Below are 55,910 nucleotides of genomic sequence, written 5' to 3'. Positions count from 1 at the left end.
TTCCCAACTGAAAAAAAATGTCATTAAAATCCTTTGATAGCAAAGATATATGTTGCTAACTATTTAAATGACTTCTGCAGTTGTACTGAAGATATCACATTAAATGACCCAACACCAAAGTATATAAAATTAAATGACCCAATACCAATCATATAAAATTAAATGACCCAACACAAAACTAAATAAATTCAAATGACCCAACACCAAACCATATAAGATTGGGAGAATTTGTGGACACTAAACTTCAGAAAAACCTAGGAAATAAGCTACAAATTTATGTGGTCCCAACAAATACAGTGTCCCAACATATATGGTAAATATGGTAACTGCAACAACCAATGAATAGGTATGGCATGTAATAGTCAAAAGGTCCAGGAGTATATAAACTGAGGCCTAAAATGTTATCAATTTCCTCATACACGCAACTTAATGAGGACAGGAATAATACTGAATAAAGCACGTAGCAAAATAAATCAATCCCTTTTTTTCCTTACAACCAGATGACCAGCTACTTCAACAACGAGGCTTTTGATCAAACAACTTGTGTCATACTGAAATAATGATGATAATAGATAAGTGACTTAAATATATTGATAGGAGTAACCTAATCAGATCTCTGTGTATGTGTGTGTGTTTGAGTTGCATTTTTAACATAGCTTTAACAATTGGTCAGCCACATTGCTAAGATGTTTGCAGTGTGGCAGTTTAAAGTGATGGGAGCACTGGGACATTTGCCATTGATAAGGGTAACATAATCAGATATGAAGGTGTTTGACATTGATACAGGTATCATAATCAGATCTGAAGGTGTTTGACATTGATAAGTGTAACATAGATCTGAAGGTGTTTGACATTGATAAGGGTAACATAATCAGATCTGATGGTGTTTGACACTGATACGGGTAACATAATCAGATATGAAGGTGTTTGACATTGATAAGGGTAACATCAGATGTAAGGAAGGAATTTTGAAGACACTGCTATTAATCATATAATCCAACTTCAAAAGCATGCAACTAGAAATATATTAGTGTTGATCCAGAAACATCATCTGCTGACACTGCTATTAATCATATAATCCAACTTCAAAAGCATGCAACTAGAAATATATTAGTGTTGATCCAGAAACATCATCTGCTGACACTGCTATTAATCATATAATCCAACTTCAAAAGCATGCAACTAGAAATATATTAGTGTTGATCCAGAAACATCATCTGCTGACACTGCTATTAATCATATAATCCAACTTCAAAAGCATGCAACTAGAAATATATTAGTGTTGATCCAGAAACATCATCTGCTGACAATTTCAAGTCTTTACCAGCTTCCTTCCGACACAGATTCATATCATATATGTATCTCTATTAACAAAGGCCATTATCTTTTTTTTGTTGTTGTAGGGTTTAACGCCATTTTTCAGCACAAGATAGGCTATACATGGCGGCCAGTATTAATGGTGGAGGAAGAACCCTGGAAAACCCAGGGAAGAACCACCGACCCACGAGAAGCAACTGGTAGGCTTTCTCACGTACCAACGTTAGCCGAGGCTGAGACTCTAACTCACGCAGACAGAGGTGAGATGGCATTGATCTTAATCGGCGAGCGCTTTAGACCACTCGGTCACTCGGGGCCCCAAGGCCATTATCTAAATATACTTGCTAAAACCAGCAATATCACCTCCTGTGGACTCAATATCACCTCCTGTGAATTCAATACCACCTCCTGTGAACTCAATACCACCTCCTGTGAATTCAATACCAACTCCTGTGAATTCAGTATCACCTTCTGTGAACTCAATACCACCTCCTGTGAACTCATTATGATCATTTAAAACAGCAGCAATCGAGAACTAAAGCACTGAAAAAGTCTTTTATGTATACAGGATCTAGTGAGTACCACTTGAACGAAAGCAAGCTCGCATCATCATGTCTTTAAGCAGATATATGATCTCTTACCAACTATACTGGTAGTTTCTCTTTTGTTCTTGTGTATGCAAATTAGTTACAAAACATGATAATGTGCATGAAACAAGCTTGAAGTCAAATATTCAAGTTGCATTTACCCACCAAAAATGTATAGTGTATGGATACATTATTATATGCTCTCAAGGACCTTGTGAGATTAGCTGATAATTAGCTAAATGAGCTAGCTATACCCTCTGAAAATAAAGCAATATTATAATTATTATTTTATTCTCAAATGAAAGAACACAAGATATCTTCATTCAAACATGCTTTGGTGAATTTTGAAAAAGCTGAAAATTTTATTTGCTGTGGCACATGTCACACGGAAATGTTCATTGTGGCACATCACAAGATGAGTTGTGACATTATATCATTATCAGAATTTCTCACAGTATAGTGTGGATTTTACCGATGCAAGTCTTTACCTTTGACCAATCAAATGGTGCATTACTTTTATAAGCACTTTTTAATGCGAGTTTGGACAAACAAGTTTGGAGATATGCATGTTTGGATCATTTACACAAACAACATTCACTGTACCAATAACCTGATCTATTGTCATTTAGAATTTATTTGACTCAAAAATTTTAACACATAATCTCAAAATTATTTATACCACTGTTGCTCCGAGAAATGTGACACAATTCGGCATTAACAGGCAAGACAATAATTAAATATGCGTGGTGGATGTAACTGATACTGTTCCAACAGCTGCCTGTTTACCAGTCTGTCTGGAATAGCTCTCAATAAATTTGATGAAATGTCATGTTAAAGTGATGGTCTCTTAAAGAAATGCTAGGTCAGCAATACAGGGTTGTCTTAAGTTTCCTGAAAGAAACAGGAAGACAAGTAAGCCATATGCATTTGTCTTGCTGTGCACCAGTTATCTTACCCTAGGAGCTGACAAGTTGATGCAGTTTCTTTGTGACATGTCATCTGTCAACATTGATGCATATGCTGCAACATGAAAACAGCACTCTTTATACAGTGCGATGTTTTGCATAAAAAAAACATTTTGTTTTCAAGCTTGATTTTTATTTAACTAAACATGCAAAGACTTTAACATAAAGCTGGATACAATAAATTTTGCAATAATGACCTTAGTCTAGGGTGTGGATGGTTGTACAACATGGTCACTATGTTGAGATTTGGCTAAGGTGAGCTAGAAATTCTTCTTGCATGTGGTGCATACAAGGTAGTCAAAGAATCTATTTGAGTAAGATTTGTCACGGAACCTTGCCAAACCTAGTCTGGCACACATCTTATCTCTTCAGGTTACATTTTCCCAAGACCGTGACATGTCTTGTCCCCTTGGGTTAAATTTTCCTAGTCCCAGACACAGCTTATCCCTTTGGGTTATATTTCCTTAGTACCAGACACGACTTATGCCCTTGGGTTACCCTTCCCTAGTACCAGACACATCTTATCACCTTAGGTTAACCTTCCCTAGCACAATACACATCTTATCCCCATGGGTTACCTTTACTTAGTACTAGACACATCCTATCCCCTTGGGTTACCTTTCCCTGGTACAAGACACATCTTATCCCCTCAAGTTACATTTCCAAGTACAGATACATCTTATCCCCCTGAGTTACATTTCCCTAGTACAGACACATCTTATCCCAGTGGGTTTCTTTTCCCTAGTACTAGACACATTTCATCCTGTTGGGTTACATTTCCCAAGTACCAGACACATCCTATCCCCTTGGTTTACATTTCCCTAGTACCAGATACACTGTACATCTTATCCACTTGGGGTACATTTCCCAAGACCATGACATGCCTTTTCCCATTTGGGTTACATTTCCCTAATACCAGATACATCTTATCTCAATGGGTTACATTTCCCTTAAGTACCAGGCACATCATATCCCCTTGGGTTACCTTTCCCTAGTACTGGACACATCTTATCCCCTTGGATTACATTTCCTTAGTACTAGAGAAATCACATCCCCATGGGTTACCTTTCCCTAGTACAGAAACATCTTATCCCTTTGGGTTACCTTTTCCTTGTATCAGACACATCTTATCCCCTTAGGTTAACCTTCACCAACACCAGACACATCTTATCCCCTTGGGTTACATTTCCCAAGTACAGACACATCATATCCCCATGGGTTACATTTCCCGAGTACTAGACATCTTATCCCCTTGGGTTACCTTTCCCTAGTACCAGACACATCTTATCCTCTTGGGATACATTTCCTTAGTACTAGAGACATCACATAACCCATGGGTTACCTTTCCCTTGTACAGAAATATCTTATCCCTTTGGGTTACCTTTCCCTTGTACCAGATACATCTTATACCCTTCACTAGTACCAGACAACTTATCCCCTTGGGATACCTTTCCCTAGTAGAGATACATCTTATCCTCTTGGGTTACATTTCCAAAGACCGTGATATGTCTTATTCCCTTGGGTTACATTTTACTAGTACCAGACACATCCTATCCCCTTGAGTTACCTTTTCTTAATACCAGACACATCTTATCCCCTTGGGTTACATTTCCTTAGTACTAGAGACATCACATCCCCATGGGTTTCCTTTCCCTAGTAAAGAAACGTCTTATCCCTTTGGGTTACCTTTCCCTAGTATCAGACACATCTTATCCACTTGAGTAACATTTCCCAAGATCATGACAAGCCTTATCCCATTGGGTTAATTTCCCTAGTACAGCTGTACCAGATACATTTTATTCCCATGGGTTACATTTCCCTAGTACCAGGCACATCCTATCCCCTTGGGTTACCTTTCCCTAGTACCAGACACAACTTACCCTCTTGGGTTACCTTTCCCTAGTAGAGATACATCTTATCCCCTTGGGTTCCATTTCCAAAGACCATGACACGTCTTATCCCCTTGGGTTCCATTTCTCTTGTACCAGACACATCCTATCCCCTTGAGTTACTTTTTCCTAATGCCAGACACATCTTATCCCCATGGGTTACATTTCCATAGTACCAGACACATCTTATCCACTTGTTTTAACTTTCCCTAGTACAGACACAGCTTATTCCATTGGGTTACCCTTCCGTAGTACAGACACATTTTATCCCCTTTGGTTACCTTTCCCAAGTACAGATCCATGCCTTTTTCCTTGAGTTTATATTTCCCAAGGACCTGTCACACCTCATTCCATCAGGTTACATTTCCCTAGCACCTGCCACATAACACATCTTCTCAGGTTATACTTCCCTAGTACTTGCTACATATTTCATCCCCTCCAGTAAAGTTTCCCTAGTACTTGCCCACATATCTCATCCCCATAGGTTTCATTTCATTACATACCAGACACATCATTCTGGTCATTTCTCTTATCTGTTGAAAAAAATGGGGAAGTTTCCAAAGCATATTTTTATTCCAAGATAAAAAGATTATGTACAAGTATGAAAGATACAAAGACAATGACAAAAGACAGATATTCTCTTAATTTTGCTTATTTTCATTAAAATATAAACTGAACTAATTAAAAGATGCACAACATGTTACAATTCTGTATCATTCCTGGAATGCTTTAGGAGGTTGCTGCCCTATCCATATGGCATCCTGCCCTCTCTTAATCTTTGCTGGTTTAATGCAAGACATGGTAACATTCATATCATCATGTACATTTGGTCATTAACATGGATTCATTAACCTCTATTTTTCACTTGCAGTACAAATATTATCTTCACTGCCCTGGTGGACATCATAAAAATGCCTTTTATATTGTGCCCTCTCCCAAGACATTACTGTGCTCAAAAGGCCCAGACAAACAGCACCCTGCCCTTACTGGTGTCAACACTGTTTCCCATTAAGCTATTCTGAAAACTGACAACTGACAATTTAAGAATATACACAAAATGGCCGTTGTTTTGGTTCTCTCTTATTGCTGAATAAACATGCGAAGAATTAAACAATGAGACAATTTAACCATCCATTGTGATGACCATGACAAATGGAAAAGTGACGTTTTGTATGAATGCCCTGAGGTAATAAAAAGAAAGAAGACTTTAAGTATGAAGGCCCCTAGCTAAATACAGCATAACCTGTTTCCACCATCCAAAGGACTGATTTAGGTATTTCCAGCTATTAAAAAGCACCTTTTTCATGCCTTAATGCTAGGAAGATCTGTACCTCCACCTATATTTAAATAATCAAATTGTGTTACTAATGGATTCCACTGTACTTTATATTATGAATACATCTACTAAGATTCAAAGACAGTCTTTCTTTGGTTTTAGTATTACATAACAATATCAGAAGTTTCAATACCTCTTACCCCCCTACCCCCTCCGACCTTTGCATACATGTCATATCACTAATCACTACTTATGACAGGATTGGTTGACTGGTTTTTAATAGTACTTTGTGCACATGCAGAGGTAATGAGAGCTAAGTGTCTCTGAGGGACACTTGAGGAAGCTGACCCTGCCTGGATGCTATTAAACCCCCATCCCCTGGATTATGAATTGGCCAATGACAGATACACAGAACTATCCAGAGCCTTTGATCAGTATCATGCATGCAACAATGTCATGAAATTAGAAACTTATATTTATCAGCTTTTTCTTAAGGCATTCATGTCTAAAGATAACTAATAATTATACATATTTCTACACTCCTAAATAATACATCTAGAGAACTACATTAGTCAAAATCTATGATCAACCACCAGGAAAGTGACAAGCAAACCTGAAATAATGTATTCTTATAAAGTGGACCAAAATTGTAATTTTCATAGTAATTCATAAAAATTATCTAACATCTATTCTTATTTTTAACATAAGCAACCCATTTGGCTATTTCATTCTATATTGGTTTGATATTAGTGTACAAATTATTCTGCTTTATAATTCTGTTACATTATTAAAGTGAACCTGGTCTAAAAATGAAGTCTTTCAAAAATATTCTTACATACTCTACTTGCTTTATGGTTCTACATTAATATGTCAATCTGTATAAATGATGAATCCAACATAATATAACAACTTGGGTTATTTTTGACACCCGTGTTATTGATATACTTTCAATTCAATAAAATTATTGTGTCAGTTATAATTGCTAAGAAATGGTAAAATAATAATAATAATAAAAATAGGCCATAGTGAATTTTCTTTCAATTGTTGACATTAATTTAGATGCATCACATGACTAAAGTGAACTTCCTGCAACCTGGAAGTAAAATGCTAAAATCCTAACCTCTTATGACTTCATTATGACACAATGCCTTCAAGAATGACTGTGTGTGTTCTAACAAATAAAAACATGAACTTACCTATTGTCTAATAGTCGACATATTGTAGTATAAAAAATGACCTGCACTTTTGGTTGACAATATACTGCAAACAATCCAATACCAGGATATTACTGACACCACAACCAGGAATATATTAAGTTAAATCCTGGAGCTGTTTAATTTACTGCTCAGTTTAATAACTATATTTAACATTATACATCAATAGAAGTAAACTGGATTATTGGATATTTCATGCTTTAATGTAGACTGATTTTAAAGCATATTCATTTACATATCACAGGAATAAAATAAGGCTTTTGAATTATTTAAAAAAAAGCATCTAATATAAATGACTTTAAGATGAAATAGAACAGCGATCTCAAACTCAAATAACCACAAGGGCCACATGAGGCTGCATTTGAAGAAAAATAATTTGCATTATTAATTATTTTACAAATTCTGGGTGTCGTTTCAGTCTACATGAAATAACCCGCAGGCTTCATGTTTGAGACCCTTGAAAAAGAACAAACTAAATATAAATAGAAGAAAATAATTGTCAGTTAAAGGAATAAATACAGGATGGATGTCAATGATAGCATGGGTGTGGAAATTATAGGCACATGTCACTGGTGGCCAAATACATATCAACAGGCACAGAAGGCTACTTTTAAGATAAGAAAACAAACAGTTAAAACAGGCGTTACATGTTTCATGCTGGCAGCATGATGAAATCAGAGAGAGAGGTAATGCGTGGATTCATTTTATGCTACGGTGTTGAACTCTACTTCTATAAAAAGGATTACAAATTTAAAACAAAATGGTAATCCAAGATAACTGTTCTAGACCTGGTACATGCACTTATGAATTCTCAGACACATATTAATGAACTTCATCCACTGCTTTTATCAACAGCAAATATGCTATGAAAAAAAGAAGAAATAAAAACATTTATTTTGTGGTTGGGGTGGTGGGGGAGGGTATCAACTTCATATTTTCATTTTCTTTCTGAGGTCAAATATGGTTTGCAAAAGTAGATAGTTGACAACCTGAGTTATTGTGCAGAAACACAACTGGTAACAGATGGATTGATGCCATAACAAAATATTGCTCAACCTTATGGCAGGCATATAAACCTATCCAACTGCCACTTTATTAAAAAACTGTACATGTTTTATGTTATGAATGAAATAGTATAATAATGCAGGTTAGCACCATACCATGGTATCAAAGGATGATGAAGTATATCTGATATTGGGCAGTTGAACTCATTAAAAATGTAGCAATAAAACAATGAGATGTGCAGTTGTCTTGGTGCATCTGGGAGCAAAATAAGCATCTCCTGATAACAGGCAACTGATGCATGCTGACGATACAGGTATTTCCAATCATGCTGAAGATACAGGTATTTCCAATCATGCTGAAGATACAGGTATTTCCAATCATGCTGAAGATACAGGCATTTCCAATCATGCAAAAGATACAGGTATTTCCAACAAACTACATTAAAAAATTTGTACATTTATCTTTTTTTTGCCTGCCCCCACTAAAAGTGATCTGTTGAGTCAATGAAAATAGGGTCTCTTTATACAATGCACTGCATAATCTAATATTCATCTGCCCTATAACAATGACCTTTGATTCATTAAGCCCTCGCTCCATGTACACTTTTGAATCCATTTCAAAGTATGATACTTATCACTGCATAATTTCAGTTCTGTCTTCTCCCAAAAAACTGTTAGCAACTGATTTGGACATGGACCATCGCCAAATTGACCTCCAATCTAAAGTGATACTATGTACATTTTTTCTTATGACTGATAATAATCCCCCTATAGCAACAGTAGAAACTGCCAGATTAAAAACCTATTAGCCATTGACTGTCGACATAAAATTATAACAGCTGCTTCATCTGATTGTCCTTAACCCCTGAGAAAAAAAACCCTACATAGATGACTGACATACATTGTAACTATTGTTTCATTTGTGTTACATTCATCACTGTCAGAATAAGTTGATCAATAAAAATTAATGACACAGTGATGACTGTTTTATAACTGAAACAAATTCTAACAAAATGAAACTACATAATATAAAATTCAGACTACAGCTTTTATTTCACTGAAACAGTTGCAAGCACCAGTAACAAACTAGTGGCAGAAAATAAAAATATTCAATTATTCCATGAAGGTGATCACAATACTCATTTTCATCCCTTTTGTTACATTCATTGCTGTCAAAACTAAATTTCATACAACATAAATTAAGGGCTGTTCCATTTTAACATCTATAGTACCCAGGGAGGGCACTTTAAAAAGAAATATACATCAGGGTACTTGGGTTACTCAGAGACTTCAGATGAAAATGATACAAAGATCTAAATTGTATCTATGGAGGACTACTCCAAATTTAAAGTGCCTTCACTGGATCCTATGTATGTTTGACTGGAACAGCCCTAATGATACAGTCACTACTATTTTATAATCGGAAAAAATTCTAACAAAATGAAATTACATGATAATTAAAATTAAGACCATGGCTTTTATTTCTTTGAAACAGTTGCACACACCAGAAACAGACTCGTGATAGAAAATAAAAATATTCAGTTAAGGTAATCACTAATTTGATCCATCGTGGCTTACACATATCTTTGCATTTATCAACAAGGACACAATCCAATTTTTCATTCAGAAACATTTTTACACTAACCTAAAACAGATAAGTATTTTCATCCATAACAACAGCTTAATTTTACATGAAATATGCTTGTCTTCCCCTATACTAGGGACATATCTTACATACCTGCAGTGTTTCAGCCAGGTTTGACAAAAATGGGACCAATTGGCACCCATTATTTGAAAAAGTGGGTTACTGGTGTGATCATAGAGCCAGCCTCATGACTAATTAAGATATTATTTACATAATCTGTTTTACATGATATTTGCATGAAAAACCAAATAAATAACTATTTTTACTTTAGGAATCTCCAATCTTCTAGTCATCAGTAGTATTGTATGCCCCTCCAATCTTCTAGTCATCAGTAGTATTGTACGCTCCTCCAATCTTATAATCAGTAGTATTGTATGCCCTTAGTCATTAGTAGTCTTTTATGCCCTTCCAATCTTAGTAGTCTTGTAAGCCCTCAAATCTTAGTCATCAATAGTCTTGTATGCCCCTCCAATCTTACAGTCATCAGTAGTATTATATGTAACCCCCCAATCTTCGTCATCAGTAATCTTATAATTAGTCGTTGCAAACTTTCAGCTTCCATGTGAATTCTTGAGGGTGTGACAATGTTTTTCCAGTGTGGAATCTGACTCTTGTCAGAAGTTTCACATTCTGCAGTGTTTCATTTTCCCCTCACCTGTGCATCAGAAATCCCCAACATTTTTTATTTGACCCCCTGTTTTGGCACCAAGATGTTTTTTTCTCTTACTCAATATGACCCTTATTTCTAACACCAGGGGGATTTTCTTCTCTCAACAATGCACTGCTTTTTGTATGAATTTCATCTTGATCTGTGTGGATTTTTATCAGCTTGTTCACTAGAATCATAATGTCTATGGTAAAGAAATCAGTTATCAATCATTCCTTTGCAGCATTCACAAATGGCACTATGTGACTCGAAGCACATGCTTGAGAAAGTTACAGACTAAAAATGTTTCTTTAAGTTCAAAATGGTATGAGAAAGGAGTGGAAGTTATCTCAGTAGGTTACTTTAATTTGATTCACATTTTCATTGATCATATTACAATTTGGTCTCATGCTTATCTGTAATTAATAAGTATTATTGGATATACTGAGTTTACAATTATTTATGGATGATCCTAAGCTATGCCATAACTGGGATTAGGAGAATGGGGGAAGATAGAATCAATATAGTTCCCACAGCAATAAAAAAAAAGGATAGATGATGGATTTTGTTTATTTTCATATATCAATCATTGAGCTATTCCGACATTTAATGATTCGCTGGCTCATATGTATCAGATTATGGGTGAGAAAAAAAGTGGGCCTTGTTAATTTTTTCAGCACCACTTTTGGTGCATTAAATCTCTTTCTTTCTGCAGGACTTCGTGTCAGATTTGGGCAAATTCTTACAGGATGCATGCTGGCTGAAACACTGATGCCACACATGCTATTGTATAATTATTGCTGAAATTTATTCAACTCTCAATCCCTTTACAAATGATTTAAAGATTATCACAACATTCTGAATTCTAGTCAATCTTAAAACACACCATTCTCTCTTTTTTTCATACAAAATTATCAGACATAACCATATATGATTGTATATTCATATATACCTACATAATATATTTATTCAAATGAAATTTTTGCCCATCTTTCTAATTACATGAGGGCAGACATAAAAATGAAGACTGTTGACAAGTTGTGAAAAATAAACATTTGTATATAAGAATCTTGACAAGGATTTTTGATGAATGGAAAGAAATGTATTTCAAAACATGGAATAGGAACATTTTTAATTAGTGAACAAGTTTTTGATGGTAAAAAATTTGTTTGGAGAAATTCATCTTTTTACATGTGTCAACTCTAGTAGCAAGATGGATCCTAACTTAAAATATCTTTAAATCCAAGAATAATCTGAAGCCTGTATCAGGGTTCTTGCTGCAAATTAAAAACAAAAAAGACTCCAGACCTTTCCCAGACCAAAAAACAAAAATTTCCAGGCTGCTTGAAGAATTCCAAATCTTTATACTAAAACTTCTCCCAAATGCTAAAGCGCAGTCATGTTACCAGTTTCCAACCAAGAAGGTTGAAATAATGAAAGTGTACAAATTTTGCAATACTTTATTTTAGTAATTTTTAAAATTTTAGACCTTTTCCAGAATTCCAGGCCTGTACAGGAACTGATTACCGGTAATCAATACTGATTCTTGTTCAGTTTATTATTCAATAAGGCAAAAATTATAGTATATGCTACAAGGGATAATTATTTCAGTGGTAATTAAACTGGTTGATACAACCAGCAATAACTTCATATCTATTTCATCTTAATTTACAAATAGTTTGATTAATGGACTTGCACATATAGTTTAAAATACCCGTGTCACCTACATATATAAATACATTTAATTCACTGTTTTTGTCTTAAGCCAGGCTTTTAGAATTTTATATAATTTTACTGGTAACGTTATCAGCATACAGTTATAAAAATTTTGTCAAACCTTTCTCCTACCATGAAACCTGAGCCACAAATAGGATTTTTCTCAACACATAAGCATCGAGAGTCCAATGCTATTTTTATAGGGCTCCTGAACAACCACGAGTCCCAAGCCAGAGACTCTCCATAAAGTGTCAAAATAAACCTGCCAAAACCATCAGTGTAACGTAACAAATGATAAAGCTGTGAAAAGACAGCAAAGCAAACCTGGAGATATTTATTATGACAAAAGAATTTGGTATTTTTCAACACTCAAGTTGATCAATACTAAGTGATGGTGAAGAAAAGTAAATACAGGTCACAGTTTTTCTTTCTTTGAAATTGTGATTGATGTACATATGAGGAAGCAAGCTCTTATCCAGTTTGAGAACTACAAACAACATGGTCCCCGAAAGAAAAAACATCAATGGTGTAAAAAGTATATTGCAGTGAAACAATACTGATATCACATTTTATTACCTCTCAAAATGCATACACATATCTATTCTCACAAGTACACAAGCAGACATCTCAGAAACCGACCTCAGTGTAAAAAATGTAAATAATCCCTGGAATGTGAAAAGATCACAGTGACTTATGTTTGGTATTGTGGAATATTACTGCAAAGGATACATGCACTTATTTTTCATGACTGAGCAAGTGTTAAAAAAACAGACTTAAAGTGTGCACATGATAAATGTAATATGAAAAGTTGGTCAGTCACCTACTTTTGGAATGGTGGTGTAGGAACCTAAGGAGACATACACAGATCTATTTTCATGACTGTACAAGAGGCACTCCTAGTAGAAAGTGACCTAATCCTAAAAAGTGTTAATGCTCAATAAAGCATCAAAAATTGGTGTTAGTGACAGATTATGGTGGTGTACTAAACAGACTGCATTCACCAATCTTTATGACTATTGAACTGAACACAAAAGGTGCATATCTGCAAATGCCACCACCATAGTTGTCAATAACTGTGACATCAGGGGTATACAGCATATGTTTTCCAGCATGTGGAGCTCAATTTTCAATATTTGCTAGTTGTGAGTAAATACAAATAGTAACCAATTAAGTGGCTAAAGTCAGTGGCATCAAACTGGAAGATGATACAGCTCTTCGGTCGTGGAACAACATACAAGACATTTTCCTCCTTATCTCCTCATCCCAAACAAATACACACATATAGACCAGGGTTTTCCCCAAATCATTATAGGGTTGACCGTTTAATCCTAGGCTTATTCTTTTGATGATCCTAATCCTCCATTATCTGGAATGAAAAAAAATATGCTGGCTTTATTTACCAATGAAATACAAAGTAGTTGAAAGAAGGATATTTAACAACTATCTTAAAATTTATGTAATGATTATAAAATCAAACAAGAAGTTTGCTGCAAACAACATGGTTTTCTCACTTAAAGATGGTCTGTTTCACTACCAGTAAAACAGCACACACAATCTTTTAGAGAGAAACAAATTTTTTTTTTTGATTATTGCACACATCTACATTTAGTGGTAAGCTTGATTCAAATTTAAAAATTTAAATTATATGTTTCAAATAGTACTGTGATCATGTTTAAAAGTTGGGACTAATGCAAGATACTGGTTTAGACAGGTTACTGTTTTACCAAGGTTCCATTATATTTATCTCCCCTAGATAAGTTGAATTTATTATAACATGTATCATAAAAAAATAATAATCAAATGACTTTCTTTTGCTTTGTTTAATTTTCTTTGTCAATGTCTCAGTTACCAAATTTGATTGCGATTTTCTTCAAGTTCAAGAAATAGGGATAATTTTTGTTGGGTATATTCTGGTATAAAAAAGATGGGATCCACGCCTGACCCCACATTAAAGCGGGTTTGCAAGTTATCAGGTACAAGTTATCGAGGGAGTAGTGTACATGCTTTTATTCAGATTTGTGTGCATGTGTGAGAGAAATAAAACTTAACCTGATGTCTCTGCATAAAAATTTGAGGTCAGATTGTCACTATCTTCATTCAGGATGAACTCAATATAATAATTAGTCTTCTGGTGATTACCTCAAATCAAAACGTCAGATCAGCAACATTTTTCTTTAGGCCAAGCTAGACATAACCTTTTAGTGAAACTCACTGTTGCTATGACCATCCGTCCATGGGTAGCAATAACAGAATTTTCGATACAGTCACCAGTGGCTATGCTGGATGTCCGGTTGTTGTTGTAGGGTTTAACGCCATTTTTCAGCACAAGATAGGCTATACATGGTGGTCAGTATTAATGGTGGAAGAAGAACTCGGAAAAACCCCAGAAAGAACCACCGAACCACAAGAAGCTACTGGCAAGCTTTCTCACATAACTATATTAGCTGAATCCTGGAGGTCAGGTAGAAACCATTTTCATTTAGGACCAACTAGACATCATTAGAAATCTGGTGAAAACCTCATGATGATGACTTTCTGTTCAGAAGGACTAGCAAAAAACCCCACAAATCACAAGATTTTCAAGATGGTCACCATGCTTACCATATTGGACATAGGATCGGCATTATTTCCATTTAGGACCAACTAGAAGCCTTTAAATGAAAACCCAAAAAAACATTCAAGAGGAGTAGTGATAAAATTTTCAAGATGGCTGATGTGGTGGCCATATTGGATCTACATGCATCATCATTTTCATCTAGGACCAATTAAACCTTGGGATATAAAGTGTATCAAGTTTCACTGCAATCCTCCAATTAGTTCAGCAGGAGTAGCAATAATAAAACTCATACTAGTGGATAAGCAGACAGATGTCAAACAGCCGAGAAAAGGCCATCCCAGAAGTTGTTCTCATCTAAGAACAGTAGAGCTAAAAACAATTCATGTACAGTGGAACCCCACTATAACGTGATAATTGGAGCCAAAATATTGGATCGCATTAATAGCAGGGTCATGTTAATGCGGGATTTTACAGTATTTAACTTTTTTTCAGAGAACAACTCATTGGCACATATACATGTATTCATGTCTAATGTATATGATGAATAGGGTATCAACACCATTTACTATTGTGCCGTTGTGGCATATAGTTCATCTATAATGCATGTAATTCTATTGAACAACTGCACAGAGATTTACAATATTCAATAATTTTGTCCCAGATCATTGTATCTGAATTCAACATCTAATATATAGCATGAACAGAGTATTAACACTGTTTACTTGTCATTTGATATCGTACCGTTGAGGCTTGCAATTAATTCATAATACACGTATTTCCATTGCAAAAATTGCATACATATTTAAACTATTCAATAATTTTGTCATAGATCAGTATGTGTCTGAATTCAATGGGAAAAATTAACAGCAAAATTAAGTTAAGAAAGACGAAGCATGTGTCTGTATAAATTTCATACTGCTAATATTTTCTCATATGCGTTTCCATGTACATTTATCTGTTGTAAATTTCCAATAATTAAAGCTTGTATGCTTATTTGTTTGAATGACTACAGCAAGAATAATTAACAATCAACACATTCTTTCAGCGTGCATAGAACTTTTACTTCTGATTTTGTGAATATTGAAAACTACTATATTAATCATTGCACAAAGTGCAGAGAACGACTTGTGTTTGTGAACTTGCTTTTCCAAAACTGTAAAATATTTTTATGAAAAATAGGAAACTGATAATGATTTCATAATTAAACACCATACACATGTAAAACCTGTAAGTGCAATAGGCCTGCAATGGACACGAGTCACTTTTATAAATTTTGTTTAAAGCTGAACGCATGTACAATTTCATACCCTTTCAATTTCCCACTAATATAGCGGACATTATTTACTGGTCAACTGATTGCGTCTAATAACACCACCAAGTCCAGCAAACATGCTGGCTGCTTTCGTTTTTTAATGTTTATTAAATTGTGAGAATCTTTTATAAACCACCATATTGTCTGATGCTTGGCTGTGTATGCAGTTAAAGAAACACATGTTGGCTATTGTTTGAGCAATGATTGTATACAGAATTACTTGAAGACAATCACAAAGATGACTTACTGGCTTTACTCATGGATCAGTAATAAGTAACATTTTCCATAATGTTTATTTTGGCATAACACTTCAAGAACCTGGTGAAATTGTTAAATTTCAGAAGCTACGCCACGATCATGTTATAATAAAATTCATATGCAAACTCTTCCCCAAAATGATAATAAGCATTTTACACACTATTTATCGTACTTAAATTTTTTTTTTCTCCCAGTATGAGAAAAATACATGTACATGTATTTAAAATTTCAGGAACCATGCCACGATTGTATTATATTCAAATTCATACATGATCTCATCCCCAAATTGATAATACATTTTTTATACACTATTTCACGTACTTTGAACAAAAAATATTTTTTTATGTGTGAATGAATTTACGAAATTTCAGGAACCACGCCACGAATGCATTATATCCAAATTTGCATTATCGCGGGGTGCATTATGGCAGGGTAACACTGTACCTCTAGTACACAAAAATTGCAAAGTGTATTCAGTGATGCATAATAATAAATATTTAATTTCTTTTTAAAACAAAAATACAGTGAATAGTCATGTTTAATAATGATCTATCATGGTATCATGTAGTTTTGGCAGGGAGTATAACTAGTTTTAATTACTTACCTGTCAGTGTTGTTAAACTTACTCTTTCCATTATGGAAAAACTTCATCCACAGATGCACCATTATTTTTAAAGGGCATTTCGCAGAGTGGGGTAAAGACATCTAATATTGAAAGGTAAATATTACATAATTAAAATTAGTCTTATCCACCTCATAAATTTCAATATCAGAAATATGTTACATGTCACTAAACTGAACCTGTCAGTAAGAAGGAAGGCTGTGGAACTCTAAGAGAGCATGTGTGTGTGTTTCGGATTTTTAACAGAGCTTAAAAAAAAAAATTCAGTCATATCGCTATGATGTCAGCAGTGTGACAGCTTATAGTGATGTCTAGCACTGGGGCATCATGCCACATATATGTAGCATCACGTCCCACCCAGTCACATTATCCTGACACACAAGCTGACCAGTCTGAACACTAACCTCTTAATGCTGAGCGCCGAGTGAGGCAGCTGCTAGTACCATTTTATAAGTCTTTGATATGACTCGGCCAGGGTTTGAACCCGTGACCTCCCACATCTGAGGCAGACACTCTAACCACTAGGCCACCAGAGAGGTCAACTGTAAGAGAGTAAAATGTGGAAAAACAACTGCTCACTTTGTGGACTGGCCATTCAACTGCTGTTATAAGTATCAGTCTGGGTTACTGTTTGTGTAGCAACAATTGAACCCAGAGAAAAAATACATTGGGTCTGGTTTGGTAAGGAGCAAAGGAACAATAAGAAGGTTGTTGTTGTTATTGTTGTAGGGTTTAATGCCATTTTTTAGCACAAGATAGGCTATACATGGCAGCCAGTATAATTGGTGGAGGAAGAACCCTAGGAAGAACCACCGACCCAAGAGAAGCTACTGGCAGGCTTTCTCACGTACCCACATTAGCTGAGCCTGAGACTCAAACTCATGCAGACAGAGATGAGATGGCAATGATCCGTAACGGTGTGCACTTTAGACCACTCGGGGCTCCCCAATGAGAAGGTCATGTGCCATCACCAAAAACAGCCTTCATAAATTCCCACTTGCAATGCCCCAACATCCAAGGAGGCAGAAGTAGGCTTAAGGGACCAGGCAGGGAAGTGTACTCTGTAAGTAACTGCAGAAACCAGAGGACTTGGCAAAGAGGAGGAAACAGACCTCTCCTTACACAGTCTAGCAAACACTTGGCCTTTGAATGAGCTCCCTAACCACAGCCAAATGGGGGTCAAAAGGAGGTCTGGCTGTAGGACAGCCCCAGGAAGTCTCACCAAACTATTTATTATTTTCTTGTTATTTGAGTCTGAAGGCTTGGGACATAATCATTTGCCATATACTGAACGATTAAATCTCTTCATCTTCTGCTGCCTGAGTTGACGGAAGGGAACTAAGGGGTGCATGCAGCACCATCTTTGCCTGTTCTGCAATGAACTCATTTGAATATACCAAGATCAAAAGGATATTCTAATCCTGCTCTCACCCTGAGAGGCAGGATTTTCAGACCCCATGACTCTATTCCTCAAATGAAGCAGGTTAAGTGACTTAGCATGAGGATGAGAAAGCTGCTCTACCTTCCTTGAGTGTCTAGGGGGAGAAGACTGCCACCCCCCCCCATTTCTCTTTGATTCCACAAAAGCAGGCGATGTGGGTCTGTGCATCCAAAGTGCAATAAACTGGAAGGACAATTCACTTCCCTGAAATAAATGCCTCCACTTCCTGCAGTGATTAAAAGGGACCAGTGGGGAGTGGGGATGCAGATCTGATCCTCTTCTTAGTCTGCCAACTGTATGTAGACTCCCTGTTTCCAACAGGGTTGCTTGGTAGCATGGTGAAAGAATGGGTCTTGACCCGATCTGTACCTGTACTGAAGGAGTTCTAATGACAAGTGTCTGGAGTCCAGTGACTAGTCACAAACTCCGATCTGTCAGAGGAGCCCTCCTCAAAAGTTACTAAAAATGATCAATGCTTTCCTTTTACAAGGTGGCTCGATCTGCTTGTCACCATCAATGGGTAAAGGGCTTGGCTTGGCTTCCTGTTAGGGCCCAGAGAGAGATCCCACATTCTCCTTGGATCAAGGAGTTAACTTCTTCCAAGTTCTGCTGAGACAAGGAGAAAGAAAATCCCTTCTTCCTACGTTTTAAGTTTTACTTTTCATGAGGTCCCACACCTTATCTGGCAATCGTCCATATGTCCACTAGTGCAAGAAAGGCAGCTTTCTTAAGCTTGCATTGACCCACACTGTGATATTTTATTCATGCAAAAAGAAACATGAAAATATTCTTAATGATAACAAATGATGCAAGACCAATGAAGCACAGTTTATCATAATGGAATAATCAATTGTGTGAAACCACTGAGACCCACTGATAATGACAAGTGTGAAATATCTAGAAATACTATTTGATAATAATGATGGTGTGAGACCCCCAAAGAGCATCGAAGATTCGTAATGTAATATTAGAATTATATTGAAAACATAGAGAAAAATAAAATGAAGGTGACAAAAAGAATTCTGGGTATAAAAGGGAAGATGATACCTGATACAGAAATCTGGAAACATCAAAAGATAATTGGATCAATAATAAAAATTGTCAGTTTTGACCTAAATGCCTGTAATGTCTAAAGTTCACAAGGGATCGTATCCAATGACTAATTATATAATGCAAACACTACAGTACAGAAAAAAATTGTATGCCAGAATGAGCCTTGAGAAAAGGCTAACCTTCCGAGAGCATACCCAGAGATGCTGCCAGGAAGTTTCTAAAGAGGGGGAGGTTTCCTACACCTACCTCCAGGTTTGTAGGTGGCTGGAAAATACTGAATGGGAGCTGATGGGTGACAACTTTATTATAAGGTATATGCATACCTAATTTAATGACTATTTTCATGTCATCGGTATGTGTGACATCTTATGCTTGCATTGGAACAAGAGAGCTTTCCTCTTGCTCTACAGTATCGATTGTAGCAATCTTACCATAAAGAAATCAGTTATCTTACACTTCGAGATTCATAAACTTGTTGCTTGTTACACTCTATACAGCTCTGTTATAGCTGATCAATGGATCAGTTTGTTATACCCCTTTAGGAGACAAGTAAATTGCAACCTTGGATAGTTTCTACATAAAACAGCTGCAGATCTCAATCAGAGATTCTTGTATTCAAACACTAAATCTGACTTAGTATAGCTTGACTTAGATCACTGGCAAAATGAACAACCAAGGCTGAATTTCACAAACCGTTATTTTGAATTTTGTCTTTCAAACAAAAACAAAACAACAAAAAATACAGTGCACATTGGGTCAAAAAATTGCAGAAACAGCAATCTGCATAACTATTCCCCCACTGGTTTTGAGAAGGTGCATGACTAACGGTCTTTGTTGCAAGAAATAGCAACCCCAGTCTAACATGGACAAAATAACAGTTTACCTGGAAATCCAATTAAACTGTTTACGAAGTGTAGAATTTTCATTGCAGCCTCAATCCATGTCATCTGATTGCAACACATTTTATATATTGTAAAAGCTAATAAAATTATCTATAATGGGTATGTTTTCTTTTTACATTGACGTAATATTAATGGAATTATTACTTTATAATACCAAAAGTAACAGATTTCTCACATCACTGGAAATAAGCGCTGATCATGCTGTGGTCACGTGACACCTCTCTTCTTTGTTACAAAATGCGGGTTATTAAAACTTATGATTAATGAAATTTTCAATCTAATCAGAGGAGATGTAAACAATTCGGTCAGTGGTTGTAGCATGTTCCTATGATATTCCTAGACAAAGAAATAATCCCTCAAACTTTAAGCAGATTTGACCAAAAGGTTTGGCAATTTAAATAAATGCTTCATATATCATCAAAATTGGCATATTCCAAGCTTTATTTTGCTACCAAATTTATATATCAGAAATGTTTATAAACTGCAGGGAGCACTAAATGTAAAACATTTGAATCCCCCCATGCTGACATTGCCCGCCATATTTGAATTTTCTAAAAGATGATAACGATGTTAACCTTTCCACAACTGATGTTCTAAAACTAAACTTATTAAATTTTTTACAAATTGGTGAGCAAGAAGAACTTGCTAAAATGATTAAAAAAAAAAAGTTGTTATTGTATTAACACTTGTTGTACAGTTAGACAGTATACAGTCGCAAAATGAACACAAAGTGTAGATTTTCGTCCACTATAAACAGGCTCAAGTTGTTGATGCTGTAAATACCTGAATTGACAAATGGTCATTGGTTTTAAAATATGTTCAACCTTATATTCATTATGTTATTGCATTTGTTTAAATTTTGTAATGGGACATTGTCTGATGAAATAATGATTAAAAAATCGCATCACTATCAGACAAATTCAAAGTTTAGGCATGACAATTTTATATATATATACTTTGACGAGCATAGCAAAGTAACTACACACACACACATAAAGTGGGTTCTTAATTCCCAATGCATTGATAACATTTGATAGGATCAATAATGTTTTCAAAATACAAAACAAAAACATACAAAGTCTGAAAGTAATAAATTATTCTGCAGGTATATGATACTGAAACGTTAGTTCTAAGTGAAAGATGGCAGCATTTCCTGGTCCATTTTGCAAGGAGCTAAATATAACATCACAGGATTTAGAAGATGAAACCAACTTGAATCTTATTCATGAAATTAGGTCTTGCAACATTGTTTCAATGACAATTATGAATAAACACTGCATTTTGTTGTTTTCAAAGTTGTTTTACATAAATATGAACTATTGCTAATTTGATATATTTGTATTAAGTTAACTGTCATAAAAGTTGTGAAATGTTAATATGCTTTTCATTTATAAATGAAAATACTGAAGTCAGACAACAGATTTAATGAGATCAATGAATTCAGCAGGAAAAATGCAAACAGCATATCAAATTTCATAATAATATCTCATCAAAAAAAGAGTTATAACATTTTTTTTATGCAAAGAACATTTTACTTCGGTTCCACGACTACCACATAATCTGAATACATTTATATTAGACACAAATTCTAGACATTTGTAAATATTTTGGAACTTAAAAGTTGCATAACTTTTTTTCTAATAGAGATATTAAAAAAAATTAAACTGTTTTGGAAGGCTGTTAAACAGATCTATATGAAGAGATAAAGTGTTTGCAGTTATTTCAATATCAGAAAAATGACTGGGGTTGCTTCAAGAAACCCACCATCACACAGTCGGGCATATCCAAATGGCATCCATAAGAAAAAGGACAGTTAATGCAAACGAAACTATGACGGGATGGGCTGACAGTTTCTTTTTCATTTTAATTCTGGACTTTCTTTCTAATGGACCAATGAAATTATTTTATGTGAACGAGGGTCATTTCCATCCCTGAAGAGTAAACATCACAACAGTGGAAGATAATTACTGATATTAAAAAAGAATTGTGTGAAATCAATACAATTAAATATTTTTTCTGTCAGTTATGTTATATAGTTACAACGATTGATCTTTGCATGTTTTGTTGACGATAGTAGCTACAAGTTAAGGACACACCAATCCTAATGCAAAAGATTACTCTCCACAATAGTAAATATTTTGTGATACTTTAAATAAGGAATGATATCAGGCATGCTCAGTGCAAAAACTCTAAATTGGTACATTTCAGATAAAAGCTAAGTACAAAAAACTCAACTTATTACCATTATTTTCCTTTGATGTTTCAGATGTGACCACATTATCTGAAAGTTGCTCTTGGTCACTCTCATTAGAATGGTCATCTTCATCTTTTAATCCACCCGAGGTCACATTATTTTTGCTATCTCCTCTACTGAGAACTTTGTTCACTTCTTGTGATGAGTCTTCATCATCCCCCATGACAGTCTACAAATAGTAAACATTTTACTTATTAAGATAAACCTATCATGTAACCCTTTTTGTGGCACTCAATAGTCTTGCAGTGCTGGTGTACTGTAAAATCTACAATCAATCCATTAACTTAGTAACAGTGTTGAGGAATGTGTTGTCCTCAGTGATAGTTGACTGCTAGACCGTGTCCTGTTTAAATGACACCTTGTTAAACTCAACTTCTTCACAATGACTGTCCCTAAATGTATGCTTTTGTCCATCACACAATGGTTATTTTCAACCAGAATCTGCATTGTCTATAAGACTCCTTCAATAATTGGAGACTCTAAAAGTAAATATCTGAATTCATCAAAGCATCCTTTGTTCATTCCCCACTCCACATGCCCTCTGTCAAAATCCAGGGGAACTCAACATACACATACTGCATAGCACTTGGAGTCTGGTGCTAAATTTTGACCCTCAAAGGGAGCTGCAGTAACTCGGTATACAGAGTCAGATTCTAATTAAAAGGCCACATGTTCAATACCTGGCTAAGTCAGCACATTTGGCTGCTTTGGTGTGTACTTGGGAATGCCAGTAAACTTCCATTTCCTCAGTATTATGTAGCCAATGAAATGTTACAAGAATCGTTAAAACCTATAAAAATCAAAAACTCTTTTCTGAAATGGACATATTGGGTTCTACCAATGAGTTTGAACTAAAAGTTTTGCTTTTCAAAATTAGTCTGAACAGCAATCATGATGGAGCTTTTTTGAGTTAAACACTGGTATTTCTCAACCAAACATTTGCTTCCACAAATTATAATTACTCAGTTTACATTAATGCGCAAGGACCAAAGCAAAGAAAACATCAGGGATGCATTAAGTAAAAGCAGTCTTTATGAACTGACATGGTGAATTTGCGCCTTATTCTAGTATCTCTTTAATGAAACAAAGCCCACTATACCAAATACATCAAATCATACATTCCCAATATTCTACCACAAATTCTGTTACCCACAAATTCTGATCTTGTTATCTACATGCAATATGTAACAGATTATTTCTGAACCTAACTTACTTACAAATAAAACTCTCCAGAAAGTCAACAAGAACCAAGAACCATAACTGTGTTATGTGCCTAAAAATTGATCTAAGCACAAAACTTAACAAGGCTTAGGAAGATGGACATAAGGCTGTAAGGATGGACTGACAAAGGAAACATATGCCCCTACTACTGCTGTGGTTGAGCAAAAGAAATCAGACTAACTAGCCAGTACACAACCAGAAGAACTTAAATGTTGTTTGAAAGTATTTTTACAGTATACTTTATGCACACATGCCAGGAGATGTATAGACATGGTTCAAACTATTCCAAGGTCCATCTTCACCCAAATGGAATTTGTTTCAGGTCTAATATATCCGAGAATTGAGTGTGTGTGATTCGATTTTTAATGTAGCTTTAACAATTTTTCAGTCATATCGCTATGATGTCTGCAGTGTGATAGTTTATAGTGATGTCTAGCACTGGGCCATCATGCTGCAGTCATGTAGCATGATGTCCCACCCAGTCACATTATCCTGACACCAGGCCGACCAGTCCTAACACTAACTCTTAATGCTGAGCGCCAAGCAAGGCAGCTGTTAGTACCATTTTTGTAAGTTTTGGTACAATTAGGCCGGGGATCAAACCCACGACCTCCCGCATCCAAGGTGGATGCTCTAACCACTAGGCCACTGGAGCGGTACTCCAAAAATTGAGATGTTACCATTTATATAATTATTTGGGAAGAAAGGACAAGGTACTCTGTGTACTTTACAAATTTAAAAGAATGTGCATTGAAGGTTAACATAGAGCAGACTATTTAGCAAATTATCATCTGCAAATAAAGTGCAAAGACTAAATTTTACTTTTGGCAATTGTGACCTTAATCTTCAAGTTATTGACCCCAAATTAAAAGGGTTCTACGTGGGTTAATGGGAACAAATATATTAAATGCTGTCAAAATTCTATTATCTTGAACTTAAGTTCTCATCTGGAAATGAAATGCACTGGCAAGACATTTTCTTAGGTACAGTGACCCTGACCTTGTAGGCACTAACTGCCAAATCAGTAAATTAAAAAGGCATTCCCTTGGGCTAAAGGGAATATGTGTACCAAGTTGTACTGAAATATGTTCACTTGAACTTAAAGTATGATCTTTTCTGTCCATATACCATACAGACAAAGACAAAGGAAAGAAAGTCTTTCTGCCCCTTGATCGCAGCTAGGTGGTGCTAGCGTTGAGCTGAGTCATACATCAGATGCTTGCAGTCGCTGGGAGGAGGGATGGGTTTGATCATAATATGATTAGGTAAGTATTATTCTTGGAGAAGCCTGTTGTATTTTAAAATTTTACTGAGGTGGAAACTGTTTGCTATTACTGGGCAATAAACAGATGGATCAGTCAGTATTATCCCCATATGGTTCAACAAACCATGGCACTATCAGCCAGGATATGCATGCCACACTGATCTTTGGTCACTGGACAATTGGTACAGCAGGCTGGTTTGATTTGATGGTCAGAAGCCAGAATGGCATAATATGGAACAAAGAATGTTCAAACAGATCATCAAGATCCAATAAAAAAAACCCATGTGCATTGACATTTACAGGTGTGAAGACCCTGCTTCAACATACAGAGGGGACTTGTACCCTCTTCACTGCATAGATATGGTGGTACACTCCCCCATAGGCACTAAATTATCCATGGAGGTTTAGGGTAAATGTAAGGGGGGGGGGGGAACAAATGTCTAGAATTAAATATCTTCATCATTACTTCCCAATCTAGTTGACACATCAGCAGTTCTAACAGCATCAGGGAAGAATTATACAACCCTTGTTCCACATTTTCATCCGATGTAATTGTCATATCTGGTATCATATGTCTATTTTTATGGGGGTGGATGGGAACCATCATGAAAATCCCCACTATGCAAGCAATAAATGGAAACCGAAAGACTTTGTACTGCTCTGTATAAGACTCCACTCGGTTCTCCAGGCTATTGATACTTTTCAACAACATGGTGAACCTGATATTTTGTGACCATAATGATAATGTGCAAACACTGCATGCTGTGTACAAACAACACTTTGTGTAAGAGAGACCAGTCTCATTTGTATCCTCATTAGCTTTGAAATTTTTGCACTTACTGCATTTCATCATCAATATTTAGTTGAAATGACAATAACAAAAAAAAAACACAACAGAAATTAACATCTAAGAAACATGTACTAATTATTGTTGGAGTACAAAGTCAGAAACAACCAAGTCAACAAGTGAGAAAAACTAATCTGAGTAAACACCCCACTACACAGCAAGTTACCAACTTTCTGGATAGATGGGTTGAAATCACAAAGTTATTCCCAGGATTTTGGGAGGTCTTCTTGTAAATAGTTGATAGAGCTGAACAAAAGCTTAAAACTGGCACCATCAAGCAGCAGTCAAGGGGAGTTAATGGGTAAGAGTTCCTTCTCTTAGTCTATATGGTATATAGACAGAAAAGATTTCCCTGTCGTCATTTTAAAATGGCTGGAACTGGGAGGTAGTGGTGTTTATTTTGTTAACATTAATATGATCTGAGAATATACTCAGAAGAAAAATAAGCAAATAAAAAAACTCAACATTTTCTTGACTGTCACCTTTACCCCAAGGTAAAATGAGTGACCAGGTGTGTCAGCGAAATACTTGTCATATCTTCTTAATCCATCACAATAATAAGAATCTATCACTGGCTTTTGGAACTATAAGCAAACAAAAGAACTTTAACCAAAAGCTTAATATTTTTCTTTTACTTTGATTCTAAGGTCATGGTCTTAGCATATGATTCATGCCAAGTACAATGAAAATCTATCAAAGGGTTCAGAAATGTACAGAAAAGTTAACCCAAAAAACATAACCAACTTTTTATATAACGAACAAACCTTTAAAATATCAGCAAAATACTCTGCCTGGCTTGCAAGTTTTGACAGCTTGGCATTCTCCTCTTTCAATTCATCTATTTCTTTAATAAGCTAAAACAGAAAGAAAATTAAATGTTACAGTGCATACATATTACCAGTCAACAAGAATCCTCGGCAATATGTATCAAAGCAAATAAACAAAAAAATCAACAACATTATGATGAATGGCACATTATATGCTCACCTTGTTTGATAGTTCCAATTGTAGTCACTAGAAGGGCATAGCTGACTAAACACAGCTGACCAACAATGACAATGACTTTGGTCAAGGTACGAGGTCTTGAGCTAAACTTGCTGTGCAGAATCTACTGCTTTCTTATTAAACTTAGCATGACCCTGACAATTAGACCCAATTAGTAACTGGAATAAAACAATATCCCAGTATTATATTTTAATCATCCTTATTTTCCTTGGACTTGATGAGGTACAAAATGTGCTAAATCGAGGGTCTTTTACCATAAATTCCTTCAACTATTTCCCACAAGTCTTGGGATTTATTTACATTGATTGGTGTTCCAATTTATCGTTTTTGTTATTTTTATGCAACTGCTAGTTAAGGAAGATTTTCGTAATTGTACTATCCCTCTCATTAGTGCCAGTGATAGAGTAGTTTATTACCATCAACAGTTTTTTTTCCAGACCATTGTTTTTGTAACTTTTAGAATACACTTCTTGAGATATTCAACCCACCAGCTTGGTGTGTGCAAAGCCCAGTCACATGGACTGGCGTCCTTTCTCCACCTAGTTGTCAGACCTGGTTGGTTATCTATTTAGGGACAGTTCCCAGTGCAAGAAAGCCATCAGCATGCTGATCTAGGATAGATCATTCTTTCTGTCTTCCACCCTTGAATAAATGTCCAAAACCTTCTGGGTCTCTGGACAGTAGGATCTTTAGCTTGATTTAAGAGTGATTCTGATAGGGATATTGATGGTGACCCGGACATATCCCCATCAAGTCACTTGCTGCTGTGCAACTTAAGGCTTGAACCTTGGTTACCACAGTGTCATGCATATCTCCTTGTGGTGACTGCCTCCAACTTTAAGAGGAAGTCGCACCCTCTGTTGCCAAATGACATACCATCAGGTGCCAATCTGAGGCCTAGTTGGATAAAATGAATGAAGCAATGGTGTTGTCAACATTTTTCTGGGGCTCCTACTTTGTTTCATCAGGCCAAATCAGAATCCCTGAGGCAAGAGGTATGCACCCTTCTAAACAAGGGGACAGGAGAGGGTAATAAACACTCTAATTCTGAGTTTCAAATTCCTGGATCCTCCTGGATTCAAAGAACATGGGGAAATGTTTGCCCTATCATTGATCTTTCATAATATAACAAGTTTATTTTGGAAGCGCACTCCAACTTTAAAACAAAAAACGTGAAGCCAAGGTTAAATATAAAAAAGATACAAGCAAAAAAGCAACAAAAAACACAACAAACTTGAATCATCATCTTCCAAGACTTTTTTGGGGACCTGATCAAATGGAACTTTACCATCTGACTTTACTGGAAATACCCATTGCTAACAAGTTACATATTTCTGAGGTAGCAAGTCAGCTTGTCAAACAAAAAATTCACATTTTTAAAAGCAGTGAAAGGGAATTGAATATTGTTGTTGGGTGAAATTCTACTGTATAATTACCTGAAGAAAACAAAATCAATTTGTATCAAATTAGTTTGCGAGGAACCCAGTTAATCATGGGGAGAAAATACTAACACCAAAGTAGAAGCAAATTTGGAATTGAAAATGTCAACAACCTGGTAGCTCTGCTGCAATTCAGCAGCTCAGATAAAGCACCTTTTTTAGATATAAAACTGATAGCTTCATAATAAACATAAAAAATTCTGAATTGCTGTTAACAACCTGTATACGGTAGCCCAGACCCAGCATTCGGGTTGTCCCTAGGCTATCTGTATATCATAGCCCAGACCCAGCATTCTGGTTGTCCCTAGGCTATCTGTATATCATAACCCAGACCCAGCATTCTGGTTGTCCCTGGACTATCTGTATATCATAGCCCAGACCCAGCATTCTGGTTGTCCCTGGGCTATCTGTATATCATAACCCAGACCCAGCATTCTGGTTGTCCCAGGGATATCTGTATATCATAGCCCAGACCCAGCATTCTGGTTGTCCCTAGGCTATCTGTATATCATAACCCAGACCCAGCATTCTGGTTGTCCCTGGACTATCTGTATATCATAGCCCAGACCCAGCATTCTGGTTGTCCCTGGGCTATCTGTATATCATAACCCAGACCCAGCATTCTGGTTGTCCCTAGGATATCTGTATATCATAGCCCAGACCCAGCATTCTGGTTGTCCCTAGGCTATCTTTATATGGTAGCCCAGACCCAGCATTCTGGTTGTCCCTTGGCCATCTTTATATGGTTGCCCAGACTCATCATTCTGGTTGTCCCTAGGCTATCTTTATATGGCAGCCCAGACCCAGCATTCTAGTTGTCCCTAGGCTATCTGTATATCATAGCCCAGACCCAGCATTCTGGTTGTCCCTGAGCTAATTGTAAATGGTATTCATGGTAAATCAATCTGTAAGTCCCTGGGTTCATGGCATAAAATTTGCTCAACCCTGTTTAGATAATGAGAATCTACTTTACTGAAAGAACTGTAATATTATGAACTCACTTTTTTTATTGGTACCAATTTTCATGAATTTTATATCTGCTACAAACCTGTAATTCAAAGACCCAACAAAAACTGTAAGTGGAATAAAAACAACATCTTTCCAATCAACAAATTTAAATACCAATAATTCCAATTTTTATGAACTGACTGCATTTTCTACATTTTGAATGAATGTAAACGGTCATGTGTTACTGTATTTAAGGTTTTTTTTACACATCAACAAATTCTGCGGATTACTCTTGTTCCCTGTTTCCAGATCATTTGATGTGAAGTTTTATCTATATCAATGCCTTACACACTCATAATAACAAGATCCCACCCACCCACTCCTGTGATTTCCATTAAAAAATGACAAGCCACAGATTAAAACAGACCATTAGAAGTGAAAACAATGTAATTGCAAAAACCTTCCTGCGCTCCAACACTTACCCCTTTGCCGAAGAAGGCATATGGCAGGCTTTAGAAGTCAATCTTCGGAAAAAATATTGATTTCATCTCGTTAACATGTTACATAAGTGGTTATTAAATGCCAGGGTCATATGTCAACCAAGGGATATCACTAAAAATGGATCCGATTTTTGTTTGAAAGATCGAAATGTGCAGAAAATAACAACGGCATTGCTACAACAACACGTGCCATACGCTGCGGCGGTTCGAGTCTCGGATTCAGCCAACGTGGGTATGTGAGAAAGCTTGCCAGTAGCTTCTCATGGGTCGGTGGTTCTTTCCGGGGTTTCCCCGGGTTCTTCCTCCACCATTAATACTGGCCGCCATGTATAGCTATCATGTGCTGAAAAATGGCATTAAACCCCACAACAACAACGTGCCATACGCAAACATAGTTTTAAAAAAAATAGGCAATATTATTGGTTTAACCATTACAACCATTTTTTATACAATAAAAATAATGATCATAACAATGTATCACTGGCATGACCTACTATGACATTCTACCCCATATCACTGTATAAAGAATCAATCAGTATTTGGCTAGTGAAGATAGAGCTATGTATTCTATCTCAGTTAACAGGCTAATGAAAGAAAAACTTCCATGTACATAAAAGTGACTCTTTTTTGTTCATTAAATCTGCCGATCTGATGTTAGGATGGAAGTAAATTAGAATTATAACGATTAAATGATCATGGTTGGGTATTTATCAATGTGTAAATTTTACCTAATCACTCAAAAGGTTTACATAAAGTCCTTTTATTTACTTTGTGAGTGATTAGGTAAAATTTACACACTGAAAAATACTCAACCATGATCATTTAATCATTTAATGAAAAAGACATTTTTCATGAAACCATGAAATTTGTGACCTGCAAAAAATGAATTACAATTCACAAAGTTAACGTCCATCAGCTGTTTTTAAGAATATAACAAGGTAAACATTTTATGAAAATAATCTTTGAAGAGTTGGTTAAAATTTGAACCTCTTCATTCTCTTTAAGTGAGGCATTCAGTGCTTCCCTTCTTTCTTCTGCCAGTTGTTGCCAATAACTGTCTGGGATTGGTTCTGAAGAAAAAAGAAAAGAAAAAGTGGTTTAAATTTTGTAACTGATTATGATGAATGAGATCACCCACTTTTGAAACCACTCTATTTACCTGTAGCAAGTTCATACCACCCGATATGCATTAAGTAGACTGAGTTAACTGAATTCATGGTATAATTACAAGTTGCCATATACAGAATTAACATATGTTTGAATACAAATACAGTTAATTAATTTGGCCAAGCCTTTTCATGACATAGCCATAAAAACAATAACAACTTTGACTGCACAGGATTGGAAACTCACATGCTTTTTATTTCATGTTACCATATTGAAATAGGATTAATTTAGACCTTCTACTGCACATACCCCCACCCCACCCTAGAATTAGAGCTGAGTGAGTGTATGATTTGGATTTTAACATAGCTTTAACAATTTTCAGTTATATCGCTACAATATGTGCAGTGTGGCTGTTTATAATAATGTCCAGCAGTGGGGCATCATGCTGCAGACATTTAGCATGATGTCCCACCCAGTCACATTATTCTGACACCATGCCTACCAGTCCTAACACTAGCCTCTTTTTGCCGAGTGCTAAGTGAGGCAGCTGCTAGTACCATTTTTATAAGTCTTTCATTGCAACCTCATACATCTCATGTCCTTTTCAGATTTGTAAAGCAGTGATTGTCTTTTCTGATCTGATATGCTTTTAAATTTAAAAAGATCCCTCTGCTCAATCATTTTTCAGGCATATAACATCTACGAGTATTTGTTTTACTCAGATGTCATGGTTTTGCTAGTGACTAAGGTCACCAATGATTTAATGACTGAAGTTGCTGCAGCAATAAGCTTTTGCAGTTGTTTTGCTCGCGCTACAGTTTTGCTTCACATTCATATGACAGTGCTAGTCAAATACATTCAATTGTAAATGTGAGGGGAACAAATACAACATCACTGACCTGCAGCATTGCCAGAAAATCCATCATATGCACCTGAAGCAATTTTACAAATCTGTATATCCTCTGGATTCTTTTTAAGTTTCTAATTGTTCAAAGTCATCATAGATTTGTTCAACGTTCAGGTCTGGACATAAACGATAATTTGTCTGCAAGTGTTCAATCACATCAATAACTGCTTCAATATTTTCTTGATTCATCCTTCCAATAAAAAAGTTTAATTGAAAATTCAGGTTTGTTGTTCACAATCATCAATGAGGTATCCATTATCACAGACTGAATCACTGTTGTCAAAGAGGTATCCATTATCAGCAGGTTCATCATTGTCGTTATCTGATGAAATATCACTGTCGTACTCATTATCAAACTCATACAAAGTTGTGGATCATGTCTAAAAATGGGGATGGATAATCATCCACATCGATGTACTTTGCCATTTGTTTGTAAATATCGGTTTTGCCACTGATGATTAACCACTGCCATGTCAATGAAGAGCGCGTAACACCACAGGTCAATGCAGCTCTGTGTTTGGTTGATAAGCCTGATAACAGCCTGACAAAATTCATGTAAATTATTCCACTGTGTGTGATACAACACTGTTAATACATTGTGGCACTACCATTTGAAGTTGAATTGCCATCGTTGTAAAAGATCTCCATGAATTTGTTTTAAAAACCATATCAGCAATTACCTGATATGTCCATTTCAGTATTTTCCATCATGTGAATCTCTGTTAGGCATTACCTACATTATATGAAATTTCGAATTTGTATTAATGTAGTGATATAAATTAAAGATACAGCATAAAATAATGATTGGAAAAAATAAATGTGTGTCGCAACATAATCGATGTGATCAATGCTGTGTCAATGAATATTGTTGGTTACATGCAGATTGTGTTCACTGATGTGGTGGAACTGTTTCATGTTTGGGGTGTGGAGTGTGTGTGTGATTTTGACTTTTAATGTAGCTTTATCAATTTTTCAGTTATATCGCTATGATGTCTGCAGTGTGACAGTTTATAGTGATGTCTAGCACTGGGGCATCATGCCGCATACATGTAGCATGATGACCCACCCAGTCACATTATCCTGACACCAGACCGACCAGTCCTAACACTAACATGGAAAGTATGGAAGAAAAAAGCATATAAAACAAGAAGTGAGGAAGAAGGAGCGACTGGAAGTGGTCTTGTTACTTGAGAAAGTGGTGTTATTACTCCATGTCCCAATAATGTCCTTGCCAATGTTGAATGATTAGAAATTTTGATTGGCAGAAAAAGAGCCAGTAATAATCAGAAATCATCAATGAAGAAGTCGATATTTGTCAGAGATTATCTACAGATGGTATCATAGACATTAATGTGTATCTGTCCCTCATTAATGAAATCGTTGATGATAATCGCAGCAATTAGATACAATGACTAAAATAAGATGATCATAAATAATGCTCAGTGTGGACTGATTATGGTCAGGGTGATAAATTTGTGACATACAAAGAGATCTACAGTGATGGACTCGGTGATGTTGTTCAGGGTCTATTTAGAAGGATAGCCCCAAAAGCAATATCTATTGCAAATAACTGGGAATGACCTTTCTTATGGCCGATGGGCACCCCACGAGGCTCTTTTTAGCTGACATTCTATCTGAATATTCTTGTGTGGGGTACCCTTCAGTAAGATTGAGAACTCACATCATGCTACTGTTTATTTTTGGAGGCTCCACAAATTCTTGCATAGACACCCCCTGAGCGAATCCCTAAACAAAACGAAATTTTAGAGATTCAGAGGGTTTCAACTTTATGCACACACCTCCCAATATCAAACCCTGGGGTGACTGCAAAACACTAATTTTGTTAAATGTGTATCATTCGCAATTCTGATACTTGATTGGAATCGCATGTCATGACATTCACAGTTGTAGGCGCTGTTTTCTGTATCTTTGTAGGAGGTGGGGTTAGCATCGTGTTGTCCCCCATAAAGCTGATCAAAGATTCCAAATTTGATCAAAGTGTTGTCTTTTGTTCATCAACACTTCCAGAATATGGCATAACATAAAAGCCAATGCTTCATCATGTGGGCATTTTGCATCAATAACTTGGTAAAATAAAGTGTCTGATGTACAAGCTATAGAGGTAATCTGGTTCCTGACAAACTCCAGATTTTAAAACATTGATCCAGACCAAACCTGGATAAGCCAATATCTAGATTTGACTAAAACAACTGCATTTCTGTATTTGTTGATATTGTTTTCTGAGTGGTAATGTAAGGATCATTTCAGTAAGCAGTATGGTAAAATTGCAATGGTCAGGAAGACTAATACAAATATGTCAAGCTGAACAAAAAGTTTGACCTCATCTTCAGTAGGTTTGTGTGATCAGCGACAAAGGATGTATCTCTAATAAGCTTCAGGAATATGTTCCAAAAATGGTTATTGCTGTTTAGTTTGGGTTTATACCATTTTCAGTGCAAGATAGGCTATACAAGATAGCCAGTATAAATAGTGCATGAAGAATTTGGAGGAAACCCTGGTAAGAACCACCGACCCAAAGGAAACTACTGGCAACTTTATCACACTGCACACTGGCCAATCCTGAGACTCAAAAACACTTGGATTGGTAAAGGCAAGTGCTTGAGATCACTTTGCTACCCAGGGCCCACTTACATAATTGGGCCATGTACATTGATTTTTATGATTGAGCACTGATGGAGTTACAAGTCTGACCCCATGGGCTAGACAAACCAGCAGGCAACCATAGCTTAACACTGACCACCAACTCTAATAACCTCAGCATCAAACTCTCCATCCCCCATGTCCACACCATCATACTCGTATGAATAACCACCCACCCCAACAGGCTAGACCAAAAATAAGCAGACAACCATAACTCACCATTGACCATCAACTCTAAGGCTTCAGCATCTACCTCCCCATCCCCTGTCCCAACACCACTGTCGTTGTGTTCAAAATCTTTCTGCAGACTCAGCAATTTGGCTTTATACAACTCATCATCAGTCTGAGTCTCTTTGTCTTTCGCAATGTTATCTTTATCTTCATAAATGTGATATGTCTTTTCCCTTCCAGATATTTTCTGTTTTACAGATTTGGGCTGAAAACATATATGTATATAATGACATAAAAGATATTCAAAACTTCATCTGCTTGGTTAACTCTATGATTTCTGAATAATTCTACAAACTGCACCTAGTTCTTGAATAATGTGTATTTCGGTTCATTGATGTACATGTATTAGATACAAAAGGAGATAATGTATGTTTCTACTACTTCAAGAGTTGTACAATATACATCTGCTAATTCAATACTAGAGCTGTGAATGGCTACTTGCCTGTTGATAATAACCTGGGTAATAAGATGAGTGCAACTTACAAAGCCCAAGCTGAGTATCAAGATAAGCATCTGCATATGACAGTAAGGCCAAGGAAACAGTCAGACAATATAGATGATGACTAGAAGATGAAAATTTATTATATGATGATGGAGGATTTCAGAACTTGATCGGACAATGAGTATGAATCATTCTGCGAGGCATACTTTTTAAAAGATGACATTAGGCAGTGACATTTATAAGATACTGTAAATTTAAAAAACGGGGACTTAGCTTACATTGTTTATTTTGTAAGACAGGTGGAATTACCATATTATGGGATATTGTGAATCAGATCATTCTGAACTATTTTTATTTCGTTATGTGACCTATAATTGAATTAATAGTTTATCATATAAATGGACTGAAAATGTAAAGGATTGTGGATTTTAGTGCATTTAATTACAACAAAGTATAAGTTGCTATTTTATTTGTGGCATTACACTCAATAAAACAAGTAGATTTTACAGTTATGTTGTTAATTTTCCCCATCTTCCGATCTACCTCTCCAGATGGCCATATTTATTTTTCCAAAATGCAGCTTTGACTCACAGACAAAAAGTCAGTCCTTCAGATGGATTTGACTTGCAAAATACACCCCAATGTATACACTAAATTCGACCAATGAAAAAATACACTTCTGCATGCCTTTCGTGCCAGTGTCAACTTACAACAAAGCAGTTCAGGTCTGAACACATTTTATAGTTTCCTGTTGAATGGCAAGAAAGTGCTCCAAGAAGCATGAACACTTTAATGCTTTGCAAAAATTAAATGTTATGGCATTTTGCTTATGAAGAGTTGTGCTTTGTTTAAATTATAGTCCCAAAAGATTTTTTTCTTTTAAATTCAGATAATTATTTTTAATATATAGCCTAAAGGATACCATAAGTTCAATTTTCTACAAAGTAACATTTTTTTCTCAAGCTATTTAGGAACCAGGTATATAAATTTTTTTATCAAGGCCACCACCCCACCATTTAAACAGTTGGTCCTTAAAACAATGGGATATATATTTGTTTTACCATTAGCTGACATTCTGTAATTGATCTAATACTTACAATTTTCAGTGAGTTTTATGTCTGAAATATGCTGATATGAAAATCCATTGTGTTACTTTGTCTCGCATTATATCTTTATTTGAAACATTTAGAACTTTGCTAAATATTTCTGCTTATGTGTCCATGAGAAAGAGATTGGACACAACTGACCTTTCTAAAATTTTCTCTAAGTGCCACCCACTCATTTACATAATAACATCTTTTCTAATGAATAAAAATTACCAAAATTATACTAACTAACCTCTTCAAAAGAAAATCTGCGCTGATATGGAGATACAGTTATTCCTGCTAAAAGTTGCTATATACTATTACTTCCTATATTTGGATCCTCTTACATTATGCAGCATTACATAATTAAAGCTAATAGCCACCCCCCCCCCCCCCGCCCGACCCAAGATTCAAAGCTAAATAAATGTGAATTTCTCAAGGGATGCACCGTTTCTCTCTGAAGCATCCCCATGAAGCACCATATTTTCCATCAGGACACTAACCTCTTTTTCATATTCTGGTCAGCCGTGACCTGATTACAGAATAGCTAATGGCTAGACTTAACATAAAATGGCAAGCTGTCAGTATGACTAATTAACAAAATTTTAATCTTTATCTTTGCAATTAACTTGTGAAAAGAACTGCCCCACTGACATGCTTAAAGAAACCATATTCTATTAAAAGTATATGTAAACCCTTGCAATAGATTGGCAAATAAATGATGCCTGATTCTGTTGCAATGGTGTTTAAAATAAAACTGGTGACAATAAGAACACAGATGCCAACAGTTCAGAATAATAAAATTTGAACATAGCAGAAGTACAGGTGCAACAGCATAATAAGCAGCGGTGGGGATGGGGGGGGGGGGGGGAATGTTGCAATCTGTTGTATTTGTTTATATTTGGCAATATAAAAGTCCTTGATGCAAATGCATGTTTAAGATATTTTATTTTTACTGACCCTAATACACTTTTGTTTAGCAACTGAACTGTATAAAAAATACCAAAATGCAAGGAAATCATTATTATAACATAAAACATGTCCATGAAGAATAAAATAATCTATTGTCCACTAGAATGCCAAAGAAACACACACTCAGAGAAATACCATCATCTCCTTCTGTTTCATAGTTATGCATTTAGTGCAGCAGGAAGATGCTCGGCCACACAACACACATCCTCTTTTGCCAATAAGTTATTAATTAGTTTTATTGTGTCTCTAAATCTGTTTGTCCAGTGCAAGTTATCTTTGCATTGGTCCTACACAATGTACAAAGTACAAATTTATCACCTGGTCTACATTGTATGATGCCGGGAAAATCTGGTACTTGGCAAGAAAATGTTTGTTTGTGCTTTCTCTCTTTTTGTTCTGGCTGCAAATCCAACCCAAGAGATGGCTACTTTACTCAGTGTGAACAACTGAACAAAACAATACAGACTTAAATTTGACCAATGAAAAGGCCAAAATTAAATAAAATTTGCCCGATACATGATATCATCATCTAAAGCTTGTGCGAATTCATCTAGATAATAGTTCTAATCTGCAGTCTCAAACTACATGTATTTAGGTACTGTGTATGTACACACCAAGATCTATTCATTCTTTCTACTTAGTACATGTTATATCCTAAGTTTATTTCTTTAGGTCAACTCTTAAGGCATTCAGTATTCATAGCTGCCAGCTCTCTAGGCTTGCAATTAGTGAAAAGAGGGAAAAGAATTAGTGAATTTGTTAATCGATCTTCAAGTCCAGGAATATTTGTTGGAACAAATGTTTAGCATGGTCTCCAGCTGATAAAGATTGACTGTATTCAACAAGAAAACTCAAAAACTATGCTTCAGCGTTGGTAGCTTGTAGGTCTTTTGTCGAGAGCTGAAATCTGCTGCGAGTTCTTAATTTTCCCAAACCTCTATTTGCTTTTTGCTACCAATGTGCTTCCTCACATCCTCTCTGCCACCATGCCCACTGCTAAAATTTGTGGCACACTGTGTGCAAAAAGCATGATGTATCTCGGTGTTTGATGCTTAATGCAAGGCAAATTTTGGGTATATTCCAAACAAAACTTCACTTTTTGTGCAATGCTTTTATTTGTCCTTGTTGGTGAAGATATTTTCAAGATGTGGTGCTGAATGGTAATTCAAATCAGTTTTTGCAGTGCATTCGCGGAGCAAAATTCTGGTTAGGCCCCAGATTTTCTCAAAAGCATTTGTAAAACAACTCTTTTACATATAAATTAAAATATGCTAAAATGCTTGCTACAGGGTTAACTGTACCAATCAACTACAGCTCCAGTAATATCATGACCAGCCGTACCAAACCGTATCGGCAACTGCTGATACCACGACTAGCGCTTAACAGGAAATAGGTTATTTTATTAAATATTTAAAATATTTGAGAACTGGGGGAATTTGTGATTTTTTTTTGCATGCGGCGTGAATCATTAAAAAAGTAGTGAAATTCACGCCAAAATTGCGAGGGTTGGCAGCTACGAGTACTGTCCGACAATTAACATATTTCTTTCAAAATTGGTTTTTATTTTTTTTGCACAAATATGGCTTGGTATATTTTTTTTCATTCCTTTTTTGTTTAATTTAATAATGGTAATTCACATTTATATATATGGTACAGTGTAATGCCAGGTATTTACTTGTGTAAGTTTCTTTGGTGGGAATTTCAATGTTATTTTACTCAAAGAGAAGACTACACGGATCATTCTTAGGGCTGAAACTAACTACTGACAATTTTATTGTCGGGTTTAAAAAAAAAAATCTTTATTACTGTTGTAGGGGAAAAAGAAATTATAAATGTAATTGTATAATATTTAAGCTTAACATTCTTTTACCAAAAAATATTTTCCTTGTAGTGTGATAATATAAATACACCACTCCCATGATAACTCGTGCCCTGATAACTTGTGATCCGCTTATAGCGCGGGGTCAGACTTTTAAACCAGAAAATACCCAAAAAATATATTCCTATTTTTTAACTTATGTCCATGAGCGTTTCTCTGGGAACCTAATTAAGTGCCTACCTTGTTTTGATACCAAACTAGTGGAAACATTTGTTGCATTGTTGCCCTAAATAAAAAGTGGGCCTCCTTTTCTATCATCACATTAATTATGTCATTTGAATCTAAAAAAGGAGGTGGAATAAACAAAAAATTTAAAAGACATACAAATCCTACATGCTTAAGAACCAGCGCCTCCCTCATGTCAGGTAACTCATTTCAACTGATCAATCAAACACTGTTATAAATGTTACTGTGTACGCAATCTAATTAAACTACCTTAAATTAACCTACTCAGTCATAACTGTGATTAAAGATAACAAGGCAACCAAGCAAAATGAGTACTTTGTAAAATAAAGTGCTTTGTTTCACAGATACGGACCATTGTGGGGAAAATGAATTTTAGAGAATTCCCGAATTCGCACATAGAGATATTCTCAAGGAGGACAAGAAGTTTCACTGTTACTTGCAATGAAATCACGACATCAATATTTTACTAATTGAACAATTCAAAAATTCAGTTTCGATGCAGACAATTGTTTATGAACTGATGAGTTTTTTTTTTTTGTAAAAAGGAATCTTGTTTGGATGTGTATCAACAGTTAGTCTGGTTCCTAACATCGAAGACTCATTGTTTAGAAAAACTTATTAAACACCACTCCGTGAACCAGACTAATCAACAAAAACAAAAAGACACGACATAATACATGAATGTTTTCAATCTTTCAGATATTGGACATTTTGAAAATAAATGTGATTTATACAGAATAGCAAAGAACTTCATCAGAAATAGCACTTTATTGACAATTCTTCTCAATGCGATTTTAAAACGAGGATTCTGTCAGGAAACAGCTCAGTTCCCCCCAACCTCGTGGTTCAATGGATGTCTTTTGTCTAGCTAATTTTTGGTAGGTCCCTTGGTAACTTGCGCCCTTGCTTATAGTGCAATGTTTTTGGACACTGATGTGCGCGAATTATGGAGGGAGAGGTGTAGCTAGGAATTCAAATCTGCTATCACTAAAATAATTAGCAGATGCTTTTCATTTTCCTTAATATCCTTTTGAAAGTGAGAGACACGTTTATGTGAAGGACTCTCGGATATAGACTGGGGACTCTTGAGTTCCATTAGTAGAGTCTAGGATTCCTCATCCTATAATTCTGTTAATCGCACTCACATTGGTAACAGGTAAGTAGATAAGTCCTAAATAAGGTTAATTGACATCCTGGATAGGTCTTTAACAATGTTTATCCAATGCATCAAATTCAGTCCTGAGCCAGGTGTTTAATGTGTGACTTGTAAATAATAACAACCAAGGCATAATATACAGTTGTCACAATATTACCTGATTTGACTTATCTATGCTTATGGGTTTCTTTCCAACAGGAACATTCTGAATGGGATGCAAAATCTTTCTTTCACCAGTGTATGTATCTCTCTGCAAATAAAAACCAAGAAATGCCATATAGACCTAAAAATGATCATTGGTTGTAATAATGAAGTAAAGAAAGCCCTGCAGTAAAAACCCTGACAATTTTTACAAAGTCATTAGCATGGTATCCTGCTCAACATTATTTTGCCAGTAGGACCAGGCAATAAAAAAAAATCACATTACTCTCTATCTGTGCCATGCAATATCCTAAGCTGTGTTCCTTCATGGTTATGAGATGCAATGTAGACATGTGCATTATCTAGAAAGAAAAAAAACCCCACACATCACAATACAAAGTAAATAAAATGATATGAGACTTCCACATGATGTACACGGTGATGCAAAAGTGTGATGTGATATGCCTCACAATACAGCAAATGTCGGAATGCAAGAATCAGTGTTGAACATTATTTACGTAATCAATTAAATAAAGGATTATGTGAAATATGAAATTGTAACTGTATTCAAATCCTGCAAACAAAAACATTATCAGTAATTTTAAATGATAAAAAATTCTGGAAAAGTAATAGCAAGTTATAATTACCTTAAGAGTACAATTACTATTTGTCATTGTTACAATTAGCAACTTACAATGGCACATTAGAGCAGAGGTAAGAAAAGGACAAAAAACAGAACTCTTTAAAATTTTAAAATTGTAGTAACTGCGAAGTATTAAACACTTGACTTCAAATACCAATATAGTATGTTCTGTAGCTTCAAAGGTATTTTATTTTTAAATTAATTATTACTGAGCATGAAGCGGTTAGCGAAATCATTCTTACAATAAATCAATACTACAGTTACAGATACATATAAATTCTTAATATAATTTAACTTTCCAAAACACAATATATTTTATCATTACATGTAATAATATATAATAAAAAGAATACAAAACTTTTTCAAATGCTTTGACATACAATTAAACTGTTTCTAAAATAAAACAAATCTAATGTCTTAAATCATTCAAATTATTCCACTGCAGGCTTTTAAAAAAATTCTTTAAAATGTAGCTCATAATTTCTCTTACGTATAGGTAAAGGGAGGCAAATGCTGTAAAGTCCTGAACCAAACTATTACCAAAGACTTAGCTGGTTTTACTTATACTGTAATCTTGGGCAGCGAGAAATGTGAGTTTGTTTCCATATAAGGGTATACTGGACTCACCCCTGTGCTTTGGAGTTAAGAAAAATTACAAGACCTTTTCAGCAGATTTATGAAAACATATGAACTTGTATGATAGCACCTTCCATTTTACCATAAACTGCCATAGAGTTTGACAGCGCTAGAATTCATAGTTCATGACATTTGTAACTGATGATGTTATGTCAAGATTTGCCTCAGGTAAAGAAAATGCTTCAAGCTTGTCTAAATCCCCCAAGTATACATATAAAGCATACCAATGACCAAATAAACGTAAAGACATTTTTATACCCATTCAAAATACCTTTATTTTTCAATAATGTTAATGAACTAAAACCACTGATGCAACGTGTTTGTTGTCGATTGTCTAGTGAATAAAAATCAGGTGACTTCTTATCTCCACCAACTTTGCATTTTGTTTTCCCGTATAGAAACCCACTAATAAAATAATTATCAACTACACTGTTGAATTTAATGACATTTTCTTTTTTCCTCCTTTCCTTATTTCCAGTTATGAATCAAGAAAAAAGTATCTAATATATTAAAATCAATAATTAAAAAAAAGATAAATATTTCTATTTTGGGACATTAACAGCTACATAATTTTAGAAAAAAAAATAGTATTAAACATTTCTAATCCAGTCATAAATGCATTGCATGCTGTTTGCATGATTTTCTGAATGGTAGAGAACTGCATCATTGTTTTGACCAAAAAGCTTTAACAAAAACATACGTAGATGTTAAGGAGGAGAAAATATTGATTCATATTAAGATTATTTATTGTTACACTCACCATTGTTGCCATTTCCTGTGATCATACATTTCTTTTCTCATCTCTACGATGGCCACAAATGGCTCTGTGATAAGCGGCTCCAAAATAGATGATGTAAACAAGGAAAGCAAAATGTGGTACTCATAAACTTCTTACGGAACCAATGTGGCAGCCTTGAATAGTTTTAAGTTTTGAATTTTGGTACATGTATAATGATGATTCCAAATATAAATGAACTTTCCATAAAACTTACACTGTTTATGAATTATACTACAATTTGTTCTTAAGGGGTCTGAAACTGATACTACAACTGCAACATATTTTTCTTCAATTATATACATCGTAAATGAACTTACTTCTTCTTTAACCATTAACACTGTTGATGTTTAGCTCCAGTTTAAATCCTCACAATATGAATCAGTGATCATTCTGGGCTTCACCAACGTTGCGAAATGCTTTTTTTTTCTCTATACTGGTGACAAAATATACCATCTGGCAATCTTTTTGGTGATAACAGTTTTGGCTGTTAAAAACTGAATATACACTAATACAGTCTTGGGTTTGGAGTTGAGAAATTCAAAGGCACGATGACAGGATGCTGCAAACTTGAATATAAAATTGCACTGGAATCTATTGTTACACAAATGAGTCTTTGGTTCATATTGACAATCAACCCTAACACAGAATTGTTATATCATAATCTGCTTATGCTGATGTCTAGCCTTGGTACGCTGTGCTGTAATATTACACAAATAGTCATACTACCTGACAAGCTACAATCGACCACCTCTGAAGGTGGCACAGGAATGACTACAATCCACCATATGATGGGAGTTTTCTTCCTTTTTGAAAAATGTACCAGAAAATATAGTTTTGCTGAAATTTTAATGAAAACCGAATACACCACTCCTTCGAAACCCACTTATAACATGGAGTTAGCGTGGCTCCCATCTTTTATACCAGAAAATATCCATAAAATTGATCCCTATTTGTTGAACTTGAAGAAAATTGCGATCAAAATTGGTAACGGAAACTTTGATGTATTGCCTGTTTTATCGTCGAAAATGGTAGATAGGACCTGGAAATTTTAATCAACACTTTCAAATATCAAATTTAAAAATAGGTCATAACATTTTTTTTCCAAACAACATTCCTAGTACACCGCAATTAATGATATTCAAGGAAATCTCATCAATGAAAATGTCACGCCGAGTGGAAGCAGTACTTAAATAAATACAAATTAAATAAATTTTTTTGTCAATTGAAATTTGTGCTTTAGTTCTATATTTTAGTTCCTTTTAAGTGTAATTGTCATAAATGCAACGTGTCCTCTTGTAATTAAACGTAAAATGCGTCAATCTACCGTAACAGCTATGTCTGCGAGGGTTTCTCTGAGAACCTAATTAAGTGCTGACGTTGTTTTGATAAATGACTTCCGAAAGTATTTGTTGTATTTTTGGACTGAATTAAAGGCTGGCCTCCTTTGCATTACCATGTTAATTATGTCTTTTGAATCAAATAAAGGAGGTGGAATAAAAGAAAAGTTAAAAGGCACGAAAATCCAACGAACATAAAATCTAGCGGCCCTGGTCGTTTGTCGGGTGAACTCACCTCATTTGATCAATCAAACACTTATAAATGTTATTGTGTATGTAAGACAAACTAACTTAAACTGACTCTTTCATAACTGTGATCAAAGATAAGGCAGCCAAGCGGAATGAATACTTCATTGTGGGCAAGCGAGTTTCAGAATTCTCAAACTGGCACATAGAGACATCTTCAAGGATGATAAGAAGTTTCATTATTACTTCCAATGAAATCACGACATCAATGTTGTACTAATTGAAAAATACAAAAATTGAGTTTCGATGTAGACGATTGTCTCATGAAAAAAATGTCACGTGTTTTGAAGAAAAAAAAAAAGGAATCTTGTTTGGTGGTGTATCAACAGTTAGTTTAGTTCCCTGCTCTGCGGACTCCCGATTTGGCAGGATAATATTAAACACCGCTAAGGGAACCAGACTCATGAAAACTAAAAGCAGTGATGTAATACACAGATTTTTTCATGTACACGTGATGGCTGTTGAAACCAGTTGGAATGATCTTTCATATGTTGGACATTTTGAAGAAAAAAAACGTTATTTAAACAGAATAACGAACAACTTCATTAGAAAAAGTGCATTATTAAAAATTATTATTGACGTGATTGTAAAATGAGGATTCAGTCAATAAACAGCCCAGTTCCCAAACGCCACCCCTCCTAAGGTTTTCTCGATGTCAAAATGATTTTTTTTCAATTAATGGAGGTCCCTTGGTAACTCATGCCTTGCTTATAGTGCGGTCTATGTTTGTGGACCCCGTTGTGCGCGAGTTATTGAGGGAGAGGTGTACCTCTAAAGTAATGATTATTCTGTATATATACTAAACAAATGAAAAATAAATGCTGTCTCCATTAGTCAGTTCTACAATTATTTGATGCCGCAGCAATAACAAGCAGGCATTTGCTTGGCCCTTCAAAGAGTACCTTTTGCGGTGCCTTCAATAACACACGAACCTTTATCAAAGCAAGCTGAATACCTTTGATGAAAGAAAGTCAGCAACAATCTTAAATAAAAGCACCCTTTCGTTTTTCATAGTGATAGGAACATATTTATTGTGCTGTGAAAGTGTCCTGTTTGTAAAAAAAAATAATCATGCTTACGATTACTACTTATGGGAGTTTAAAACCCCAATTGAAGTTCCAATATTTTCAAACAATAGATAACTGACCATCAAGTTAAATGAAGGTGGGCCATTTCGCAAGAATGTGAAACTATTTAACTATTTAATTTGATCACGTTTTCATTTTCCTATGAATAGCCTCATCCCCTTGGTAGTCTTTGCAACAGGGTGGTTGTTTCTGGCGGACCAAAATCTAGGCTAATTTAAGCACATGTACATGTAGCATATAAACAACTATACAACCACGTGCTTCTAGGATAATAAATATCAGAGTGAATTGTTTCAGGAAATGTGTTTGTTGACAATGAGATACAGATCAAACGTGGACTGCCATTTTTTTAATATATACAGGGGTCAAATCACTAGGCGAAGTGGGCAACTAAGTCACATAAAAAATGTAAAATTTGCCTTCTTCTGTTAGGAAAGCGAAAACAAGTTCGCCCTGTGATATTTTTTGAGGTACATTGACTAACCATACCTTCTGAGACGCCTCCTCACCTTAGCCAGGTTAGTTCTTGTGTTGTAGCGAAAGGTATTCATCAAGCCATCAGTAGCTAGGCCTAGTTTTGATATCAATTATGCTGACATGCACTTGCACATTCACAGGCATGTGTTTTGATAGCTGATTGATCATTAACCATTTCCCAAGTAAGTTAGCAACTACAGGCCCCTATCACTGCCTGAATTACTCATGTTATCCTTGATGATAAAAACAAACTTATGTTTTGAAACTTTAACAATATATGTATTATGTAAATAGCAACATTAAGAATAGACTGTGATCTGGATATTTTAACTGCCTCTTGTACACCATTTCATCAGAAAATAAGTTTGAAAGTATACTAGTAACAGGGAAATAATGGTGAACATTACTATGGCTGGGAAGTACCACTTTATTAGATTGTCTGTTTTTGCAAATCATCAGGCAAATATATTCAGAAAAATATACAATGCAATGAGACTGAGCAAAGCATACAGACATAATTTTGGTGTTCCATAATAAAAGCTGAATAAATGTTAATGGGGGGCCAAAAACGCATTTTACTCATAAAAAAACTGCTCCTGGTGAAACAAAAAACACCATTTTAAAAACTAATAAGCTTACCAAAAATGTTCAACTTTACTTAAATAATTTCACAATATTTAAAGTCACATGAATTTGTTATACTATACTATTGATGCTGAAGTTATTTCATGTGCATGTCAGTGTTCACATTGTAAATAAGTCATAATATTTTGTCAATTTTTGCAGCAAAAATATTTTACATGTATCTTTTCATAACATCTGTAAAGTAAACAGCCAAGTACATCAACTATATACAAATAATCCCATACATTCACTAGTCTTTTTCTCCAATGGACACAACCTGTTGATATGCCAGTCGAGCAATTTTTGCTGCTTTGGCAAAGACTTTTTTTGCTCAATGTGGAATTGTTTCTTTTCCTTCTCAATGAGAACCTTTTTCCTTTCAAGCTGGTACTTGTATTGGCGACATGCAGTGGACATATTCTGACAGAGGGCTACATCTGTTCTCTCGTGCAAGAAATCTTTCTTCTTATAGTAATTAATTGCAGTTTTTCCAGATGCCTTCTGAGGTTCGATTTTTCCTTGTGCAGCTTCTTTTGTAGGTGCTGTTCCAAACTCTTCCAACCACGATTACCGTAATTCAGATCTTTCTTGCAGAGGTCACAAAATGCCAGTCCTCTAGCGTTAAGTTTTCTTATAAACTGACCAACTAAATTTCCGTCAACTTTTCGCTCCAGCCATTCCCATTTCCATACGTTTTTTAAACCTTTATCTAAACTTTTTGTGTCATGCTCTCTCAACAACAAGGGATGAAATGTCTTGCTAGCATACTTCTTCTTTCATTGCCATAAGTTTCCATTACACGAAAATTCATTGGATGAATTTAAATCTTTGACCAATCAGAATACTCTTTATGAGAGTCCTGTGCTAACTAATATATGAAACAAATGATTTACAAGGGTCGTTGTGGAACGGGACTGGAAAGACCACTTTTTATTTAAAAAATGGATCAGAGATAATATAAAAAAACAGACTATATCAAGAAAAATCAAGTCTGAGCATAGGCATTTTGTCATTTAAGATTTAACTTTAAAATGCAAGTATATAGGTCAGAAACAGATGGGACAATGCTATGTTGTGGAATTCGCGAGAAGCGTTGTAAGGTCAAAGTTGTTTTCTGACTTGACTTGTATTTTTGAAAATACAACAAAAAGCTGTGAAGCAGATACTATTTAATCAATAACTAAAATTAATAAAAGTACATAGACAAAAAAATAAGCCATAAATTTGCAATCCTATCAATGGACTGTTGTAATGAAGATATATAAAGTTGAGTGATTACACATTCTGAAAACCCCTACTTCTAAAAGTAGATGCACTCACATCTGTGTTGATCTGGTTGGAAAGAAGGGTTTAGTTCCTATATCGACTAATGTATGCATTTTAGTGTCTTATGTATGAATATGTATTGTTATGTTTAATCCACAACAAAAAAATGAGGACAAACAGTGTGATCGGAAGACACGTGCATTTGCCCTTGTGTACAGAGGTTGTTTCAAATGCATTTAGAATCTTTGAAAGTGCCATTATTGTGAACTCTTAGAAAGCATATATATATATATAATAAATTCCAAAATATAAAAAAATTGATTAATGGTATTTGATTAAGCATTTTTACTAACTTGCAATTACAATAATGTAATCTGGTTACTCAGTTAAAAATTGTTTTTCTTATGGCCAAAATAACTCTACTTGAAAATAAAGTATTGCTTTAATCCAGTGTTAAATGCAAAATAAGTATTGGGAAATAGAGGGCATGTATGTGTGTGTGTGTGTGATTAGGATTATTTAATGTAGCTTTAACAATTTTTCAGTCATATCGCTACGATGTCTGCAGTGGGGCAGTTTACAGTGATATCTAGCACCGGGGCATCATGCTGCAGACATGTAGCATAATGTCCCACCTTGACACATTATCCCGACACCACGCCGACCAGTCCTAACACTAACCTCTTAATGCTGAGCGCCTAGCGAGGCAGCTGTTAGTACCAATTTTGTAAGTCTTTGGTATGACTTGGCCGGGGTTTGAACCTACGACCTTCTGCTTCCAAGGTGGATGCTCTAACCAGTAGGCTACCAGAGCGGTGAAATAGAGGGCATGATTCAAATAAGAGAACACACATTATATATATATATATATATATATATATATATATATTGCATTTTTTGCTTTGTGACCACTTCTTCCTGTTGAGCTCTCATTTCTCCCTGTTGGGTCAAAAAGGAGAAGTCACTTCTCCCTAAAATTCAAGTCTAGCTTGACCCCTGATATATGCATTTTAGTTGCATTTACTACCGAGAATTGAATGATATATGAATTTTCTTACATATGATCGAATACTTGAATTCATGGATTTTTCATATGCACATACATTATTGAACACATTGTGGAGTGTACTACAAAAATGTATTTTGTCAATATACAAGTGTATTTCAGACTAGTCTTTGTTTAATCAAAATCTCCAATTTTTTTCTCTCTGCGTAAATCCTAGTCACTGACTACAGGTTGTCTCGTAAAAATGTCACTTGTATGTGAAATTTCAATTTATTTTCAGCCCCCATTAACTAAACATCCACTTTTGTCGACAATATTACCTTGGTTCTGAGGATGTTGAGATAAATGGATAGAACTGTATTATGAAAATGGTGACATTTAAAAAAAAAATTGGCAATGTAATATTGAGGTTGGTGATGTTTTTGGCTACAACTTTTTTTTAAAGCCAGTGCCATCCCTGTGAATGCAGCGACACATGCTTCTTTTGTGTGTAAAATCTGAATGGCTAAACCAGTGGTCTTCGTTGTATTTGGCTGAATTTGTTTATAGAACAAAAAGGTCACTGACTGTGTTGCATTGTTATACGACTATAAATAACAAAAAAAAATTAAGCTAGAGGTCAAATTGTCTTGGGGTTGAAATGTCCGAGAGCCCCATGTCCTATATGTAAGACCTCGATGCTGATAGTTATATTTTGGGCATCTAGGTCTTACTGCCTAAAAAAACGGCAATATGTAGCGTGCTTTGATGTTGACTAAGACTGTAACGAACGTAAAATTTTCAGGAATATCTCACACAATTGGCAGCCAATAACAACGCTTTTCATCCAAATGAAGTCATACTGTTTTAATCAGACTTCACTTACCCGGGTGTTTTTTTTCTAATAAATTCAAATTCTCACAAAAGAAATGGACTTGTTTTCAAGTTTCTATGGCTTACATTTCAGTTGGCTTGAATGCGATGGAAGCCAGGAATGCCGAAAGCTGGTTAAGTTCAAGCATACTTAAAATTAATATTGAAGAAATTGTTTAGATAGCTTCATTTCGTTCAAGATTCTTATCATCCTTATAACCGATTTTGATATTCCCGGATTCCATTGCATTCCAGCCATTTTAAATGTAGACCATCGGAACTTGAAAACATATCCATTTGCTTCTGGGAATTTGAATTCAGTAGGAAAAAGACACCAGAGTAAGTAAAGTCCGACTAAAACATAGCTTTAATTTGTAGAAAGGCGCCGATATGGGCTGCCAAGTTTGAGATATTCATGAAAATCTGACTTGTCGTTCCGACGCTACACAGAACCGTTGTTTGGGAGGTAAGACCCAGACGCTCAAAAGAAAAATATCAGCGTCTAGGTCTAACAAGTTACATGTAGGACTACGAGAGTTCCAGGGATTTTTATGGCTAGGATAGTCAAATAATGAACTGCAATTGGTACAGGTATTTTCCGACATGGCTAGCTATGCTATAAATCTGACAAAAATGAAAGTGGTGAATGAGACTTACTCAACGTACACTCTTCCAAATTTGAAATTAGAGGGGACATCTAATGTGGTGTTTATACTTTTGTATGATATGTAGGAATGAGATTTGAAATATATAAAAGTTGAATAACCTCTGGTGTACTTGTGAACTGGAAAACATTGCCTTTCTGACCATCCATGGAAATATTTTCTGAACAAAAGTTAAAAATCCTTGAGGACGGCATTATAGAATCTCGCGCTATATTTCCGAATTGGGTATGCCTAAAGTGCGCTAAGTTACGAAAAGTTGCGAAAAGTACGAGAAGTTTAGAACAGTTACAAAACTTACAAAAAAGTTGGGGAAAATACAAACAATTATTATAAGCTAAGACGAGAAAAGTTGCCTTGAGTTGAGTATTTAAGCTTATTTGTTCCTAAATTTCGGTCGCTCAAAGTTACAACAAATTCATTTTCTCGACATTTTTTATTGGATTAAAACAAGTAAGTAACTTCAACGGTTTTCGTTATCTTCATTTGCATCAGTGTAAATACATATTTCGAAACAGCTATAAAAACTTGATTTTGGCATCGAAAAATGAAGATAAAACGGGTGGGAAAAGTGCCTCTAAAATCTTTATTTTGTAGATTTCTTTAAAAACGGCATACATATTTTAAATTTAAATATGAGTATTCATGTAAAATATTGTCTCTCGTTTTTATTTTGTATTCTTGTTTTGGTTTTAAATTTTCCTTTTCCTTCGGATGTTATTATTAATGGTAGTGATGTTTTTAATTTTACTGTTTTTCACGAGTGTCCATGCACCATGCGAATGAATGCAGTTTCCTTCCATAAAGACTAAAAGTCAATATCCTTTCAAACTGTATAATTCTTAAAATGTGTAACATCACTATATACCACCATTCCGCATAAAGATGGCATTTCTTGATAATAATCCTAATAATATCACACAATCTAGTGTAGATATTTGTAAAATAATAAAACTTATCTTGGAAAATAATTATTTTCAATTTAATAATACGAATCACATCCAAATAATGGGTACGGCAATGGGTAGTCCTTGGCTCCTTCATACGCTTCCCTGTTCACGGGTAAATTAGAAAAAGATTTTCTTCAAAACGTAAAGTTTAATCCATTTGTTTGGTTTAGGTTTTTAGATGACATCTCGATGATTTAGAACCATTCATCAGGAGAGCTGAACAAAATTCATTGATCGCATACATCATTTTCACCCGACGATTAAATTTACTTATACTGCATCTAGTAAACAAGTTTCATTTTTAGATGTAAATGTAATAATAAATATTGATAACACTATCTCTGCAAAGATTCATGTCAAGGAAACTAATATCCACCAAACATATTTCCAAAATAGAAATTATCCTACACATATAATTGATTCTGTTCTGAACAAAGCCCGTAATCCTATTCAACACGAGGCTTTAAACACAGCAAAATGTACAATAGAGAAAAATATAATTCCTTTTACAATACAATATAATCCTTCATTATCTAATATAGGTCTTATAGTTAATAAATATTGGAGTCTCCTAAATTTATGAAATAAAAACAGCGTAAAAACACTTTAAAAAATAGACCAATTCATGCTTGTAGAAGACCCAAGAATTTGCAAGATGTTTTTAATTAGAACTAAATAGACAGAAAATTAAAAAAGATAATTTCATAATTTAAATGTAACAGAAATCGATGCTCTCAATGTGCAAATATAAGAGAAAGTACTTCTTTTAGAAGCGCCAGTATAAAGAAGTATTTTCTCTACGTATAACACTAACTGCGTATCAACTGATGTGATCTATTTGATAACCTGTAAAAAATGTAACATGCAATATGTTGGACAAACACATTTAAAAATGTTAATATTTCAAATAAATTTTGATACCAATAATCACTCTATTCGATTTTTCTTTTATGCTAATAGATATTGTGCATGAAGGCATGAACACACTCATAAAAGAAAGTTATTGGATTCATATGATATTTTGTATGATAATGGCCTTAATATCAAGGCACTATATAAAATTGTATAAAATGTTAATCAAATCATTGATATGCTGTATATCCTTTATAAAAATGTAATTGTATGTATGACTGTTTGCCTCTGTTTTATTATTTTACTTTAATTTTAAATGAACTTTTCGTAACTTTTCGCATCTTTTCGTAACTTTGATATCCGACTTGACGAGCGAGATCAACCCAGACCTGGTGAATATCAAATAAATGCTATTGATCAAGCATCTCACGCTCATGATGTAGTTTACAGAATTAAATATCTGCAACAACGACATATTGCAGATGTCAAATTAATTCATGCATTAAATTCTATAAAAAATAAATCTTTCAGAGAATCATTAGCTAAATGGTTGGTAAGATCTGCGATGAAAGGTAAATTATTATTCGGAACCAGTAATTAATTGATCGATTATTGAAATAATGGAATCGATTTATTATAGTTGAAGGGGATATTGGAGGGGTAGAGCAGCGATTAGTAAACTTGCTGTTGCAGCAAATGTTACACGTTCTGCTGCTGAAAAATGGTTAGCACGACAGGCAATATGGCAAATTTAACAACTACCACCTAAAACAATTCAGCATGCACATTTTGATGTCAGCACTCCTAAAAAGTTCATCAAGCAGTTATTTTATTTTTACCACATGATATTATTAAAATTGGAAGACGTCAATCACGTACATATAAATACGCGTTAACTGTCGTTGACACTGCAAGTAGATATAAGGAAGTGGAACCATTATCAACTAAGACAAGAACTGAAGTTTCTTCTGCTTTTGAACGAATTTATCAACGAGGACCATTACTATGGCCACAACTATTGCAAGTTGATCCTGGCAAAGAATATCTTGGTACAGTATCAGCTCTGATGAAAAAACATAACGTCAAATCAGACGAGGACATACTGTAAATCATCGTGATCAGTCAATTGTTGAACGATTTAGTCGAACACTTGCTGAGAGATTATTTGGATATCAATATGCGAAGGAAATTAGTAAGAAAAAATATAAGATTCCGCGAATGGGATGCAAGATTACCAAGTGTGATAGCTGCGTTAAATAATGAACTTACTCAAACAACTGCCATGAAACCCATTAATGCGATTACAAAAAAACATATACCAATACAACGACATGACTTTTCAAAACAACCAGTATTAGGTAATGTTACTGTAAGATATTTACATGAGCCCGGTGAACCTGAAGGCGGTAAAAAAAAGAGCTACTGATCTTATTTGGAGTATTACAATACATAACATTTCTAGCGTGGTAAGATCCACTGGTCGACCTGCAATCTACAAATTAGATTCAATTGCTCCTCAACGTGGATTCGTACGCGAGCAATTACAAATAATTGTTGAAGACACACAATTACCACCCCATTCACTTTTGTAAACTAGCACCGAGATGTCGATTACATTCCAGACAGGTCAGCATTACATTTTCGCGTGTATGACCAAAATTACTATTAATTCTGTCTACGGTAAATTGTCTTGGATTATTATTTGAATACTGCCACAACATTACTGCATAACAGCTCGCACAATGATTATTTTGCCCTTGTTTCAATGTTATTATAAATTAAGCATCGAGATGCAAGTCGCCTTTATTTTTTTGTCACACTGTTCATAACTAAATTGTTTTCTTACTATATCATCATCAATATCATCGCTATTACCAGTGTTATCTGTAAAGTCAATGACAATTCTCCGCAACCGAGATATTCATCTGACTCGAGACACTGCGAGATAAACTAAATTTGACCATTCGATACGACGATCATCGACGATCCAAACATTTGTATCAGATATGGTTAATCCTTGTGATGACTGAATCGTCATTGCGTATCCTAGCGTCCATGGAGATTCTTCCATGGTTAACTTGCTTTCAACAACACTGACAGGAACTAAGACAATATCATTTAATACAAGATTTTATTTTTCTGATGATCCTAGTATATCAACGTCGATATTCAGCCGTCGCGTATCAACCCGTCGATAACACTATCGTACAGGTAGATTTGAAAGCTTTTCTATATGTAACTGACATAATTGTTACTGAAGTGTATTACGAACTATCTTTCTACTTGCAACTATCAAATCATCTGGTCTCCATAAATTCCAAAAATTATTTATAGGAGTTTCTAAAATTATTTCACGCATTATTTCACACTGAATTTTATTCGGTTGTTGTCTGATTAATTTCTTAAACTCTCTTAAATCTGGATCAAGTGTTCTATGATCATCAGTTATTTCTTCATAATAATCTACAAAATTCCTCAGTCATTTATGTGCAAACAATCCAACAAAATGTGGTGGTTGACCATGATCGCCACACATTATCACAGCAGTATTTTTGTCAAAACCAATCAAGAAATACTTGCATATTTCATCACAAACGATCGTTGGAATATATTTCTCTCCCATTCATTAAGGAGTCCATTTATCTCCCTTCCTTCGAAAGAATTTATGATAAGTGCATGACTTAATATTTGTTTCTATCATTTCTCTTGCGAGTCTATGTGTAGGTGTTAATACAACTATTTCTGAACAACTTTTCAAGAACAATTCAATCACAAGGGTTGTTTTACCGGAATCTCCAGGCCCATTAAGATAAATTGTTTTATGTCTAGCTATAGGATCAAGTACAGATGATGCAGATGATAATGTTTATATTTGATTTTTTTGTAATTTAATTTCAACGTCGGCAGACTCAGAATAATTAAGTATCATCTATAATTAGTCTTGTACAATGTCGTTTATCATCATATGATCCTCCTTGGGTGAATTTATCGATTACTTTTCTGCCATGATCTTTTGCGATTTTATTATCAAAATCAGTTATATCAGGATTTTCATCATCAGAGTATTTCTTTTGTTGTGGTAACCAAACTTCTTTATGCGGACGATATGATATAATTGCTTCACTTACTGTTAACAATGATATTATCTTCTACATCGAGCATATACCGTAATAATACTGTTGGTGCCCACATTTTTTCCAGAAATATATTTGCCAAACTAGACATAACAAATCGGATGAAGATTTTCTGCAAACTTAAATGACTTGATACAAGTGAATTCAGTCAAATCAAACTCCGGCAATGGTCCATTTATCGATACTCTGGTCATTTCGTGTGTGGTATGTTCAAATCGCTCGAAATACTTAGAACACTTTCCCATACCAAGAAAACTTCCAGGATAACATACTACCGTATCAACTGAAATAACATCCCTATAATCGTATTTAGTATTCGATAATCCACCAGGTCCATATTCAACACAACTGCGTTATATGTCTTCAAGAAAATCGAATCCTGTTGGTTTCCACGAATTTTTCTCTTTAGCAAAATGAGATGCATCTGACGAAACAGTAAACAATTACTCAGCAATTGTTCAGCCCTGACATCGTCAGGGCCATGGGTATATTTCGACGCAAGATTTTTCATTTCTTCATGGAAAGATTATGTACGATAAATAACGCCATTAGGTCGTACAAACTGATCATAATTTCCATTATCGGAACTTTGAAATAACCATACTGATACAGGATCGTTTTTACTTGTTTAGTTAAAAAAATCAAATATATCGCCTTGGTAAAATGTAACAGTTCGGTTTCGTTGAAATATTGTTACTGCATTAGTCCAC

The 55,910-nt window shown here is 35.1% G+C and overlaps 1 protein-coding gene across 1 annotated transcript; it reads right to left on the bottom strand.

The window, feature by feature from the left end:
* Positions 1 to 5,312: 5,312 nt before the first annotated feature.
* LOC149807747 (uncharacterized) lies at positions 5,313 to 50,468 on the bottom strand. Its single transcript, XM_089969988.1, has 7 exons — positions 50,369 to 50,468; positions 40,666 to 40,758; positions 34,777 to 34,993; positions 30,870 to 30,952; positions 26,755 to 26,844; positions 22,647 to 22,827; positions 5,313 to 13,625 (listed from the first exon to the last, which is right to left on the bottom strand). Exons 1-7 carry the CDS (start codon positions 50,459 to 50,461, stop codon positions 13,594 to 13,596), a joined length of 789 nt encoding a protein of 262 aa, XP_089826114.1. The 5' UTR covers positions 50,462 to 50,468; the 3' UTR covers positions 5,313 to 13,593.
* Between the last annotated feature and the right edge of the window lie 5,442 nt (positions 50,469 to 55,910).

This window comes from Sinohyriopsis cumingii, chromosome 1 (genome assembly GCF_028554795.1).
Source record: "Sinohyriopsis cumingii isolate HCF-2022 chromosome 1, ASM2855479v2, whole genome shotgun sequence".
Taxonomy (NCBI): domain Eukaryota; kingdom Metazoa; phylum Mollusca; class Bivalvia; order Unionida; family Unionidae; genus Sinohyriopsis; species Sinohyriopsis cumingii.
This window is presented reverse-complemented; position numbering and strand designations above follow the sequence as displayed.

Excerpts from the sequence above, each read along its gene's own strand:
- LOC149807747 (XM_089969988.1), bottom strand. The coding sequence starts at position 50,461 with ATGCCGTCCTCAAGGATTTTTAACTTTTGTTCAGAAAATATTTCCATG. Across the intron at positions 40,759-50,368 it reads AGTTCACAAGTACACCAGAG|AGAGATACATACACTGGTGA; the intron begins GTTATTCAACTT and ends TTTTATTTGCAG. Across the intron at positions 34,994-40,665 it reads GCATAGATAAGTCAAATCAG|CCCAAATCTGTAAAACAGAA; the intron begins GTAATATTGTGA and ends ATATGTTTTCAG.